The 71300-nt window shown below is 50.3% G+C and overlaps 1 protein-coding gene across 1 annotated transcript; it reads right to left on the reverse strand.

Annotated features, from left to right (window-relative positions):
• Positions 1 to 282: 282 nt before the first annotated feature.
• LOC147916916 (scavenger receptor cysteine-rich domain-containing protein DMBT1-like) lies at positions 283 to 50602 on the reverse strand. The gene is made up of 29 exons (XM_087433017.1): positions 50545 to 50602; positions 49896 to 50207; positions 45338 to 45661; positions 44275 to 44304; positions 43380 to 43421; positions 42285 to 42608; positions 41217 to 41246; positions 40322 to 40363; positions 39227 to 39550; positions 36270 to 36314; positions 33760 to 33804; positions 33323 to 33382; positions 32166 to 32477; positions 31067 to 31096; positions 25859 to 25888; positions 22036 to 22080; positions 20678 to 20707; positions 19497 to 19529; positions 15685 to 15838; positions 15189 to 15391; positions 14431 to 14751; positions 13746 to 13766; positions 12650 to 12676; positions 12246 to 12396; positions 10640 to 10848; positions 9611 to 9795; positions 5159 to 5547; positions 2387 to 2658; positions 283 to 842 (listed from the first exon to the last, which is right to left on the reverse strand). Exons 1-29 carry the CDS (start codon positions 50600 to 50602, stop codon positions 679 to 681), a joined length of 4212 nt encoding a protein of 1403 aa, XP_087289143.1. The 3' UTR covers positions 283 to 678.
• Positions 50603 to 71300: the final 20698 nt, after the last annotated feature.

The raw sequence follows: 71300 nt of genomic DNA on the forward strand, positions 1-71300 counted from the left end.
GTGCACAGATTACTGGAGAAATGGAGGCAATCACCTTGAATTTTAAAATTACAATGCTGTTCGCATTCTGGTCTTTCTCGAGACTCACCCCGCATTTCCTGCTTTGTGCAGAATCAAAACATGCCAAAGGACACCTTATCTAATCCCTAGAAGGTTCTGGAAGCCAGAAGGCAGAGCCCCTGCCCTTTGTCATTCCTTGTGACAGCCCACCCTACTTGTCAGCTTAATTTGAAGGGATCCAGTGCTTAGGTGAGCCACTGGAAACAATGACCAAATGGACACTTGCTTTGAAAAGAGTCCTTTATTCAGCTTGTCCTCTAAATGGAAAGGCTAAGATGTACACCACAGGCCTAAGAAGCTAGTTCATAAAGGTCAGAAGAGAACGTCTACCTAGAGAGAGCTCGGCTGCTACTAGTATCCGGCTCACGGCTGATGCAGGAGTTTAAACACCGGCACCCGCTTGCCTGACATTTTGTCTCAGCCCCGAACCTGTTTAGGGAAGACCTGCCTCCATCTTTCTGCACCCCCACCTCAACCCCCCCCACTGTGTGCCTGGGCCAGAGTGAAGAGAGTGGAGGTGCAGCTGGGTGCCAAGCTCTGGGCACGCATCTCTTCCTCCCTCACGGGTCCCGAAGCACACGGGGTCGATGTCTGAGCGCTGTGTGCGTCCTCCTGGCTTCACATCTTAGAGCTCAGAGGCTGGTAACTGGCGGCGCGGGTGTTCCTCCCCAGGGTGAAGGCTGCCACAACCAGGACCACGACGAGGAAGACCCCAGCAGAGACGGCAGCACTGTGGTAGCTCCCCTGCGTGCTGTCCTGCTCCTCTACGTCAGCCGGCAGGGCTGGGAAGGAGAGGGACCAGGAGAAGAGAGTCGGGATCAGGATGAGCCCAGGGGAGAAGACGAGGGACAAGTAAGGGTGGTGGTCCCAGGGCAGGTGATGCCAATAAGAACTGTTTGTCTGGTAGGAGGGGACAAAGGAATGGGAGAGACAAGTGCTGAAGGGGAAACTGAGGCCAGACCCCAAAGGGCAGCTGAGGGTCAGGCCAGGGAGATTCAGTGTCTTGTCAGCCAACGGAGCCGGAGGAGGTTTCTCAGCGGGAAGTCAGAGCTGGGCTTTGGGAGATCAGAGCTGGCTTGTGGCTCCTGATGGGCAGGAGGGGAGATAGCTGGGGCACTGAGACCAGTTGGGAAAAGGGTACAGAGTCGCAGGCAAGAGGTCCCCAGCCCCCAAGCTCCTGCAGCGTCAATGGGGAGAGAAGAGAGAAGAGAGAAGCGAGCAGCGTCCCCGTCACCCATCACCCTGCCCCGCCGTCCTCCTCTCTGTAGCTCCCACTCCCAGCAGGGTTGCCGTGCACTCGACTTATTTGGCTTATTTCTGAATTGTGTTCCCTCCTGCTGGAATGGCAGCTTCACAGGGGCAAGGATTTTGATCTGTGTCTGTTTGTTTAGTCATTCGTCTCCTTGCACGTAATAGGCCTTCAATAAATACGAATGAATGAGTGAGGAAAGAGCCTAGATCACCCAGACGTGGGGAAGGGCTGAATACAGGACATAAGGAGAGAGAGCCATCAAAGATGCTCCATGGGATGGAGGCCAGTGACTGAAGGGAGGGTTTGTGACAACTACAGCTAGCTCATACCTGCCCCTGTCACCAGTGCCACCACGTCTGTTGACCCAGCCCCAGCCTAGACCGGAAATCCCGGGAATCACTCTGCAAACATTTCCTCACCCACACCCACAACAAAACAGCACAGCGGGAAAGATGATCCCCATCCTAAATGAGCACAATAGAGCAGACTGTCTAGTGTCCAGCCCTGTGAGCAGTCAGAATAGATCAACCCTGCCGACACCCCCAAGGCCTGCCGGACCCTGATGTCATTACCCCTGGGACTCACTTGTTGTTATTATCATCATGAGTAATAATGTTATCACTAATGTTAATATCAGCGACAATAGCAATAGAAACAAAAACCACCATTCATTGCACCCAATGCCTTGTACCAGGCAGAGGCCGAGGCCATTTAACTAATGTCATTTTTTGTAACTCTCAACAGTCCTAAGAGGTAAGTGTTAACATTTTTGCTTTACAGACGAGGAGCTTGAGGTTCTGGGAGTTCAGACCCAGAGGATGAAGGTATCAGCTGTGTCAGTGTCCCAGGTCAGAACTCTCAGGACCAAACCCTACACACGGCTGCCCCATAGACCAGGAGCCCTTGGAACAAGGCGGGAATCAACTCCGTATCGCCCGGCAGAGCACAGTGTGCCTGGCACACAATAGGTGTCCAATGTGAGGTGGAACACGACACCAACAGAAACACCCTGAGTCCCCACGGGTCACAGGCCTGGGCCCTGGCTGGCAGTGGGGAGGGAGGGCGGCCACCTACCCAGGCTCCTCTCCTTAGTGTGCGGGCCCTGCAGTCGGATGGGCCCCAGGACGACATCCACCTTCTCCTGGTAGGAGCCCACGTCCCTCTTGGCCCTCACCACGCAGCCTCTGTGGCAGCGGGAAGAGGAGTCGTACGCCTTGCACACCACCATCTTACACTGCAGGTACACGGAGGGGAAGCGGTTCACAAAGTGGAAGGAACTGAATTTGAAGCGGGCGATGCGGGGCGACGGCGGAGGGTAGGATTGGTAGGTTTCATCCTTCACACACCTGGAAGAGGAGCAAAGTAACCCATGAGCTCTCACCAACACACTGCACTCCTCGTGACGTGGAGGCGCCAGGAGTGGAACTTCACAGCGCGGCCTCGAGGCCACGCCTCCTGCTGCACCTCACCTTCCTTCCTTCAGGACGTGTGGTTCAGACATTGACTGCCAGCCCTGCGGGAAAATCCTGGCAGTGCTGGGACGTCAGCAGCGTCTTAAAGCAGCAAATCAGCCCAGGGTTTCCACACAGAGAAGAAGGCCCCATAGCGCACAGTGGGTGCTCAGTGACCCTGTGCTCAATGGCCCCAGGTAACCCAGGTGAGTCAGAGGCAGCAGGGCCCAGAGAGAGGGCAGGAAGGATGACATTTCCTGCCCTTTTCTAGTCTCAGGGCCAGGCAAGGTAATGCTCAGCTGCTCTCTGGCGTCTTTGGTGCCCACCATCTCCAGGGCTATGTCTCCTGACCCACCTCCACCTGCCCTGTGCCCTGGGCAGCCGTACCTTCCCCATGGGCCGGAGTATCCTCCAGGACCCCCTACCCTAATATCAACCACCTCCTCGTCCCATCGGGCACCTCATCTCCACCGATGTTAAAAGGAAAATAACCTAAGAATCCACTGGAAGAGATTTCACTAAGCTATGGTGAGGGTGCATCTCCCAGCTACTCCCAGTGGAGAGAGCGGCTCGCGCTGGACTGTGTGCGTCTCTAACGGGAGGATTTCAGGTGATGCGGGAATGAGAAAAGCAGGGGAACTGGCCCATGGGGTTTGGGTGGAAAGTTTTTGTGGTGAATGGGAGCTGTCACCAGGGCAGCCTGGCTCTGCCCGGAAACGTGACCCAGGGTCCATCGCTGTCTTCCTTCTGCCTTCAAGAGCTTCCTTCCTCCACGCTCAACTCACATTCAAATACCAAGCCTTTGTTCCCCAGCAGTCACTTTAGCAGCAAAGGTGTGAGAGAAAGGACCCAGAGACCCATTAGGAGGTGGGGCAGTTGTCAGTGAGGCCAGGGGAACTCAGGGGCTGCTGGGCAGTAACTGCATTCCCCAGAAAACCGCACTAGTCAGGGCAGTCTCTGTAGCCAGAGCTCCGTAACCCCGGCTGCACTTCAGAGTCAGCCCAGGAAATTTTTAAAAACAGATGTCTGAGCCCCACCGCAGGCCAGACAGAGAGAACGTGCAGGTGGGCCCAGGCACGGCTGTGCTTGAAGCTCCAGGTTATTCTAATGGGCATCCGGTGGTGGAGGGCCAGGTGTAGCTAACGAGTCCCTGTGCTCCAGGAGCAGGGGGACATAGCTACCCCCACAGGCACATCACCCTCCCCCAGAAAATTGCATTATCTCATGTACATATATATGCCAGAATTGACGAAAACTATTCTCTAGCAAAGAAGAACTAAACCACTCACTCATTTGCATTAATCTCAGTCATTTGACATGAATTCAGAAATCACCTTGTTACTGTTTGTAGAAAGAGGAGCTGAGTAAGCTTCTCCCCTATCTTTGCCACCAAGGGGCTGCTGTGAATTGAACCAACTGCATAGACTGTGAAAAAGACAAGCCTCAACACCCAATTACTGAATTGACACATATTCAAACCGTGCCTGGGAAGAAATGCTGCTTTTTGTATCTCAGGGAGGTGTGAAATTTACCCTCCCAACCCTAATTCCGAGCAGAGCCCTTACCCTGTCAGTACAACTTCCACATGAGGCAATTGTTACTGAGGCGCCAAGGTCAAATTATAAGCCAAGAAATGGTGTACGCACCAATGGACAGAGACGGAAGCGTAGGGATTACAGGTGCACACCCAGGGGTCCTAGGACCCTCCACGAGCTCAGAAAAGGACAGAACTCACCAGTCCAGTCATCCAGGGAAGCAGGACTATGGTGGAGCAGCCCAACCTGGCACCATTGACCCCAGCCTGGGCATCACTGGCCCCACATCTGCATCTCTTGATGGACCATGGACTCTGAGAACGTCCACTCTCAGCTGATAGAGGTCAAGGGACCTTCTGCTGCCTTAGATGCAACACACCTTGTGGACCCCCGGCTGTGCATGCTCTTTGCCCAGGGCCCACCTACTCTTTCTCATTTACTCCTCCCACCAGCCCATGATGTGGGCATCGCTATGCTCACTGGATGGGTGAAGAAACCGGCGCAGAGAGGTGCGGTTGTGTGCCCTGAGTGATGCAGCTAAGGTGTGGCAGAGCTGGCATCTCCACCTCCATCAGCTCCAAAATCAATGCTTTTCCCACTACACGCGTGTCTTTTTAATACTAAGGCTTGCCTGGAGTTTGGTCACCCGGGGTCTCATCCCAGTTTACAGCTAACCTGATTGGTGACCACTGGAGTCATTCATTTCTCCAGACACTCATCCCCCTCTGTGTTAACCGGAGATGCTAACTGGTTAAGCTTCAGCTACTGGGACCAAAATCTACATTCCTTGAGCCTTTGGGCTACTCGTGTTTGAGTTACCAGGTAAAAGTTGAAGTCCACCCCACGAAGACACTCCTTACCCGCTCCGGATTAGATCATAAGTCAGAGACGTAAAGTCATTGGAATATGGCGACGCCACACAGGTGTCCACAAATAAGTCCAGGGAGGCATCAGAATGGAGGATTTCAGCCTGAAGGTACAAATTCTGGTTCAGGTCCACATAGTATGGGCTGCTGGTCACGGGATACAAGAATGAAGAGGATGTGTAAAGGGAAATGTTCACGTCAAAATTGCCATACTGGACTTCCTCGACATCGATGGTGTCATTAGCAATGTACATTGTGTCAACCCAGGTGTTCTCAAGCATTCTGCAGCTGACATGAATGTGGAGGTCCTTGTTTCTCTTGATGATGCCCCTTGAAACGGCTGCTTTGAGGACGTTGGAATAGGTGATGGTATCATTATCTACCTGGGAGAGGCAGGCAGGAGAGCAGAGTCAGGCAAATGTCACCTGCTAAGGAAGTCTCATTGGTGATTTTGGTTAGAATGAAATGGAAGTGACTCAACAAGACTTCAAAACCCTCCCAGAACCACACAGAGATGGCGTATGCCTACTGCCAGGGTTTCCATTGCCTGGGATGGACATGTTGCTTAACTAGCAAGACTCCTGCCTTTCACACATCCCCTTTCCTCCACCATAGGAGGGGGGACCACAGTGTGGGCCAGGTGTTGGGGCCTCCTGGGAGCTGCTGCTCATGGGAAGATGGGGTGTCTGGACGATCCCTTGCCCTGCCGTATGACTAAACTCAGTTTGGACCACATGGCTCAGGCCCTGTCTTGCTTGTTCTGTTTCATCTCCACGGCTGGTGGGAGAAATCAGGGGAGTTGGTCATGTACTTGTGGGAGGGGCTGGTGGGAGTAGTTTTCACTGTGCTGCTTGGATGGGTCAGTCGCTATTGCAGCTTGGTGTCTGAAGACACCGGAGCTGGAAGCAACAGAGATCCAGTGTGATGGCTGTAGCAAGTCTCTGGCCTCTGGGGTAAGGACTTCCCCGGAGGCTCAAATGGACAAGCGGGCAGGCCACAGCAGCGCTGGAGCACTTCCTGTCACAATCTGCCTTTTCACTCCCCGGACCACGGCACCATTTGCTACTGTGCCTTTCACCAAATTCATAAGAATGCTGGTCTCTCACATTGTTTGGCGTGCCTACCATCTCATGAGTGACCTTTCTGGGGATGAGAGCCTGCTCCTGGTGGTCTGTGAGCATCACAAGGAAAGGGTGATGTCTAAGCATCTCTCTTCTCCCAGAGCTTGGTATAGTGTCAACAACAGCGTCAGTAGCGTCAATAAATATCCATGGAATGGATGAAAGGTATAGGGGACAGAGGCCCCGCAAAAGCACTGTGACGAATGAAGGATTGAGCCGGGAGCAGCCATCCCAGATGCCAAGAGAACACAGGCAACCAAGGCCCCTGGAAGCTCCATGGTCATGATCATCTGGCCCCAAGTGAGGTGAACACAAGTGAGGCATCGCCAGGTGGAGACTGGGGGGATCTCTTTCCCTCCCACACGCAATGATGATCAGAAGCAAACCACTCCTAGCCAGGTGCGAGTTCCCTCAAGCCATGGGTGCTTTTTCAGGAAGGAGCACAAAAATAATACCATAATGGTCTACAGAGAAGTCCTAAAATGTAAGGCAACCTTATTTAAAAAAAAAAAAAAACAACAGAGATATTTGTCAGTCACATTTAGTCCTGTACGCTGTCGAGAGCCAAACCCCATCCTTGGCCATTTAAAAGATCAGATAATTTCTCTCCTGGAGCCACACCTGTGCAAGTGAAATACAGTTATCCTTCAGAATGGGGTGTGTTGGAGAGGCTTTTGCTTCATGTCTGCAGTTGCAGAACCCAACTCTGAATTTGTCTCTTCCAGAAAAACATGTGAAAAGAGAAAATTGTTAACAAGTAGCTTAAAGTGGTATTGCGAATCGTGGTCCTCTTCCCTTCTCTCTGATCACTGGCTTCCCTTTTCTCCCTTTCCAGGGCAGAAAGAGGTGCCTTCAGTCCCAGACCTGGGGCAGGGCCTGCCTGGCCGGCAGGGGGCGCCAGAGCCCACAGGTTGGACTCAGGTCTGGGAAGGACCTAGAATGGGCTCCGTGCCCTCCATCTACTCATGGTAAGCACACTATATTTTCTGCCTTTATGTGTTCTTAAGAAAATTTTTGGTTTTATATTTGAGTGCCAATGGTTGTCACAATAAACCATATAAATGTTGTCACCTTGTTACTCCTTCAAACACAAGCTGAGGCGCCTTCAATTTAACTCTGTACAGTAACGAGTTTTCTTAGAATCCACAGGTCTCCATGGTTTCTATGGACAAGCTAAATTCTGAATCCACTCCAAACAATGCATGGGGAGTTCAAGTTTACTTCTTGATCATAAGAAGCAGTTCCGATTTTAGATTAAAATTCCTTATTGGCCGTCTGCTCCGTTTGGAAGGAGCTCACTATGTCATGGGAAGATGTGCAGTTAAGTCAACTGCTGTTCCCTTGGAGCCCTGGACTCTTCCACCCTGGCCTCCCTCTCATGTGGAGGGATACCTCATCTATTCAGCCACATCAGCCAACATCTGTCGGACACCTGCTAAACGGGGCACCTGGAAGAGTGGTGGAAAGTTCTGGCTATGGGTCATGCCATCCCGCCTTTGAATCCTGGCTCCACAGTTCAGGATCATGTGGCCTTGGGCAAGTGGCTTAACTTTGTAAGCCTCCATTTCCTCAGGATTAAATGGGGATAAAAGTCACCCTGAGAATTCTGACAGTCACAGAACTCTTAGTTCAGTGCCTGGCATACACATTAACTGTTAATAATCTGATTATAAAGGCTTAGGCTCCACACCAGGGGACTGGGAGTGTCAAAGACAAATAAACTATTGGCCCTGCCCCTGAGGCACTCTGTTTGGTAGGGGCTACAGGTATTTAAATAAACGGAGGAATAAGAATGTGGCATGTGCTGCCCATGACCAGCCAAGTTAGAAGAACCAGGCTGGGCACGTTGCTTTGGCGGCTCCTAATGGAGATGAGGGAACATTGATGGGGTGGCTCAGATGTCAGAGTCTCCAGGCTGCACATTTGGAACCAGGAGGGGTGATCACTTTTGGTGGACAGACTCCCACTGACTAAACTCATGACAAACCAGAATCCAACACGATCAATTTACAGGGCCGAAGAGGAAAGCCAGGTTGAGTAGAACCTTTGCATGGTGTATGTACCTTCTCTGCACGTGTGTGCCACCCATTGTACGTACTCGAGCATTTCAGCTTGTGTATTTACTGCAGGCTTAAGTGAAACAAAAGGATTTGCATTGTGTCTGTGCCCTGAAAGACGAAATCTGGAAATGACTACTTAGGTGTCAGCTAAAAACGCAGAACTTAGAATGGATAATTTAAAATAAATTTACATAAAATGACACGCAACCATTCTAAGTGTACCCTTCAGTGAGGTTGGACAATAATCACGCCCACAATGAGACACAGAACATTTCCATTAACACAATTGGCTCCCTCTGCCCCTTTGCAGTCCACGCCTCCCACCAGATCGGCTGTCAGTCACTATCCATTTATTCTCCATTTCTAAATTTTACAGAAATGGAGTCAGCGAGCAGGTCCCCTGGTGTGTCTGTGTCTTTCACTCCACGTGACATTTCTGAGATTCTCAGAGACTGGCATCGGGTCTACCACTTCGCGGCTGAGCGTCCTTCGGTTTGACCCCTCGAAGCCCAGCCTCTGTATTTTTAAAGTGGGATGACAATGAGAGAGGACTTGGTGGGGTTTGGGGAGTGTGACATGGACTAATCCCACTGTCTGTTCACTTGTAGGGTGACCAGCATCCCAGTTTGCTCAAGATTGAGGAGTTTCCTGGGACACAAGACCTTTCCATGCTAAAATCTGCCAAGTCCCAGGCAAACCAAGGCAGTTGGTCACGCTAGAGGGTGACAGCTCAACAAATGGCAGCTGCAGAGGCCAATTTACTGTGAAGCTAGTCAAGCTTAAGCTTCAGCCCCCTCCCCGCAACGCGCACAGGTTCTTCCAAAGCAATCAGCGTATTAGCTCAGCCATGTGTTTTTGTAAGATTTATAAAAGTGAGGTATGCTTGCATTCTTCTGCTTAATGAGGCACCCGCCTCTCTCATCCACCCCAACCCCAAAGTGTGTAAGCTTCAGGCCCTACAAAACCTGGAGCTGCCCCGGGAGCTGCTGTCACTTTTGCTGACACGAGTGGCCGCCTGCCAGGCACCCTCTGTGCTGGACAGTGCTGGAAAAGCTGCCTACTGACCTCCTTGCCTTCCTTCCCTCTCTTTGGAAGTGGCTGCAGCCACGTCATGGCACCAAGAAACAGATGTATATCTCCTCCCGTATTATGCTTTTCTTATACCATAATCATGTTTTCTGGTCCCCAGAATTCACTAAGCGTAGCACACATCACCATAGGAAAGCTCACTCAGCGGGAGATAGGGTGGGAATCCCCCGGCTTACCTGCTCGAGGGTGCCACAGCCTGAGTAGGGAATTGTGAATGTCACCTGGCTCGACGTTATCTGGGGCCGACACTGGTAGCTCCCGTTCCAGCTGAGAATGACAAGGTCCCCGGCAGAATAGCCCAGGGATTGGAGGTAGCTTCTGCTCACGCTGGCTTGCATGTGATTTGACCGACAAAGCAGCTCTGGTGGCCGAGGCAGAGAGTGCAGTCAGTCAGCGCCCCCGAGTGCCAGCAAGTGCCACCAGGAGCTGCTCCCACATAAAGGCACAGAGATCAAGATGGCTGACAGTCCGCACCAGGATATGCATCCCCACTACCCCACAGTGGAAATATGGCTGAAGTTGGCCTCATTCTCGTGAGAGCCCTGTGAGTGCACAGGGACTTAGGGTCCCTCTGATGGGGATATGGAGGCGGGAGGTGAGATGTTTTGCCCAGTTACCATTTATCCATAAAGTAAAGTAACACTCCAGTTGAATTGTGGGGATGTGAAATAAGGTCCTTTGGCTCCGGGAGCAGGGCAGTCCTCAAAATCCTGACTGCAGAAGGGAGCTAGGACACAACTTTGCCCAGTCCCTGCCCATTCTGCCAATCAGTCCACTTAACAGCTCAAATCACGGCCGTTAGCCTCTGCTGCGGGTGGCTGAGTGACCAGCTCAGTCCGTCTTCACATAGCAGCCACATGTGCTAGGCGTCAGGACATGGTCCAGCGTCCCACACTCTGGGAAGGTCACAGGCCTCAAGGTCACCTCTGCCCTTCGCACCATCTCACTATATGCTGAAAGCATCATCCTGCACCTTCTACTTAGTCTCTGATGACCACAGTAAGGCCAAAACACTGCACATCAGCTAGTTCTGGCCCTTGACCTCATTTCTGGACAGCCAGAGTCCCAAAACCCACTGCTCTTGGCCCCTTGGTGACCTGACAAGGCTGCTCTAGTTTCTTATTTCACAGCCACAGAACGGTTCAGCAGCAGAAGGCTCTCAGAGGTGCCCCTACTCCCAGGGAGCCCTCATACGGGGGACTTACTGGTGCTGTCATTGTAAGGACGAGAGTAGAAGTCGGCCTGGAAGCCTCTCCTTGTGACACTGCCATCGCTGATGAAGCGAATAGACATGAAGTTTGACGACGAGGTGAAAGAGCCCCTTGACCCATCACAGACGCGAGCGATAAGAGGGGAACTGTGGTGGGGACCATTGAACACCTCGATGTAGTCGTAGTTACAGCCACCTTCAAGCCTGCAGAGACAGAACACACAGCTCTGGCTTCACTCTTAACCGGGATTCGATGCAGGGGGCCAGATCTCAGGGAGGGGTCGCACCTCTGTGCCAGAAACTCTGACAAAAGTAAAAGGGAAAGGAACAGATTTTCTTAAATCTAGCAGAGATTCATCTTCCCATGACCTCCGTGCAGGGGTCTTAGTCCTACCTTTTAGGGTCCCACTTATGAAATCTACAGCCCCTCTCCTGACAGCCCTTTGTGTCATAAAAGGAAGGGATCACATGCTGCCTTAGGTGTTTTCTTCAATCAGCAAGACCCCAGTTTCCCAAAGAATAAAATAAATATCCAGGAATTCATAGTGATAGAAATAAATAATTGAACAAATAAACATTGGACAAGTCAAACAGCCTCCCTGAAGCCACGGTTCCTTATTTTCAAAGGTGAAGTAATCCTATCCACACATACTGACGAGAGCTGGTGTGAGGCTCAAATGAAACAGTATATGGAAAAGGGCCTCATAAAGTGTCACAAATGGTGGGGTCCTTGTTACTAAGGTGTTGGCTAAAGAACCAGGGGTGGTCAACCTTCCTCCAGAGAATTTCACATGTCCCCAATCCAAAATGAACAGTAATGATGTGGAGATGAAAATAATATTATATCTATGCAAAACCCCAAATGAATTTCCAAGTCAGAGACTCCCAAGGCCACTGCAACCTGAAATCAAGAGAGAAAACTATTTCGTTCAATGATGGCTGTTAGAAGAGAAATTAGGATAACCACTTTCCAGGACCCTCGAGAACGCTGGTCCCTTGCACGGTCACCCCCTCCTTGGACCGATCATGTATTAATGTGGCTTTGATGATGTCTCCTCTGCTTAAAACGATGGCCCCCCTCTCCCTTGGATGAGGAACAGACACTAACCTCTGCAGCAGTGGTTTCCCCACCTCCGCCTGATCCCAGGAACTCCCCGCATAAAAGGAGAGAGTGGAGAGAAAAGCCACAAAAAACCTCGTGTGGCTGTCAATAGGCTTCTTTGCATTATTATTACACCGAACAATAACCCCTCCTATTGGATAACATTTTCCAAGTATTTTCATATATTTCTCTCCTGTGACCTTCCCAGTGACCAGTGAGGGGAGGAAAGCAGGTACTTTATTCCCCTCTTTTGACTGAGGCTCAGGAAAGTTAAGTGATTTCCTGTGGCCACTCAGCAAATTAGAGACAGAACTGGGACTTTAAATCAGGGATCTTGTCCTGGCCCCACCTCCACGGACTGCCTCTGTGTTAGGGAAAAAATCGAAGCCACAAGAAAAAATGTCAACCAGGCAAACATCTCTCCTGGGTGTAGGTACCGTTTATTCACTCCTAAAATGTCACGAGGCCCCCACACATTCTGCTTTGCCTCCACACTCACTGGACATCTCTGAAGACAACAGTCACGCGGTAGGTGTTTTGGACTTCGATGTCCCACACACATTTGGCGTTGTTTGGATAGCTCCCAGGATAGAATGGGCTGGAGAGGTGCCCTGAAGGTTGGGACAGGAAGCCTCCGCAGGAATAATTTGCTGTCAGAACAAAATGGAAATGCTGATGCCCCCCAGAGCACACTGCACGGTCACCTGGGGGACATGTGTAAACAATTCCCAAGACAGAAACCCGACAGGAGGAGGCCTAGACCTGGACTGGCCACGGAGGGTCAGTGGGATGCCCTTCCCACCCTTAGGGAAGCCATCTCTTCATCATTCTTGTCATCCTCCCCCGGTGTCACTGCCACCGAGGGGAAGGCAGAGGGGATTTGTCAGGGAGCTCAGAACTTACTGGTTGGACGGGTGATGTAAACAGGAGCTGTTGAAAAGGGAAAAGACAATGATCAGTTTCCTGGCATCCTTGACACAATTATGACAAAAATACTTGAGTGCTTGCTTGTGCTGGGCCAGAAATGTGCCAACGCTGGGCTCACAGCGAGATGCTGGCTACAGGCCATGCCCTCAGGGATCTCACAGCCTGGAGAAGAGGACAGAAAAGAGCCAATCCCAATGTAGCGAGATGGAGAAGCGATCAAGTAGAGTCCAGGCAATGGTGGGAGCCCAGAGCTTTGGCTTCTGACCCAGACTGAGCAGGGAACAGAGGGCCGATAATCAGGGGCCCAGGCGAAAAGGTGGAAAGGAGTGTTCCAGCCAGAGGGAACAGCATCTGCAAAGGGACCCTGGTAGAAGAGTCCCTGGCACACTTGGGAGACCTCAGTGTGGATGGAGCAGGGAGGGGAGGGAGAGAGGAAACCAAACAGACAAAGGGAGTGAATCGTGGAGAGCCCTAGAGATCGTCCTGAGCAGTGAGGATCTGTGCCCAGAAGGCCCTGAGGTGTCACTCGAAGGTGCCGAGGCTGAGACTGACACTGGCATTTCATAGAAGGCCCTGGCTGCAATGCAGAATGGGTGGGAGGAGCAGGCCTGAAGCTGCTCTGCTGCAGGAAGCCAGGTGGTGAGGACGTGCGGGTGGGGATGGAGAGGAAGGTCTCAAGGAGCCAGGAGTGTGCTGGGAACACTTAGAGAGGTTCAGCAGGAGCTCAGGAGCTGGCCATCAGGAGCTTTTGCTGGTTACACACCGAGCTCAGCGATGAAGCAGGCCCCATCCAGCCCACACTGACCAGGGTCTAGCGCCTAAAGGGATAAGCAGCCTTAGGGTTCCCGGCCTCTCCTAGGGACTGACCAGAGACCAGAATCTCATGCTGGCCAGGCTACTGAAGGACAAAGAGAATCCTAGAGAGAGGCCCAGCTCTCCTCGGGTTGTGATGTCAGCTACAGGGGATGCCACCTGTTAGAGAAGGCACAAGGACAAACACGCCCTGCACGGTCCAGAGGCCAGCAGCAGAGAAGGGCAGTCAGACGGTGAGATGGAAATCAGGGGTACTCACCAGAGGTTGTTGTGTAGTTTCCTAAAAAGGAATAGAGGAAAAGCATCAGTCACTAAAGTGTGGCTGGAAGGAAGGGACGAGGCACGGACACACCCATGCGACTCATGGACTACCCCCTCAGTGAGTGCACCTTGGTCCACTGAGTTCTTGCTGTGAGGCCTGTGTTACTAGGAGGAGGCCTAAGTGGTTTCCCCAGCTGTTTCCCCAGCCCCATCGTTACTTGGGGGTCATCAGCATCACAGCCAGGGGTTATACCATCATTTATTCATCATTTCCTACATGTCCAGACTTGTTCTAAGGGTTTACACGCATTACCCATTTAAATTCTCTGATCACAGTTGGAGGCAAGTACTATCATGGTCATTTCCTCTTAATAAACGAGGAGACAAGCTTAGAGAGGTTAACTCACTGCTAAACGTCACAGAGCAAACGAGAGAGTAAGAACACACACAGGACACCAGCTACGTGTCCAGCATAATGGCCCCAGGTCCCAGAAGCCCACCAGAGAGAACGCGGCCCATGCATGGCCTCCTGGAGTGAGTAGGCCAAGGGGACAAGCTGACAAGCTCTTGCCTGTCCCCTCCCCAAACTGAGCCACAGACGCCATCAGCCACCTGTCCTTAGCTCTCACATTGAGGCAGGTCAGAGGTGCAATGGGCCTTCCATGAATGACATCACGTGATACCTGAGCAAATGACTCCAGCATCTTCACGGTGGGCACAATTACGGGAGAACCAGCCTCGGTTCCGGCACTGCCAGAGAGTAGATTCCGTTCCTGAGCACACCACATCGTCCAGGGTGATGGGGCCAGAGCCATGGCCAAAATAGGCGTTTCCCAGGGCTGATACTGCATATCCACAGCCCAGCTGTCTGCAGACCACCTGGGCATCCTGAATGTCCCAGGAATCATCACAAACTGTCCCCCAGTTGCCACCTTGGTAAATTTCCACACGCCCGGCACATGCACCAAAGGAGGAGTTGAAATTGACTAATCTCAAACTGGCGTCTGAAAGACACATACCATAAATATGATGGCCACGTCCCACAACAAATCTCCAAGGCTGAAAAACCCATGGGCCTGCCTTCATCCCCAAAGTCACCAAACGGCACCGATCAGGGTATGGACAGCTCCATGAGTGAGCTGGAAGGGGCTCCAGACATCACAGAGCTAAGACCCCTCACCCTCCAGAAGGGGAGGTGTTGGCACAGCAAGGTGAGTTACTAGGTCCCCCAGGGAGTTGGTGGCAAACCCAAGGCCAAGTGTGTCCCCTATTCTCCACACCTCGCTGCCTTGGCTTACCACAGTCACAGCGAGAGACAAGGAGAGTGGGCAACGCGTCACTGAAACCCTTCTTGGATTTCCCGTGGGAACCATGATACACACAGAAGAGGGGGCTGCATAAGTACATCGAGCCTCGAAGGTCAGGTCTAGATTCCACTCACCTCCTGGAAAGGAGTTATACCAAGCAGAAAAGCCGGTGTTTTGGACACTGGCATCACTTCGGAATCGAACAATTATTCTGTTGTAAGAAGATGTGAATATTTGCCTGGTGCCATTACAGATTTTCCCCAGCAAATTACTGCTGTTCAGTGATCCATCAAAGATTTCAACATAATCATAATTGCAGCTACTGTGTAACTCCAACCTGTACGGGACAATGGATTCATGTCATCACTGAGGTTTCTATTGTTCCTATATTTTATAGAAAGTTTGGATTCACGTGTGATGCTACTGACTCTAAGATTTTCTTCTTGCTCTTCCTCCGTTAAATCAAAGCACTTCCCAACACTGCCTGATGCTCATGGTAGGGAGCAGAGCAACCTGAAATCTAGTCCAGGGTACGTGAGAGCGAAAAACACCCCAGTCAGGACACAAAGCAAACCACAGGGTGTGCAGTGCAGGACCCATCTTTCACCCGATGACCTGAGTGTTACTTACTGCAGGTGGTTGAAGCCCAGGTTTATGCGGTAGCCAGAATTCACTTCTATCTCCCAGACACACTTAGCATTGTTCGGGTAATATCCAGGGTAGGATGGGCTGGAAATTGTCCCACTGGCACTGAATAAGAAGCCACCACAATTTGAAGAGGGTCCTATAGAGGAGAGAGAGAGGGACGTCCTCGTTGTGGCGGGTCTTCAGATGCGTTGTGACGAGAAATTGTCTTCTGGGTAAGAGTCCTCAGGTTTCATCCTCTGCACTTATAACACGACTCAAGTTTTCCTTGAGCAAGTCCCCTCTCTCAGGCCTGGCCCCAGGCCGCCCCCCATCACGGGCCTTCATCTGAGTCTCTACTTCCCCCATACGGCCTAGAACAGTGATTCTCTGGCAAGAGGTGACCCAAGCTTCAGAAGGAGCGTGTATCGCCTTGTAGCAAAAATGCCAGGAAAGCAACAGAGTGACTGCTGTCGTTGTTCAGTCCATTACAGGGAGGGAGTTGGGGATAAATCCTGGCTGAGTGAAGTGCTGGCCCATGGAGAGCACTCTGTCCTGTAACCATTCCCTCGTGTCTCCTGGGAACACGAGGTTCTGCCACCTGACAAGAAGCAACGTAAAGGGGGCTCAGGAGCAGGGCTTCTGCCACAGAAGGCCTGGGCTTGCATCTCGGCTCTGCTCTCATCAGCCCCAAGGTCTTGAGCAAGTTACTTAAACTCTTTGCCTCAGTTTCCTCATCTGAAAAAGGGGGTGGTAATAGCATCTGTCTCATCAGATTCTTATGGGTATCAAATGAGATAATACATGTAAACCCTTAGAACAGCGCCAGCGCATAATAATTAGCGCCCAACAATATTAGCTCTCATGATTTACCAGAGAGTGATAAATAGTATTAAGCATTGAAACTTTTTGTTGGTTGGTTTATTTTAATAGATCATTTAAAAATGTTTTTGTACTCAGTGGCGATGTAAAGTAAAACTGATGTTCTTCCTTATTCATAACTCTTTTGGTTTATTTTTTCTGGAGTGTACAATTCAATGGTCTGTGGTATATTCAGAGCTCTGCAACCATCACCGCAGTCAATTTTAGAACATTTTCATCACTCCAAAGAGAAACCCTGCCCCCATTAGCAGTCACTCTCCATTTTCCCTCAACACCCTCAGCCCCAGGCAACAACTAACCTACTTTCTGTCTCTACAGATTTGCCCATTCTGCACATTTCCTATAAATAGAATCATACAATATGTGACCTTTTGTGACTGGCTTCTTTCAGTTAACATAATGTTTTCCAAGTTCATCCATATTGTAGCATCTATCAGGACTTCATTTCTCTTCATTGCCAAGTAATATTCCATTGTATGGATATACCATATTTGCTTATCCATTCACCATGATGAACATTTGGGTTGTTTCCACTTTAGGGCTGTTAGAAATAATGCTGCTATCTACGAACATTTGTATATAAGTGTCTGTGTAGACACATGCTGTCCTTTCTGAGTATACTCCTAGGAGTATAATTGCTGGGTCATGCAGTAAACTCAACATTTAACTTTTTGATGAAGTGCCAAACTGTTTTTCAAAGCAGCTGCACCACTGTACATTCCCACCAGCAGTGTTTGAGGGTTCCGATTTCTCCAGTGCCTCACCAACACTTGTTATTATCTGACTCTCTGATTCTAGCCAACCTACTGGGTGGGAAGTGCTATCTCTTTGTGGCTTTGATTTGCATTTCCCTGATGACTAATGATGTTAGGTATATTTTCATGTGCTTGTTGACCAGTTGTGCATCTTCTGTGGAGAAATACCTATTCAGATCCTTTGCTCATTTTTTAATTGAGTTATTTGAATTTTTATTATTGGTAAAAGTTCTTTATATATTCTAGATGCAAATCTCTTATCAGATGTATGATTTGCAAATATTTTCCATCCTTCTTTGGGAAAACAGTGTTTCTTAAAGATAATTTGGACTTTAGAATATGCCTACCCTGAAGTTCTATTTCTATGCTGGGAAATAATCCAGGATAAGGCCAAAGTTTTAGACACAAGGATATGCATACAGATTTCTAAAAATATAATAAAGACTATTATAAAATAAAATAAAAATCTTACTGTATGCAATTACCTAAGTATATAAGATATAATGTGAAAGAATCAATTCTTTTGTCCTACAATTAGTAATTGTTTAATAAATAAGGGTATATCCATACAATGGAAAAATGTGCAGCCAGCAAACTTTATGGTGTAGAAATAATTTCAATGCCATAAAAATGCTAACTTTAAGGCCATGGAAAAACTACTTCTTATATACTCAAGTGAAAAGGGGTGTTATAAAATAGGGTATAAAGCATGCTGTGATTTGTGCGTATGTGTCTATATGTGTATATGGAATATACATCAAAATGCCGACAGCAGTTATATACTCATCCATTCATTCATTTGCTCGTTTATTCTTTCTACAAATATTTATGGAATCCCAGACATGACACTGGAAAATAAGGATGCAATCAGGAAAAAGGCAGACATGGTTCCGGCCCTCAGGAACTGCACAGTTTGTCAGAAAAGACAAGCACGAGCTTTTGCAAACATACTTCTGAATTTGTAATTCCCCAGCTTAAAACTTTTCCACAGTTCCCTCTGCCCTTAGGATAAAGTCAGGAGTTTTAACCTACGCACTAAGTTCTGAATGATCTGGCCCTCGCCCAGCTCTCTGACAGTCCCTCCTGCCACCACCTCTCACTCATTCGAAAAGCCAAGCTCCTTCCCACTCAGGCCTTCAACGCATTCCTTCCGGCTGGAAGGCATTTCGGCAAGTGCCCCTGCTTCTCTTGTAACGCTCAGCACAAGCGTCACTTCCTAAAGAATGTCCCCAAATCTCTCGATCCAGTAAAGCCTCTACTACTATGGCCTCTTTGCACACTGAACTTTCCCTCTGAAGCACCTGTCACAACTGCAATTATATCAGTAAGTTGATATTAAGTATTTAATTCTACGAGCTACCAAGAGAGTTCAGTTTCTCTTTTTCATCATTCTGTAATTTCACAACCATTCTTAAGGGCAATTTGACCATATGCACAGCAAAGATCTTAAAATATTTAACATAAGAAGAGTTAGTATTGATTAAGTACTTTCTATGTACCAGGCACTATTTAACTTAGGTCCAGTAAATCTATCTCTGTCTTAAAGGAAAAATTGAGAAGCTACACAAAGAATTATTTACAAAAATTTTCTTCATCACAGGGTTATTTATAATAATAAAGAAATAGAAACAACTTAAATGCCCAACAATTGGGGATTAAATAATTTATGGTCATAGCTGCACAATGGAAACAATGAAGGCATTTAAAATGATGGGAAGAGAAGATTCAATGACATGAAAAAGTAGCCATATCATTTCCTAAGAGCAATGGAAAGCTCTTGAACCATGTCCATATCATGAGGTAAAAATTACTTGTAAAATCATGATTGTTTGTGAAATTATCCATTTATAGTCTCCCTTCTTCCTCCCAAAGCTTTGGAGATACGAGAAGAAATAAAGCCTTTAATTCTATCCTTTAAGAATCACTTATCTCATTTGCTTAAAAGAAGGAGAGGTAGATCTCCTTAGTTCAAACGAGTCATCTACCTAGCAGGGGAGACATGAAAGTTGCCTGTGTACAAGCCGTTGGCCGTGAGTGCAGGGTGCGGTGGGGCAGCCTGGGTAGGCGGCGCATGCAGGCTGAGATGGGCTGTGCATTTGTAGGCATCTGCTTCATGGACAGCCAAGCCTGGGCATAAGAAATCCATGCCCTATGGTCCAGGTGGGAAAAAGTGATACTTACCCTCAGTGGTTGTAGGGAATGGGTGCCGCCAATCTAGAAAGAAAATGAAGCAATTATAGGATTTCAGTAGATAATTTTTAAATTCATGGTCATTAGTCTGATAGAGAAAGTTAAATCCTTTTCATACGGCAGGACTTCTCAGAGCCTTGACGATTTCAATTTGGACCGTAGATGGCCAAGAAGGGCCAGTGTATGTAGCACTTCCCAATATACTGTCACTGAAAACTTTCAACGGCATAGAGAACATTAAGGGGGCTGTTCTCTCCATGGTAAGGAATTCTTTGACAGACAGACATTTGCAGGGGTGTCATTGGCCATTTTTCTAAAATGGTCACAATTATCCACGGGATGACTTGGACAGTCATTTTCATCTGAAATGAGCAGAGGACTGAAACCTCTTTCCTCGTAGCTTCTCTGGAGCAGCGCTGGCAGCAGGCTGAGGCAGGAGGCCAGACAGGCTCTCCAGGCTGAGCTCAGGGAGAGCGGTGGTCCTGGGGACTCGGCTGGTCACCGTAACCAATTCCAGACCCTCCAGGAGAAATCACTCCTGAGGGGGAGCCTGCTCCTCTCCTACTTCTGGAAACCTGAGAGGGTGGCTTCCAGAGAGGACTCTTGCCTAGGGCGGCAGGACTCGCCAGGACTCCTGGGCGGACACTGAGCCCTTGGAGGAGGCCCTTTGCTGAGCATCAGGACCAGGATCCAGCTGCAGCCAGGCGGCCAGGCGCCAGGATCAGACCCAGGACTCATTCTTTAGAGATTCCTCCCTCTGCCTCACCCCGCCCCGCCCCGCCCCGCCCACAGGGACAAGGAGAAGGAAGGACACACCCCCAGCATCCTCCTATCACTTTCAGGTGGCGATCCACTTCCATCCTCCCACCAAAGTCTCCCCGGCGGGGACCGGGCCAGGGCAAAGGTCAGGGAACGCGCGGCCCGTTCCCTGAGTTTCTGGGGACGCTGTCAATGCGCCCCGTGAAAGCTCACACTGACGTCAGGACGGGAAGACGCAAGTCTCGGGACTCCCAGGACTAATCAGGAAGCGCGTGCCGCGTGTCTCGGTGACAGAGGGCGAGAATGAGGCGACCCGTAGGTTCCGCACAGAGCAGCGGTTGGCCCGGAGTGAGGAGAAAAGGGGGGGGGGCAGGGAGCAGAGGGACTTCCCGAGGACGTCGCCGGGTACTTACAGGGCAGAGGTGTGGACCGGGACCGCACGTCTGTGAGAAAGAGAAGGAAAGTCGGACCCAAAGCGCACAGCGGCCCCAGCTGGTCTCCGAGGTGGAAGAGGCGCAGGGGCTCACGCCGAGCTGAGGCTGCTGGCGCGCCCGCTGCGTGCACATCGCCCCCCAGCGCCGCGAACCTGTGGGTCCTCCGGGAGCTCCGCCCTCTATCCCACCGCCAGTGCCTGCCTGCCTGGTTGGGCCTGGGGGCTTCCTCCTCTCCGGAATAGGACGGCCCCTTGGCACGCCCGGGACAGGCCGCCACGGCCACCCCACCGCCTCAACTCCCCTGCGTGGCTACAGCAAGGAGGGGTCCCAGCAGTTCTGGAGGAAGAGCCCATTCCGGCGGCCCAGGGGCAGGGAGTCCGAGACTAATCGGGCCGCCCCCGAGACCCTGCTGGGGATCGAGCTCCAGCCCCAGCGGCCTCGCTGGCTCATCAGCATGCCGGGCTTCAGCGACCCGCCACTGCCCACAGCCCGGCGGCCCCCTTCCCCACTGCTCTTCTCGCCCTCCCCAGTTCACGCCGGAGCCTGGAATCCTGTTCTCTGAGTCGGCTTCTGGGAAGACCCAAAGGAATGCACCCGTCAAGGGGTGAGGGTGGTATATTTTCCAACGGCACCCTCCAAAGCAGTGGGCTGAGAAGGAAGGAAGCCCCAGACAAAAGCGGGTGTGGACTGAGCGCTCGACCCTGCTGAGAAGGAAGAGGTTCCTTCTGTCTGCCTGCAGAACAACAGGAAACTGGCAGTGACTTTTCTTCTCAGAGCCCAGGCTGCCAGAACCTCAGGCTGTATTGACTGTACCACCTAGCTCTCTCAGTAGAGGCCCCAGTGGGGTGCACAGGTCCTCTGATGCCCACAGGCAGAAGGACCACAGTTCCTCCATGTTGAGAAGGAGCCAAGGTGGCCTAATATGGGCTCAGGAAAGGGCACAGGCAAGGATGCTGCCCCAGAACTTTTGCACTTGACTCTCCAGGCCCTGCAGCCAGAGACCCAGCACCTCTGCCTGGCCAGGGATCAGCATGCATCAGTGAGAACCAGAGGGGTAGGCACTGAGCATGGGCAACAGGATCTCCCTGGAGACAGGACACCCACCTCCACCTTGGAGCTCTTTGAAGATGCCTCTGCAGGTTGATTCCTTCCCAATCTCAGGGACATTGTCCGTGGAAAGGATACACATTCAGTCATGAGGCCTTGTTCAGAGAGCCTCCCCTTGGGAGCTGAGTACCCCCACCTCTTATAACTTCTGCACCTCTTCTGGATCAGAGATGAACCTATGGGTACAGTAGGGTAATGAGCCCAGAGGGATTCCACATAACAAACATTACCTTCCACTGCAGTTGTCAGGTGTGCCTCCGTGGAAATCAAAGAACCTGCAAAGTGGAGAAAAGGAGAGGTCATTCCAGGAAGGCCCTCGTTCAAGGAGGGTTGGGCCTCTGCTTCCTCAACTCTGAAACAAGAGGTTGGATGCTGAGATCCAGAAGCCCCGCCCTCTCCTAAAAATCTATATTTCTTTCTTGTGAAACAGCACTCAACTCTCAGTCACTTTACTGGCCCTCATTCAATGCTGAGATGCCACCAGGGACACTCTTTGCTCCTGTCATCATCCTCCCACCTCCTCTATTCCTCTATTCCACAGTCTCCATCCAAAAAATCACCCAGTTGATTAACAGCCCCACCTGATTCACAAGCTTGTACTTCAAATACCAACTGCCTATTTCTATGGCTCAAACACACCCCTAAATGACAAATGTCTATGATCCCTGAGATATTCCTGAAAGGTGACACCATCCAGGAACACTGACAGTTTTCCAAGATGCATCCCCAAATGCTGTAATAAACTCGCTCAAAAGTGATAGCTTGGAGGGCCACACTCTCTTCGGGAGCCCATACTCTTGTGGTGGTTGGATTACCAGGGTCACATCCTATGCATGTCGGCATGTGCACACCCCAAGCCACATGGCAAATGTCAGAGGTTGCTCTAGAGGTCAATAATTTAACTAGAACCTTGCCTTGGATGACATACAACAGGTGGCATCCTCAGAGGTTTCCTTGTGGCTTTAAGGACTCCTTGGTGCTTGAACACCTACCAGCACTCAGTGAACACAGGAGGAATGTGGCGCTGGGATTCGCTAGGTCGAGTCAGGGAGAATTTCTCTCTCCCACTGAGGGTGTAAATCTCTTTTGCTTGTCATTTAATCCCCAATAAAGAGAACTTACTGGTTATTCCTCATTGTCATTTTGGTGTAGATTTAAATTTTAACGACCAGAAGTCCCGAATCCTTCTCCCCCACTTTTAAAAGAGGAGAAAGGGCCACTTAGGAAGGTGTTAGGTCATCTCAGGCCAGGATGGCCATGATGCTGCTCATCGGAAGGTGTCCACTAGGTGAACATCAGCAAGCTCTGAAGGGGACTGAGATGGAAGCCCGCCTCCACCACTCCTAGCTTTAGGACTTTAGGCAAGTCACTTGGCCTCTCTGAGCCTCCATTTCTTTATCTGTGAAAAGGGACAGGAATACCTGCCCTCTAACCTCAAATGAGACATCACTTAGAGTAGAGCAGGTAAACTGCAAAGCATTATGCACATGTGCTGTGATGTTGAGGATAGCAGGAGCTCCTGTCCTCAGAGTGGCACAGGTGACAGCACGAGGCAATGTCTGCACTACCTGAACACAGGAAGCTGGTGTCTTCCCTGTGGCCACATTCATGGTGGAACCACCTGCTGTGAGGGCAGCTGACAGGTAGGCCTCCCACCCAGGGCAGTACACTGGGCCCAAGAGAATGTTCCCTGAGCCCTGACCAAAGCGGGCCCTGCCAAGGGCCAACGCTGAATGGCCACAGCCCAGCTGCCACAAGATGACGTCTGCGTCCCAGCTGTCATCACACATGGTGCCCCAGTAGCCTTGGTACAGGACATCCACCCGGCCCTGACAGCGGTCACCTCCATTCACCAGCCTCAGAGGCAAACCTGCATTGACACGGTGGAAAGCCCTGTCTTCCCCCTCTCGGTCCCCTGATTTTCACTCCCCAGCACTCCGTGTTCTCCTCCTTCCTCTGACCACTGCCCCGTCTCCTTCACCAGTTGCTCTCCTCTTCGGGACCTTACATATTGCTGCTCTCCCAAGCACTGTCTTAGCCCTCTTCTCACTCTGTCTTTCCCCCCTGAAGGACCTCATGTACTCTGAGAGCTTCCCAGGAAGACGACCCCAAATCCGTCTCTCCAGGGCTGGTCATCCCTGACAGTGCCAGCCTTAAGCTCTAGACCAACATTTTCAATGGCCTCCTGGATATCCCAGCCCACCATCTCATACTCAACACAGACTCTCTCCTCCATTTGAATTGATGGTGTCACCATGCTCCAGAACAACTGTGTTGGAAATTTGCTTGTCACATTTGATCCCTCCTTCTCCTCACTTCTTATATCCAAGGGCAACTTTCACTTTATCACCAAGGTCATCTTTTCTTTTATTCCCACCGCCGTTTTGCTAGCTTAGACCTTCCTTCACTTGAACCCGGCCTGCTCCAGGGACCCCCCAGTTGATCTCTCTACCCCTGCCCCTCCATTCTCTATCTATTCACATTCACTGATTCAACCAGCATTTATGGAGTGCCTACTCGGTTCCCATACCCATGCTGAGATGATTTATCTGTCTCTCCCAGACCATCCCAAATTTGATCTTCAGAAAGTACAGATATATTCAGGTCACTTTCCTGCTGAAAATGCCTCAATGTACTCTCCACTGCCATCAGGATCAAGTCCAAGATGGTATTTGTCCAAGACGGGGCCTTGACCTACCCTTTCAAGCCACATGTGAGGGGCTCAGAGAGCCTGATTCTCACCGTAAAGCTGATCACAACTAGGGAGACAATGGGCAGTGTTCCTGCCTGACACGATCCTGCTAAATCACCCACACTGATCACGCAGGGAAAACAGAGACGAGGTCCTGAGGGATCCAGCCCAACATCCTGACAGCAGGAGCCACATCCTGGGTGTGGCTTTTCAGTGGTTAGTTTGAGGTGGTGAGAGATTTGTGGTCGGGGAGTGACCAGAGAGGCTGGAATGGGATGGAAGAGAAGGGAGGAGGTGGCTGCTGTGGTTATTGCGAGAGGAGGAGTCAGGGAAAGAGGGAGGGAAGGTAAATTGCCTTGTTTCTGGGGTATTCTCACGGAGCATTTGAGCTTCCTCAGCCCTCCTTGGGGCCCCCTTCTGGTCACTCCTGTGAATGCAGGAGAGCTCTCCCTTTCCCTGCCTCAACCTGTCCCTTGCTGGACGTCAATCACCAGAAAGCTGTCCCTTGAGTCCTTCCCAGGAATGCTCACAAGGCGTGCTCTGAAAGGGCAGGGATTGGCCTCAACTCATTGAGCCAACAACTCACTGGCAGGGTCAGCTGTCCTGGGTTAGCACATAAAGGACCCTGACATGTCAAAGCGCACACACTCTCACTGTGGAGTAGGAGGAGAGGCGAATACATTTAGAGAGAATCATGGACAAAGGCAAAGGCACCTGTTCTAGGTTCAAATCTCTGCCCAGCCACTTACCCACCATGTGACCTTTGACATGTAACTATTGATGGCTTACCTAACTGGGTCCCGGTTTCCCCATCTGCAAAATGGGGGTAATTATGCTATTCACATCAGTGTTGTTGGGAAGATTTCATGATGATAGCACCTACTGTGTGCATTAGTTGAGCACTGATGTGCCAGGCAGTATTTTAAGTGCTTTTTGAATATATTAACTCACTTGATGTATAAAAATAATTTTGTGCAGGGTATATAGCGACCGCTGGGAGGATGTTAGTTCTCTTCAGGAAAACTGCCATGAATGGTGAGAAGAGGCGTTGACTCTTCGTCTCTTGGGACACCAAACTGAAGCCAATCTCATGCAACGAATGAATGAATGAATGAATGAGAGGCGAGAGAAGAAGGAAGGGGAAAGAAAGATGGGCCTGGCTGAGTGTATGCTTGGGAGGTGCCTAGGGTCTTGGCACCCCTTGACCCCTCCCTCTCCATCCCTGTGTTCTGAAGGGCAGACACTTGCTCTGTGGCCAAGCCAGCACTCAGCCTCAATTAGCCAACAGCAGCAGCAGCAGAACTGGCTGACCCTGCCAGTGAGCAAAGCCCAGGAAGACAAGTAAAGCAAAAACGTCTTACCATCGGTGGTAGCCTGGGGGTTCCAGTGACCTAGAAAGAAACCACAGTCACCTTAGAAAGGAGGTTCCGCTGTTTGTACATGATCTCCTACAGTCAGATACTGGCTTGAGCTTCACCTAACAGTCATGCCAGGGGGCGCTGTGGTTCAATCCTGGGTTAGTGTGTCGCTAGCATTCTTGCCGTGTTTGGGGTTTTGCAAGAGCAGATGAACACAAGTGGGTAGGATACGGGGTGCTCAATAATTTTAGGTGTAATAAAGTACATGTCTATTTACCAGGCTCCCTAACGCTACAGTCTCTAGTCACAGGATGTAATCTATGCTCAGAAAGAAAGGCTGGACCAGAGAAGGCAGTTTAAACTGGTTGTCAAGGATTGCGGGTGGCTGCTGAATCCACCCTCCAGTCTGAAATTGAGTAGAGTCAGCACTGGAAATTGCCACTCCAGGCCCCCTAATTAAGTAAATATTTTGGTGTCAGATATCCTGTTCCTTCTGATACATACCCTGAGAAATTTTCACTCTATCTTGAAGAAAACCAAAATCTAGAGAACCCTGGATCTTCACCACCAGTGAGGCCACGCTAAAGCTCTCCAGGCCCCCTTCAGGTTAACCCTCAGTGTACTGTCAGCGTCCATCGGACTCAATTTCGTTTTTTGAGTCTCTTTTTTTGAGCAAGTCTAACTGTATTTGTGAAGATTGATATTTTATGATTTTTATATACTTTTAAAGATCTTCCAAAGTGGAAAAAGAATATTTATTCATTAAAGATATAGGATAAAACTCATTCTGTACTACAGTTACTATACGGATTCATTGGGTCCTTGTACAAATCCAAGATACATTTTGGGTTATAGTGATCTCATTTTTCCTATATCTTGAAACATTTTTCTACTTCATCATTCAACGAATTAGTTCCTCAGTTATTAGTTCATCAATTCTATTATGAAAACGACATATAATAGGAATATGGAAGAATAGTGGCATTGCCTAGAAGGAACATAAAACAGTGAAATAAATCGTCACTCTTTAGTGCCCAAAATATTGCATTATCTTTCAAGAAGATATTTTTGTGTGTGTGTGTGAGGAAGATCAGCCCTGAGCTAACATCCGTTGCCAATCCTCTTTTTTTCTGCTGAGAAATGTTGTCCCTGAGCTAACATCCATGCCCATCTTCCTCCACTTTACATGGGAGGCCGCCACAGCATGGCTTGATAAGCGGTGCGTCGGTGCACCCTGGATCCAAACCTGCGAATCCAGGGCCGCGGAAGTGGAGTGTGCATACTTAACCACTTGAGCCACCGGGCCAGCCCCCAAGAAAAAATTTTTTTAAAAGACTGGAGACACTGTCTTTATAGCACACTTTTAGCTTTTATTAAATGTGGTTACAAATTCAGAATTTTTCATTTTCTATTGGTGATGGCAAAGAGAAGAAAATTAACAAAGGAAGATGTTTCACAATAATTAGATGAAACAGAAGAGGAATACAAAGAGACAAAAAACACTACCCTAGATGCTACAAATGATGGTGAAATTGATTGTACAATTGAAATCTCAGACTATGAGTCTTCAGAGGATGATATGCTAAATGAATTTCTGCAAATTCAAGAGACGAGGAGTCAGTAATATAATTCTAAGTGCAAAAAGAAAATACGATCCTCTCACTGACTTCAGTGGGAAGGATTTCATCCACGATATTTTGCAGCAAGAACTCGAACCATCTCATTTTGCTAAAAGGACTAGAGATACCGCCCTTTCATCTTTTATGATGCTAATGGGCCCAAATCTACTTAATACAAAGAGATCTGCTATGTTTAAATTGTTATTAAAATTTCACCATCCCTTGTTTCTTACTTCATGAAATAGGGAGGGTTAAGGCATCGGATAAACTTCCCAGATATTTTTTAAAGTCAAGTCCTCCCAGGAGCAGCCGTCAGGGCTCAGAGACTTGAATTTCTCTGACAGAACCAACAGGCCAGTGAGGGTCCTTGATGTCAGAGAACTGCACCACTGGAACAGTCTCTCCACCTGGAATGTGGGGCCCACAAGGGACTCTTCCAGCTACCCTGCCTGATGTTGTTGATGGCCCATTAAGAGGGCCAGTGAGGCCAAGTGGCTACACACCCCTGAAAATGAAGAAGCAATTCACAATAGAAACAGGCAGCCAGAGAATTCTTTCAACAGACACCACAGTACCAGGAAGGGTCTGCCCCAGCACATCCCCACCTCATTTCCGACATACCATCCCTACTCCCACACTCAAGGGCAAGCTGACAGACATGCCTGAGAGAATCCTCCATTCAGAACTCTGCTATTTGAACACAGTTCAGAGGACACCACGCAATTCCCACTGCCAGGCTCCAGGCATCTTGCTTAGTCACTTGGCAGTCAATGTCAGAATCTGCATCCAGCTCAGAAGCTCTGAGCTCCAGAGTCTTGACAACACTCATCCACAGCACCAAACAGAACACTGAAGGTGTCTCTGCTTGGGCTGTGTCCATGCATTTTGAATGAATCCTCTTGCACAGACTTATTGAGACCAACTTGCACTCTTCCAACAATTAACTACATAGTTACAGATGACAGCGGCTGCCATTTTGGGAACGGTGGTAAATCGCCTGGAGAAAGAAGCTTCTACTTGTTTGTTTTCCAGGAAATGGAAACAGACTGTTCTCTAGCACTGGGGATCAGTGTTCAAGATAGCTAAGCTGTCAGATTGGACCAACTAGGAGCCACAAAGAGTTCTCTCAAGATATTCCCCAAAGGCCTACTCACTTCCCAAGGGAGCTGGTACCTGTTCATTTGGACTCAGCCATTGCCCCAAATCTCCCAAAGTACCTATTGTGTACATCTGGACATTGTGTACACTATTGCTCACCTGGAGGAAAAACTGAAGGACTTGAGCATTAAAAAAAGCAAGGTATCATCAAACAAGCCCACTTCTAGCACATGGAACACTCCAGTTATTCTGGAAGAGAAGCCTAAGAAGATTGTATAGTGACTCCAATGGCACTCTGGAAAGTGCTCTGGAACTTAAGCAAATGTTTACTGAAGAGTTATTACATCTTCATAGTTTGTTGAAGACAATACCATGTGTTACTATTTATACGCACTATCTCTTTTAATCCATCCTCTAACCCTGTCATCGCGATTTACAAATGAGGACACTGAGGCACAGACGTTATAAAAGTAGCCCAAGGACACACAGACTCCAGCTCTACTGTGCATGCTTTTAGCTATCATCCCGTGCTGCCTTTTGTCACAGCCACTGCCTGCTACCAGCCCACTGCTTGTGGTTCTTGCAAGGAAGGTGGTCCAGGCCAACCTACTTTCCATACACCCGCCACAATTGGGTTTCCAATTGGAAGTCACCCAGCAGCCTTGACTAAGACTCCATACTGTTTTCCCACTGATTTTACAGCACCATTCCAGGATAAGAACTTTTTTGATCATAGTGGTTTTCAATTTTAAGGTTTTCATTTTTCATCTGTCACGAGCAACCAGGTTATTTCATTCTCTCAGGTATGATCTCTTCTCTGTCATACAGTCTCTCCCATGTAGTGGGTTTAAGGATTTTGTGGATGGGAGCCTTACCTGAGCCCTCTCCATGGAGTCTCAGTGTCCCCAAGCCAATGGCCAGCCTAAGGGGATGGTACAGAGGGACAGGATGCCACAAGTGGAGATGGTGCCAGATTGCTCATTGCTTCATGGGTCAGTTCACGATGTGACCAAGGATGAGCGTCCCAGAGATTTACTCATGGTATATCTCTGGATTTGCCTCCACCATCTCCATCCAGATTTAGACAAGGACTTAGAAGGCAAATAAGAACTGGAACCGACTGCAGCTGTCTACACACAAGCTCCTCACCCATTTGCCGCAAAAGACAAAAGGGGTTCGACCACCACTGGCAGGCAACACTTCCAAAACTTCGTTGATCAGAAGTCTTTTTTTTTTAGAGTTTCAGAAAATGTGTCAAGGGCACAGGTTGGGAAATGGGACCTTGAGATAGCCTCCCATTGGGGCACTACTCTGGCTAGCTACAATATTAGGATGGCTAAGCCTGCAGGAGCGGGGGTATCTTACTGCTGGGGGAGGGTGGCTGCAGTCAACCTAAGTCTATATCTGTTCCCTCAAGTTCCTCACAGCAGCGACAGTGAATAACAGAGAAACACTCTTCCCTCCTGCTCTGTCTGGCTGACTCCTACACCGGCTCTGGACCTCAGTTCACCTGGGACTTTCTAGAGACCGCTCTCTCTCTGATGGCTTGAGCACGTCTCTCTTGCCGTGTGCCTCTTGCTCCAGCATTTATCACGGCTGTAATATTAACTGAATGGTCAGTTGATTAATGTCTATCTTGCCATTAGACCCTACGTCCCTGAAGGCAGGGAACATGTTCCCCTGAAACAACACAGAGAGATTCCATGCTGTGGTCTTTCCTGCTTAGAAGGGTCCTGGTAGGACTGGTTCTTGCTGCAAGAGGTAGCAAGGATATTAAGGCCATTATGAAAGGTATGTAAAAGTTTGATGCTAGCAATGCACTTGTGGAAAAGTCTTGATATCAACAAGTGACACTTCTGATGTAGCCAAGAACCATCTGGGAAAATGTTAAAAACCTAAATTCACTTGACGTTAAGTAAAATATAGACATTAAGAAAAAATAAGTAAAAATAGATAGTGCTTAAAATATATATACATATCTTCTGTCACTTCTCTTGGACATTCTTAGCAAAGTCATGCTTCCATAATTCTATTGCAAACACAAAAACTTAATTCAGTACTGGGCCATGCAGCATTGTTGCTCAATGTGTGGTCTGCAGGTCTTCCTTATTTTTGGTTCTGTAAAAATGCAGATTCCTGAGCGCCACTCCAGGCCCTCCAAATCAGAGACTCTAGATGAGGGTAAGGCGAATTCTAAGGACCTCGCATTCAAACAAATAACCCAGTTGATTTGGATGTGCAGTGAAATTTGAGTCAATGGCAAAATAAAATAGAGGAAGAACATAACTGTATGACCACACGGTCCATTTATGCTAGACCTTAAAGATGTTTCTATTGCCTTTGTGTTTCTAGAAGGGACACAAATCACACTGTTGTGCAGACCTCATACCATTAATTAAAGTTCAGTGAGGCAGTACTTATTCTTAAGATTGAATGTGTAGAATGAAAAATAAATTATACACAAAATACAGCATATTCTTTTCAGTGTACTTACCAGGTGTGCTGAGAAGACCTGATGGGGAAACTATAAAGGAATAAAAGAAAAATCAGACACGCGTGTGGTTCATCCACAGGGATCCTGACCGAGAAATCCACCTTTGGACCCTTGCTTTTCTTACACTTGACTCTGAAATAGAGACATAGCAACTTCACGGGTATCAATGTCAACAGATCTATAACCAGTTTTTGAAATTTAATTCAAACCGATAAAGATTTCTGGAGTCTCTCGTGTGTGCACCACAACATGTCAAACTAGTCCCAGAAAATGTGGTGATTATAAAAAAGGGCTCTTGATACCTTAAAAACAAGTTCAATGAAACAACACCCTTTAAGATTTTGTGCATTTGTTTCTGCACATTTCCTGTTGCAGATATTTGCTTATTTCAGTAAAATAGAAATTAACCTTTCATCACTGTAGAAAAACAAATTATGCTTGTGCAAAAATGCGGACCCATTGCTTTTCTTATTTATTTGAGAAAAGTTAGCCTAAGCAGCTTGTCTTAAAAGGCATGAGGAGTTGAGGTTGAGGGCTTTGATTTAATTTAGCAGTTCTCAACTAACTGAATGGAATGGCTAAAAGCACAGATTAGTAACTCTTTGGTCATTTAGCCCAAAAAGTTAAGTGATTTTGTGTTGACAGAGACAGTGGGAGATAAAAATCTCTCTCCTTTCCCATAAGATGACAGAGATGATATTTACTGAGACTTACTAGCCTTCATAGGATTATTGGGAGAATTAAATGAGAAAATCCAGATAAAACGCTTATTGCCCGGACTGGTACATGGTCAGCAACCCAACAATGTAGCTACTTCGGCAATGAGATTATGATGATCACTATGATTATACAATTTCAATCACTCGTTGTCTTAAGTATTTCATTATCTCATTTGGTCCTCATGGCAACCCATGATGGAAGGGTTCCCTTATATTAAGAGAAGTAAAGTGAAGCACTTAGAGGTAAAATAAGTTGCCCAAGGTACCACTTTTATTTCCATTTTCCTGACAGAAACATCAAAGTTGGAGAAGGATAGGCATCCTTACTATTGTGCCTCTGCCCTGTGCTGCATCATTTGTACTACCTCTTGGAGGCCCACCTGAGCAGATGACGCTGGCATCTTCCCCGTGGCCACAGTTGTGCGAGAGCCAGCCGTTGTGGGGACAGCTCCACAGGTAGGACTCGTTTCCAGAGCAGCCCACATTGTCCAAGACAATAGGCCCTGAGCCCTGACCAAAGCGGGCACTTCCTGGCGTTGACAGAGCTGGGCCACAGTCGAGCTGCCTGCACACCACGTTGGCATCATTGGTGTCCCAGCCGTCGTCACACACGGTGCCCCACGAGCCCCGGTACAGGACCTCCACCCGGCCCTGACACCGGTCCACTCCGTTCACCAGCCTCAAGGCCACATCTAGAGGAAAGCACAGAGATTTCACTGTCTGTCCCTTCTGAGGGACAAGATGCCCGGCCTGTGTGAGATGCAGAGCCCTTCACAGTGAGCGGGGATCCAGAAAAGACTGGACAATCAAACGGAGTCCTCACCCTGTTTCTGTGTTTGAAATTAAGAAGCTAAAGATTCTGCCTCTTCAGTGGAGTTTGGGCAACCTGTATCCTGAGGGGCTTTCGTGGTGACATCACTTTCAGGTCCCACTTCTGTCCCCGGCCTGACCTCTCAAGTCCACTTCCAAGCATGAAAAGCTTGTCCTGCCCGTGGCACAGCCCTTTCCCCCCACCATGGGAGCACCCACCGTGTGCCCGGCACTGCCATGGGGATTGCTCCCCACTCAGAAAGTAGAGCAATAACATTCCGGCTCTCAGCGAGAGAGCCAGGCTTGCTTCTAAAAGGCCTGTGTCCCTGCACACTTGGGACATCTCTTCTCCTCCCTCACACACACCCCACGGTGCCGATTTTTAAAGTTTACTCGTGGCAGACGGTTTTGAGCATTTCCTAACACGCGAAACTCTGCTCATATTCAAGAGCTTGACATACGTCATCTTAGTTCATCCTAAAAACAACCCTGTGGGAAAACTGAGGCTCAGGAAGGTGACCCCAGATCAACTGACTCGTGAGTGACAGGGGCAGGATACGTACTCAGGCCATTGCTCTTAATCATTTTACCTTTCTGCCTCCTGATATTGTTTTTAACATTTGAACAATTTGGCCCAAATCATACTCTGTGCTTTGGCACAAGCCGGCACACTCATGGACACACAGGACTATAATAAGATGAGGAAATAGTGAGCAGGAGAAGTTACCGTGTAATGTATCACCTGAGGCAGAAGTATCCACCGTATGCCCATGACGTGATAAAAGTTCTAGAAAAGGATATTAAAAAAAAAGCGATTACATCCAGAGAGACTCGGTTAGATGCTGCTGTTCCAAACTGCCTCTGCTGCCCTACTGAGTGGCTGTAACCACTGCTGGACCCCCAGTAGGGCTGCCTGGGGTGCCGAGATCTTAGGAAGGGCCTGTGGCTATGCATAGGCGGGAGTGGAGATTTGGGACTTGGGTCCTGTCTCCTGGTCAGAGTGGAAACTCGCAAGGAAGGGCCTGAGGCCTCAGGTGGACCCCATCAGAGGAGGCCCTTCCTGTCCTGCATCTAAAACCCAGCAGGATTCTCTGCAGTGGTCCCTCCTGAGTCCTTGCGGCTGGTCTTGGGTCCCACAACCACCCAGTCCCAGCGTTTAATTACCAGTTGGCGTCTGCGTCTCCACAGAAGTGGTTTCCATGGTTGTTGCTGAAAATACAAAGAGAAAAAGGCCAAATGAGAGCTCTTCTGTAAACAAGCATTAAATCTGATCCCCTTGCTCGTTTGAGCAGAGAAGGGGGCTGCACCACACTTTACTTTGGAGGGTTAGCTGGGCCCGTCACTCATTAATTAATTCACTCAGTGAATATGGGCTAATCTCTGACCGCACATGAGACACTGCACTAAAAGTTGGGGAGAAAGAAGGGATCCACCAGAGAGGGTAAGGCTCAGACCTCTGGAGCTCAGAGGCTACTCAGCAGCTAGACTTGGTAAGCGGCCAAGAGGAACAGAGAGTGGAGGGGGGCGGGACTCTCAGATGGAGCAATTTGTGGGCTTGGGAGAAGGGCAAGAGCAATCCAAAGAGGAACGGGCATTTCCTGGTGCAGACAGAGCTGGGCCACAGTTGAGCTGTCTAGGACCATGTTCACGTCATTGATGTCCCAGCTGTCATCACCCACCGTGCCCCAGGAACCCTGGTACATGACCTCACCCCGGCCCTGACACCAGTCACCTCCGTTCACCAGCCACAAAGCTAAACCCGATTTGGTCCCTAGAGGAAGGCACAGCATTTCTCTTGTATGTTCCTACTGAGAGACCAGGTCTCCAGCCTCTAAAATATTCCTAATTCTTCCCGGTAGACAAAGATCCCTGAGAGAATCACTACCCGGGATGGAGCCTTAACAAGCCTTGAATAGAGTTCTTCATGCGTAAGGTACAGCGACTGCTCTGCCAAAACCCAATCCACTAGAGCTTCTGAATTAAAAATATGCACGTCTCAGCTTGCATCCTGGAGAGGACCTAGAAACTGTCGCCATGTTTCTTCTCTGGCGTACCATGGGCAGAGCCCCAACTCCCCTGAACCTGGGACTCATGACTGTCCGTGCCGAAGAGTCACCTGGTGACCCCAGGATGTCCTAGCAGGAGCTCTGACACTCGTCTGGGGCTCTGAGGTGGGCTTGGAGAGCATCCTACACTTGGTCCTCCTGGCCGCACACCAGGTCTTTGAGGCCAGAATGGCCCGGGTCAGCACAGAGCTGTGCAGATGGGACAACTGGCACTGTGGACAAGAGACTGATCCCACTGGCCACCGACCCAAAGCACACATGCTCCTGCAGACCCCATGCTCTGACTAACCCTTCCTCACCCACTGGAACACGGGCTGTGAAGGAGGCTCCCAAACAAGCCAGGCACTCTGGTTCACAAGGGACCTCCCTTTGCACAACATGCTCACAACACTCTCTCTCACTCCATCCCCTAAACGTTTTCCTGAATAAGAGTCAAACTCATAAATATACTCAGCATCCTGACCTGCAGAGAAGGACCCATATGAAATTATCCATTACCTATTGCAGCAGGAGTCTCAGTATTTGTGATAGTAGTCTCTGCATATACAGATAGTAGAAGGAGAGAAAAGCAGAAACTACAAAGTTAAGTCTTCTCTGAGGAGACTCAAGGACTGAAATAAACTAGAATCTGCTGAAGACATGTCGTTTTTGATCTTGAATGTGTCTTGCTGTGTGACTTTGGAAAAGTCAAGGAGTTGTCTAGTCTTCAGTTCTTCTACTCTAAAAGGCTATTTTTTGGAGGAAACATCTCTGCATAAACCTACTGACCCTGATTCTGATGTTCCCACATGTGACCTATGCAAGGCTCCAGGGGATAGATGCAAAAATGACTTTTCCCTTCCTGATGCTTCTAATTGATTATTCTTGTCTAATTGCATTGGCTAGTACCAATGACTAGTACATCTGGTATTGACATATGTACCATCAGGATTCCCAACTGATCCATGCTGACTCCTGGGTGGGGGCCTTGGTGTGGAGGCTGTCCTTCCTCTGGTCCTAGGGCTAAAGTTTCCCATAGGAAATGGGCAGTGACTTTCCTTCCCAAAGCCCAGGCTGCCAGAACCTCAAGCTGTTTTGACTGCACCTCCCAGCTCTCTCACTAGACGCCCCAGGGGGGTGCACGGGTCCTCTGATGCACACAGGCTGAAGGACCATGGATCCTCTATGTTGAGAAGGAGCCAAGGTGGCCTAATATGGGCTCACGGAAGGGCACAGGCAAGGATTCTACCCCAGAAGGTTTGGACTTGCCTCTCCATGCCCTGCAGCCAGAGACCCGGCACCCCAGCCTGTCCAGGGATCAGCATGTATTGTTGAGAACCATAGGAGTGGGCACTGAGCATGGGCAACAGGACCTCCCTGGAGACAGGACACCCACCTCCACCCTGCAGGTCCTTGGAGATGCCTCTGCAGGTTGATTCCTTCCCAATCTCAGGGACATTGTCCATGGAAAGGATACCTATTCGGGCCTGAGATCTTGTTCAGATGGACCCCCCTTGGGAGCTGAGAGTCCCCAACTCTTATACCTTCTGACCCTCTTCTGGATCAGAGATGAACCTTTCGGTGCAGTAGGGTAACGAGCCCACAGGGATTCCACGTAACAAACATTACCTTCCACTGCAGTTGTCAGGGGTGCCTCCGTAGATAACAAAGAAGCTACAAAGTGGAGAAAAGGACAGGTCATTCCAGGTTGGCCCTCATTTGAGAAGGGTTGGCCGTCTGCTTCCTCAACTCTGAAACAAGAGGTTAGATGCAGAGATCCAGAAGCCCCGCCCTCTCCAAAAAGGCTATGGATCTTTCTTGTGAAACAGCACTCATCTCTCTGTTATTTTACTGGCCCTCATTCAATGCTGAGATGCCACCACGGACACTCTTTGCTCCTGTCATCATCTTCCCACCTCCTCTATTCCTCTATTCCACAGTCTCCATCCAAAAATCACCCAGTTGATTAACAGCCCCACCTGAATCACAAGCTTGTACTTCAAATACCAACTGCCTACTTCTATGGCTCAAACACACCCCCAAAGGACAAATGTCTCCGATCCCTGAGATATTCCTGTAAGGTGATGCCATCCAGGAAGAATGACAATTTCCCAAGATGCACCCCCAAATGCTGAAATAAACTCACTCCAAAGTGACAGCTTGGAGGGCCACACTCTCTTCGGGAAACCATACTCTTGTGGTGGTTGGATTACCAGGGTCACATCCTGTGCATGGCGGCATGTGCACACCCCAGGCCACATGGCAAATGCCAGAGGTTGCTCTAGAGGTGGATAATTTAACAAAAAACTACACCTTGGGGGACACACAACAGGCGGCACCTGAGAGGTTTCTTTGTGGCTTTAAGGACCCCTTGGTGCTTGAACGCCTACCAGCTCTCAGTGAACACAGGAGGAATGCGGTGCTGGGATTCGCTAGGTCAAGTCAGGGAGAATTTCTCTCTTCCACTGAGGGTGTAAATCTCTTTTGCTTGTCATTTAATCCCCAATAAAGAGAACATGTTGGTTACTGCTCATTCTGTTTTTGGTATAGATATAAGTTTTAAAGACCAGAAGTCTCCAATCCTTCCCCCTCGCTTTTAAAAAGAGGGGAAAGAGCCACTTAGGAAGATATTTAGTAATCTCAGGCTGGGGATGGAGATGATGCTGCTCATCGGAAGGTGTCCACTGAGTGGACATCAGCAAGCTCTGAAGGGGACTGAGATGGAAACTTGCCTATACCACCTCCACCTTTAGGACTTTACGCAAGTCACTTGGCCTCTCTGAGCCTCCATTTCTTTATCTGTGAAAAGGCACAGTAATACCTGCTCTCTAACCTCAAATAAGACATGACTTAGAGTAGAGCAGGTAAACTGCATGCACGTAATGTTGAGGACAGCAGGAGCCCCTGTCTTCAGAGTGGCACAGGTGACAGCACGAGGCAATGTCTGCAGTACCTGAACACAGGAGTCTGCCGTCTTCCCTGTGGCCACATTCATGGTGGTACCACCTTCTGTGGGGGCAATGGACAGGCAGGGCTCCCATCCAGAGCAGTACACTGCACCCAAGAGAGTATTCCCAGAGCCCTGACCAAAGTGGGCCCCACCCAGGGCTGACACTTAATGGCCACAGCCCAGCTGCCACCAGATGACGTCTGTGTCCTGGGTGTCCCAGCTGTCGTCACACACGGTGCCCCAGTAGCCTTGGTACAGGACCTCCATCTGGCCCTGACAACGGTCACCTCCATTCACCAGCCTCAAAGGCAAACCCGCAGCGACACAGTGGAAAGCCCTGTCTTCTCCCCCTGATTTTCACCACCCAGCACTCCAAGTGCTCATCCTTCCTCTGTCCACTGCACTGTCTCTTTCACCAATTGTTCTGCTCTCTCCAGACCTTACATATCACTGCTCTCCCATGCGTTGTCTTAGACTTCTTCCCACCCTGTCTTTTCGCCCTGAAGGACTTCACGTACTCTGAGAGCTATCTAGGAGGAAGACCTCAAGAAAAACTCTCCAGTGCTGAGCAGCCTTCACAACCCCACGCTTAAGCTCTAGACAAATGTTTTCTATGGCCTCCAGGACATCCCATCCCACCATCCGATACTCAACACAGACTCTCTCCTCCATTTGAATCGATGGTGTCACCGTGCTCCACAACAAATGTGTAGGAAATTTACTTGCATATTTGAACCCTCCTTCTCCTCACCTCCTAAATACAAGGTCATCTTTCACCTTAACATCAAGATCATCTTTCCTTTTATTCCCACCGCCATTTTGCTAGGTTAGACCTTCCTTTTGTTGAGTGTGGCTGGCTCCAGGGGCCTACAAGTAATCTCTCTACCAGGGACCCAGCTATTGAATCCATTCATGTTCACTGCTTGAAACACCACTTATGGAGTGCCAACTTGGTGCCAATATCCACGCTGAGTGAATTTATCTGTCACTCTCACAATGTCTCAAAATTGATCTTCTGAAAGTACAGATATGTTAAAGTCCCTATCCTGAATAAATCCTTCAGTGTAGTCTCTGCTCACACTAGGATCAAGAACAAGTTGGTATTTGTCCAAGACGGGGCCTTGACATGCCCTTTCAAGACACCTGTGAGAGGCTTAGAGACCCAGATTCCCACAATAAACATGACAATAAAGGGGTGAGGATGACTCATTTTCGAACAGCACCCCCAAAAGCGGTGCGCCGAGAAGGAAGCCCCAGAGGAAACGCGGGTGTGGACTGAGCCCTCGACCCTGCTGAGAAGGAGGAGGCCCCTTCTGTCCGGCCGCAGAACGGTGGGCGCTCTCTGCGGCCCACTGTGCCCTCACGGCTCCAAAGCAGTTCTGCTTCCTCGCTGTTGGCTGTTGGCCGAAGAGGGGAGGGGAGCTGACCCCGCCGCTCCCCACCCCCACCCCCCCCCACCCCCGACCTCGAGCTTTCGCTTTCGGGGCCAGCTGCCCCCGGGCCACCTTGGGAGGCACAGGATCTCTGGGAGGGGCTCGGGTGGGGGCCGCGGGCGGGCGGGAAGTGTGTGTCTGTTCTCAGCAAAGATCGCCCCCCCCCCCGCCCGGGAGGGGGTCCGGGGATCTCGGAGGCCCACCTGAGCAGACGACACCGGCATCCTCGTGGTGACCACAGTTGTGGCTGTTCCAGCCGTTGTGGCTGCAGCTCCACAGGTCGGACTCGTGTCCTGAGCAGCCCACGTTGTCCAGGAGAATCGGCCCTGAGCCCTGACCGAAGCGGGCACTTCCTGGGGCCGACGTGGCCCGGCCACAGCCCAGCTGCCTGCACACCACGTCGGCATCGTTGGTGCCCCAGGCGTCGTCACACACGGTGCCCCACGAGCCTCGGTACAGGACCTCCACCCGGCCCTGACACCGGTCATCTCCGTTCACCAGCCGCACGGCCAAACTCGGTTCGGTCCCTAGGGGGAGCACAAGAACACCTCCTCCGTGTCTCTCCTGAGGTCCCAGGCCCCAGGCGTGTTCCAGACTCTGGGGCCATCGTCATGGCTCAGTTCCCTGGGCAAGCAGTCACCTTGGAACGTGCCCAGGGGTGAATCCGCTTCCCGGGGAAAGGAGCAGAGACACGCTATTCTGCCCCGGGCTAAGGATGCCCGGACGGAGGGAAGCAACCCTGGAGCCCCGACGGAGGTGAGCAGGAACGGGACCCCGACCCACACTGGACACACCGGGCACCCCCAGGGTGGAGCTCCGTGGGGACCGCTGGCAGGCCCAGACCATCACCCTGTGGGGAGCTTGTTGGCCCCTGCGTGGTCCTGCCTGGGTTCTACCACGTCCCAGCAGAGGATGGGACCTGGGCCCGACACAGGCGGTCCAGGCACTCTCCCGCCCTCCACCCGGGACAGCGGCCCGTCGCCTGGGAGCCAGGAGCCGGGTCCCGGCAGGACCCGCGAGGACTCCAGGGCGGACGCTGAGCCCCTGGAGGAGGCCCTTAGCTCAGCGTCTGGGCCAGCATCCCGCTGGAGACAGGCGGCCAGCCCCCCAGGATCAGACCTAGGACTTGTTCTCCAGGGACTCCTCCCTCGGCCCCACCCCACCCCTCCCCGCCCCGCCCACAGGGACAAGCAGCAAGGAAGGGCCCACCCCGAGCCTCCTCCTATCACTTTCGGACCCAAGGTGGATCCAGAAGCAGAGAGTGGGCCCCAGGGAGCGTGGGCCCCAGGAACCTTTACCTGTCGCGGACGCCACACCTGGGCTCGTGTTGGGCCAGGCGGCTGGAAGTGCAACAAAGGGAAGGCAGAGTTAGACGTCAGGGAGGGAAGGGTTCGAAGAAGGCTTTTGGCGGCACCACGACAGCGCTTCCACACGTGGATCCCGCCCCTTGCTCCCCGTGTGTGCTGCACCAGCCTCCTGCTCAGCTGCCTCCCTGGGGACGAAGGCCCTGCCGGAGATCAGCCTGCTCCCGCCACCTCTCTGAGCCCGGCCCGCCCTCTCTTCCGTTGGAAAATCTTTGCCACCTCCCTCCTCTGAGCCACGGACTCACTGGCCCGTCCCAGGGGATGCCCAGGCGCCGCGGCTCGCACAGAAAAGGCAGGCGCCGCCGGGCAGAGTGGACCAGGAGCCGATCGGGTCTCCCGGTCCCCGGAGCCCCACAATCACTCATTCCCCTCCCGTCCCCTGGGCACCGTCTCTGCCAGTCGTGGATGCGGAGGTGACCCTGCTGAACCTGAGGGTGCTGCAAGGAGTGAGGGATGGAGGGAATCCGGCCTGCTCCGAGAGCCCGTCAACAGAAGGTCGGTGGCGATCCACCTCCATCCTCCCACCAAAGTCTCCCCGGCCGGGACCGGGCCAGGGCAAAGGTCAGGGAACGCGCGGCCCGTTCCCTGAGTTTCTGGGGACGCTGTCAATGCGCCCCGTGAAAGCTCACACTGACGTCAGGACGGGAAGACGCAAGTCTCGGGACTCCCAGGACTAGTTAGGAAGCGCGTGCCGCGTGTCTCGGTGACAGAGGGCGAGAATGAGGCGACCCGTAGGTTCCGCACAGAGCAGCGGTTGGCCCGGAGTGAGGAGAAAGGGAGGGGGGGCAGGGAGCAGAGGGACTTCCCGAGGACGTCGCCGGGTACTTACAGGGCAGAGGTGTGGACCGGGACCGCACGTCTGTGAGAAAGAGAAAGAAAGTCGGACCCAAAGCGCACAGCGGCCCCAGCTGGTCTCCGAGGTGGAAGAGGCGCAGGGGCTCACGCCGAGCTGAGGCTGCTGGCGCGCCCGCTGCGTGCACATCGCCCCCCAGCGCCGCGAACCTGTGGGTCCTCCGGGAGCTCCGCCCTCTATCCCACCGCCAGTGCCTGCCTGCCCGCCTGGTTGGGCCTGGGGGCTTCCTCCTCTCCGGAATAGGACGGCCCCTTGGCACGCCCGGGACAGGCCGCCACGGCCACCCCACCGCCTCAACTCCCCTGCGTGGCTACAGCAAGGAGGGGTCCCAGCAGTTCTGGAGGAAGAGCCCATTCCGGCGGCCCAGGGGCAGGGAGTCCGAGACTAATCGGGCCGCCCCCGAGACCCTGCTGGGGATCGAGCTCCAGCCCCAGCGGCCTCGCTGGCTCATCAGCATGCCGGGCTTCAGCGACCCGCCACTGCCCACAGCCCGGCGGCCCCCTTCCCCACTGCTCTTCTCGCCCTCCCCAGTTCACGCAGGAGCCTGGAATCCTGTTCTCTGAATCGGCTGCTGGGAAGACCCAAATGAAGGCACCCGTCGAGGGGTGAGGGTGACCCATTTTCCAACGGCACCCCAAAAAGCGGTGCGCCGAGAAGGAAGCCCCAGAGGAAACGCGGGTGTGGACTGAGCCCTCGACCCTGCTGAGAAGGAGGAGGCCCCTTCTGTCCGGCCGCAGAACGGTGGGCGCTCTCTGCGGCCCACTGTGCCCTCACGGCTCCAAAGCAGTTCTGCTTCCTCGCTGTTGGCTGTTGGCCGAAGAGGGGAGGGGAGCTGACCCCGCCGCTCCCCACCCCCACCCCCCCCCACCCCCGACCTCGAGCTTTCGCTTTCGGGGCCAGCTGCCCCCGGGCCACCTTGGGAGGCACAGGATCTCTGGGAGGGGCTCGGGTGGGGGCCGCGGGCGGGCGGGAAGTGTGTGTCTGTTCTCAGCAAAGATCGCCCCCCCCCGCCCGGGAGGGGGTCCGGGGATCTCGGAGGCCCACCTGAGCAGACGACACCGGCATCCTCGTGGTGACCACAGTTGTGGCTGTTCCAGCCGTTGTGGCTGCAGCTCCACAGGTCGGACTCGTGTCCTGAGCAGCCCACGTTGTCCAGGAGAATCGGCCCTGAGCCCTGACCGAAGCGGGCACTTCCTGGGGCCGACGTGGCCCGGCCACAGCCCAGCTGCCTGCACACCACGTCGGCATCGTTGGTGCCCCAGGCGTCGTCACACACGGTGCCCCACGAGCCTCGGTACAGGACCTCCACCCGGCCCTGACACCGGTCATCTCCGTTCACCAGCCGCACGGCCAAACTCGGTTCGGTCCCTAGGGGGAGCACAAGAACACCTCCTCCGTGTCTCTCCTGAGGTCCCAGGCCCCAGGCGTGTTCCAGACTCTGGGGCCATCGTCATGGCTCAGTTCCCTGGGCAAGCAGTCACCTTGGAACGTGCCCAGGGGTGAATCCGCTTCCCGGGGAAAGGAGCAGAGACACGCTATTCTGCCCCGGGCTAAGGATGCCCGGACGGAGGGAAGCAACCCTGGAGCCCCGACGGAGGTGAGCAGGAACGGGACCCCGACCCACACTGGACACACCGGGCACCCCCAGGGTGGAGCTCCGTGGGGACCGCTGGCAGGCCCAGACCATCACCCTGTGGGGAGCTTGTTGGCCCCTGCGTGGTCCTGCCTGGGTTCTACCACGTCCCAGCAGAGGATGGGACCTGGGCCCGACACAGGCGGTCCAGGCACTCTCCCGCCCTCCACCCGGGACAGCGGCCCGTCGCCTGGGAGCCAGGAGCCGGGTCCCGGCAGGACCCGCGAGGACTCCAGGGCGGACGCTGAGCCCCTGGAGGAGGCCCTTAGCTCAGCGTCTGGGCCAGCATCCCGCTGGAGACAGGCGGCCAGCCCCCCAGGATCAGACCTAGGACTTGTTCTCCAGGGACTCCTCCCTCGGCCCCACCCCACCCCTCCCCGCCCCGCCCACAGGGACAAGCAGCAAGGAAGGGCCCACCCCGAGCCTCCTCCTATCACTTTCGGACCCAAGGTGGATCCAGAAGCAGAGAGTGGGCCCCAGGGAGCGTGGGCCCCAGGAACCTTTACCTGTCGCGGACGCCACACCTGGGCTCGTGTTGGGCCAGGCGGCTGGAAGTGCAACAAAGGGAAGGCAGAGTTAGACGTCAGGGAGGGAAGGGTTCGAAGAAGGCTTTTGGCGGCACCACGACAGCGCTTCCACACGTGGATCCCGCCCCTTGCTCCCCGTGTGTGCTGCACCAGCCTCCTGCTCAGCTGCCTCCCTGGGGACGAAGGCCCTGCCGGAGATCAGCCTGCTCCCGCCACCTCTCTGAGCCCGGCCCGCCCTCTCTTCCGTTGGAAAATCTTTGCCACCTCCCTCCTCTGAGCCACGGACTCACTGGCCCGTCCCAGGGGATGCCCAGGCGCCGCGGCTCGCACAGAAAAGGCAGGCGCCGCCGGGCAGAGTGGACCAGGAGCCGATCGGGTCTCCCGGTCCCCGGAGCCCCACAATCACTCATTCCCCTCCCGTCCCCTGGGCACCGTCTCTGCCAGTCGTGGATGCGGAGGTGACCCCGCTGAACCTGAGGGTGCTGCAAGGAGTGAGGGATGGAGGGAATCCGGCCTGCTCCGAGAGCCCGTCAACAGAAGGTCGGTGGCGATCCACCTCCATCCTCCCACCAAAGTCTCCCCGGCCGGGACCGGGCCAGGGCAAAGGTCAGGGAACGCGCGGCCCGTTCCCTGAGTTTCTGGGGACGCTGTCAATGCGCCCCGTGAAAGCTCACACTGACGTCAGGACGGGAAGACGCAAGTCTCGGGACTCCCAGGACTAGTTAGGAAGCGCGTGCCGCGTGTCTCGGTGACAGAGGGCGAGAATGAGGCGACCCGTAGGTTCCGCACAGAGCAGCGGTTGGCCCGGAGTGAGGAGAAAGGGAGGGGGGGCAGGGAGCAGAGGGACTTCCCGAGGACGTCGCCGGGTACTTACAGGGCAGAGGTGTGGACCGGGACCGCACGTCTGTGAGAAAGAGAAAGAAAGTCGGACCCAAAGCGCACAGCGGCCCCAGCTGGTCTCCGAGGTGGAAGAGGCGCAGGGGCTCACGCCGAGCTGAGGCTGCTGGCGCGCCCGCTGCGTGCACATCGCCCCCCAGCGCCGCGAACCTGTGGGTCCTCCGGGAGCTCCGCCCTCTATCCCACCGCCAGTGCCTGCCTGCCCGCCTGGTTGGGCCTGGGGGCTTCCTCCTCTCCGGAATAGGACGGCCCCTTGGCACGCCCGGGACAGGCCGCCACGGCCACCCCACCGCCTCAACTCCCCTGCGTGGCTACAGCAAGGAGGGGTCCCAGCAGTTCTGGAGGAAGAGCCCATTCCGGCGGCCCAGGGGCAGGGAGTCCGAGACTAATCGGGCCGCCCCCGAGACCCTGCTGGGGATCGAGCTCCAGCCCCAGCGGCCTCGCTGGCTCATCAGCATGCCGGGCTTCAGCGACCCGCCACTGCCCACAGCCCGGCGGCCCCCTTCCCCACTGCTCTTCTCGCCCTCCCCAGTTCACGCCGGAGCCTGGAATCCTGTTCTCTGAATCGGCTGCTGGGAAGACCCAAATGAAGGCACCCGTCGAGGGGTGAGGGTGACCCATTTTCCAACGGCACCCCCAAAAGCGGTGCGCCGAGAAGGAAGCCCCAGAGGAAACGCGGGTGTGGACTGAGCCCTCGACCCTGCTGAGAAGGAGGAGGCCCCTTCTGTCCGGCCCCAGAACGGTGGGCGCTCTCTGCGGCCCACTGTGCCCTCACGGCTCCAAAGCAGTTCTGCTTCCTCGCTGTTGGCTGTTGGCCGAAGAGGGGAGGGGAGCTGACCCCGCCGCTCCCCACCCCCACCCCCCCCACCCCCGACCTCGAGCTTTCGCTTTCGGGGCCAGCTGCCCCCGGGCCACCTTGGGAGGCACAGGATCTCTGGGAGGGGCTCGGGTGGGGGCCGCGGGCGGGCGGGAAGTGTGTGTCTGTTCTCAGCAAAGATCCCCCCCGCCCGGGAGGGGGTCCGGGGATCTCGGAGGCCCACCTGAGCAGACGACACCGGCATCCTCGTGGTGACCACAGTTGTGGCTGTTCCAGCCGTTGTGGCTGCAGCTCCACAGGTCGGACTCGTGTCCTGAGCAGCCCACGTTGTCCAGGAGAATCGGCCCTGAGCCCTGACCGAAGCGGGCACTTCCTGGGGCCGACGTGGCCCGGCCACAGCCCAGCTGCCTGCACACCACGTCGGCATCGTTGGTGCCCCAGGCGTCGTCACACACGGTGCCCCACGAGCCTCGGTACAGGACCTCCACCCGGCCCTGACACCGGTCATCTCCGTTCACCAGCCGCACGGCCAAACTCGGTTCGGTCCCTAAAAGAATGCACAGCATTCAATGTGTAAGTGCGCATTAGTCTTGGTCTCAGCCCTCTAAAGCATTCACAATTTTTTTTGGTAGTCAACGATCTCTGAGAGAATCATGACCCACTTGGTCCCTTAACATCGGTCGTGTTACTGGTTTTCATTAAATAACTATAGGTTCTGCTTTGCCAAAACGTAGTCCACTGAAGCTTAAGAATGAAAAAAATATCTCTCACCTAGCATTCTGGAGATGATCTAGAATTTTTTCACATGTTCCTTCTGTAGCATACCATGGATAGTTCTCCAACGCCCTTACATCTTGGACTCACGACTGCACATGCTGAAGATTTGCCCCATGACCCCAGTATGTCCCTGCAGGAACTGTGGCATTCGTCTGGGGCTCTGAAGTCGGCTTTTAAAGAATTTTGTACTTTGTCCTCCGGGCCCCACACCAAGGTTTTTTGGGATAGGACGGCCAGGTTCAGCAGATAGCTGTCCAGATGAGAGAACTGGAACTGTGTGTGAGAGAGTGATCTCACTGGTGTCTGTTTGAAAACACACATGCTCCTGCAGACCCCATGTTCTGAGTGACCCTTCCCACCCACTGGAACACGGAGAAGGAAAGAGGCTCCCATTCAAGCCAGGCACTCTGGTTCACAAGGGATCTCCCTCTGTACAACATGCTCACAACCCTCTCTCTCACTCCATTCCGTAAATGTTTTCCTGAATAAGAGTCAAACCCATGGATATACTCAACATCGTGACCTGCAGAGAACGACCTATATGAAATTATTCATTTTCTATTGCAGCAGTAGTTTCAGTATTTGTGATAGTAGTCTTTGCATATACAGATTGTAGAAGGAGAGAAAAACAGAAAATATAAAGTTAAGTCTTCTCTGAGGAGACTCAAGGACTGAAAGTAAACTAGAATCTGCTGAAGAGATGACACCTCTGATCTTGAATTTTATCTTGCTATGTGACCTTGGAAAGTTAAGAAATTTCATCCACGATATTTTACAGCAAGAACTTGGACCATCTCATTTTGCTAAAAGGACATGAGATACCGCCATTTCATCTTTTATGATGCTTATGTACCAACATCTACTTAATCCAAAGAGATCTACTATGTTTAAATTCCTATTAAAATTTCTATCAAGGTTGCTTTCACCTTCTCTTGTTTCTTACTTCCTGATACAAGGAGGGCTAAGCGATCTGATAAACTTCTCAGATACTTTTTAAAGTTCAAGTCCTGCCTGGAGCAGCCGTCAGGGTTCAGAGACTTGAATTTCTCTGACAGAACCAACAGACCAGTGAGGGTACTTGATGTCAGAGAATTGCACTACTGTAACCGTCTCTCCACCTTGAATGTGGGGTCCACAAGGCACTCTCCTAGCTGCCCTTCAGCATATTGTTGATGGCCTGTTAAGAGGGCCAGTGAGGTTATTTCATCCTCTCAAGTACTATCTCTTGTCTGTCATAGAGTCTCTCCCATGTAGTGGGGTTTAAGGATTTTGTGGATGGGAGCCTTATCTGAGCGTTCTCCATGGAGTCTCATTGTTCCCAAGCAAATGGCCAGCCTACGGAGATGGTACAGAGGGACAGGATGCTGCAAGTGTAGGTGGTGCCAGATTGCTCATTGTTGTATGAATCAGTTCAAAACATGACCAAGGATGAGCGCCCCAGGGATTTACTCATGGATATATCTCTGGATTTGCCTCCGACATCTCCATCCAGACTTAGATAAGGACTTAGAAGGCAAGAAAGAACCAGGACCGAGTGCAGCTGTCCCCGCAGCTGCTCTTCACCCGTTTGCTCCAAAGGACAAAAGGGGTTCGACCACCAACAGCAGGCAACACTTCCAAAACTTCGTTGATTAGAAGTCTGTTTTTCTAGAGCTTCAGAAAATGTGTCAAGGGCACTGTTTGGGAAATGGTAACTAGAGTAAACCTCCCATCAGGGCACTACCCCGGGTAGCTACAATATTGGGATGGCTAAGCCTGCAGGAGGGGGAGTATCTGACAGCTGGGGGAGGGTGGCTGCAGTCAACCTAAGTCTGCATCTGTTCCCTCAAGTTCCTGACAGCAGCGACAGTGAATAACAGAGAAACACTCTTCCCTCCTGCTCTGTCTGGCTGACTCCTACACTGGCTCTGGACCTGAGTTCACCTGGGACTTTCTGGAGACCGCTCTCTCTCTGATGGCTTGAGCACGTCTCTCTTGCCGAGTGCCTCTTACTCCAGCATTTATCACGGCTGTAATATTAACTGAATGGTCAGTCGATCAACGTTTATCTTGCCATTAGACCCTATGTCCCTGAAGGCAGGGAACACATTCCCCCGAAACAACATAGAGAGAGTCCACGCTGTGGTCTTTCCTGCTTAGAAGGGTCCTGGTTGGATTGGTTCTTGCTGAATGAGGTGGAAAGGATGTTGATGTCATTTTGAAAGGTATGTACAAGTTCAGTGCTAGCAATGCACCTGTGGAAAAGTCTTTATATCAACAAGTCACTCTCATGACATAGCCAAGAATCATTTGGGAAAATATTAAAAACCTAAATTCACTTGACATTATATAAAACATTGGACATTAAGATAAAGTAAGTAAAAATAGGTAGTGCTTAAAATATATGTACACATCATCTGTCTCTTCTTTTGGAAAATCTTAGGAAAGTCATGCTTCCATAATTATATTGCAAACACAAAAACTTAATTCAGTACTAGGCCATGCATCATGGTTACTCAATGTGTAGTCTGCAGATCATCCTTATTTTTGGTTATATAAAAATGCATATTCCTGAGCCCCACTCCAGGTCCTCCAAATCAGAGACTCTAGATGAGAGTAAGGCGAATTCCAAGGACCTCGCAGTCAAACAAGTACCCTAGTTGATTCGGATGTGCACTGAAATTTGAGTCAAAGGCAAAATAAAATTGAGGAAGAACATAACTGTACGACCACACGCTCCATTTAGGCTATACCTTAAAGACGTTTCTATTGCCTTTGTGTTTCTAGAAGGGACAGAAATCATACTGTTGTGCAGACCTCATACCATTCATTAAAGTTCAGTAAGGCAGTACTTATTCTTAAGATATCAATAACTGTGTAGAATGAAAAATAAATTATAAACAAAATACAACATATTCTTTTCAGAGTAGTTACCAGGTGTTGTGAGAAGATCTGATAGGGAATCTATAAAGGAATAAAAGAAAAATCAGACAAGTGTGTGGTTCATCCACAGGGATCCTGACTGAGAAATCCACCTTTGAACCCTTGCTTTTCTTAGACTTGACTCTGAAGTAGAGACATAGCAACTTCGGGGAGATTGATGTCAACAGATCTATCATCTGATTTTGAAATTTAATTCTAATCGATAAAGATTTCTGGAGTCTCTTGTGTGTGCACCGCAAAATACTAAACTAGTCCCAGAAAATGTGGTCATTAAAAAAAATGGCTCTGGATACCTTAAAAACAAGTTCAGTGAAATACTCTTTAATAATTTGTCCATTTGTTTCCACATATTTGCTGCTGCAGATATTTCTTTATTTCATTAAAATAGAAATTAACCTTTCATCACTGTAGAAAAGCAAATTAGGTTTGCACAAAATGGAAGACCCATAGCTTTACTTATTTCTTTGAGAAGTTAGCCTATGCAGCTTGTATTAAGATGCCTGAGGAGCTGAGGTTGAGGGCTTTGATTTAATTTACCAGTTCTAAACTAACTGAACAGAATGGCTAAAAGCACAGACTAGTAACTGTTTGGACATTTAGTCCAAAAAGTTAAGTGATTTTGTGTTGACAGAGACAGTGGGAGATAAAAATGTCTCTTCTTTCCCATCAAATGACAGAGATGATCATTACTGAGACTTACTACCCTTCATAGGGTTATTGGGAGAATTAAATGAGAAAATCCAGGTAAAATGCTTATCGTACTGATTGGCACATTGTTGGCACCCAAGTGTTGGCTTCTATGGCAATGAGATTATGATGATGACCATGATTATACAATTTCCATCACTTGTTGTCTTAAGTATTTCATTATCTCATTTGGCCTCATGGCAACCCTTTATGGAAGAGTTCCCTGGTCTTAAGAGAAGTAAACTGAAGCACTTAGAGGTAAAATGACTTGCCCAAGGTACCACTATTATTTCCATTTTCCCGATGGAGACACCAAGGTTGGAGAAGGATAGGCATCTTTACTATTGTGCCTCTGCCCTGTGCTACATCCTTTGTACCACCTCTTGGAGGCCCACCTGAGCAGATGACGCTGGCGTCTTCCCCGTGGCTGCAGTTGTGCGAGAGCCAGCCGTTGTGGGGACAGCTCCACAGGTAGGACTCGTGTCCTGAGCAGCCCACGTCGCCCAGGACAATAGGCCCTGAGCCATGACCAAAGCGGGCACTTCCTGGCGCTGACAGAGCTGGGCCACAGCCCAGCTGCCTGCACACCACGTTGGCATCATTGGTGTCCCAGCCGTCATCACACACGGTGCCCCACGAGCCCCGGTACAGGACCTCCACCCGGCCCTGACACCGGCCCTCTCCATTCACCAGCCTCAAGGCCACATCTAGAGGAAAGCACAGAGATTTCACCGTCTGTCCCTTCTGAGGGACAAGATGCCTGGCCTGCGTGAGATGCAGAGCCCTTCACAGTGAGCGGGGATCCAGAAAAGACTGGACAATCAAACGGAGTCCTCACCCTGTTTCTGTGTTTGAAATTAAGAAGCTAAAGATTCTGCCTCTTCAGTGGAGTTTGGGCAACCTGTATCCTGAGGGGCTTTCGTGGTGACATCACTTTCAGTTCTCACTTCTGTCCCCGGCCTGACCTCTCAAGTCCAGTTCCAATCACGAAAAGCTTGTCCTGCCCGTGGCACAGCCCCTTCCCCCCACCATGGGAGCACTCACCGTGTGCCCGGCACTGCCATGGGGATTGCTCCCCACTCAGAAAGTAGAGCAATAACATTCCGGCTGTCAGCGAGAGAGCCAGGCTTGCTTCTAAAAGGCCTGTGTCCCTGCACACTTGGGACATCTCTTCTCCCTCACACACACCACACGGTGCCGATTTTTAAAGTTTAATCGTGGCAGACGGTTTTGAACATTTCCTAACATGGGAACCTCTGCTCATATTCAAGAGCTTGACATACGTCATCTTAGTTCCTCCTCAAAACAACCCTGTGGGGAAACTGAGGCTCAGGAAGGTGACCCCAGATCAACTGACTACTGAGTGACAGGGGCAGGATACATACTCAGGCAGTTGCTCTTAACCATTTCACCTTTCTGACTCCTGATATTTTTTATTAACGTTTGAATTATTTGGCGCAAATCATGGTCTGTGCTTTTGCACAAGCCAGCACGCTCATGCACACACAGGACTATAATAAGATGAGGAATAGTGAGCAGAAGTTACCATTTAAGGCATCACCTGAGGCAGAAGTATCCACTGTATTCCCATGACGTGATAAAACTTCTAGAAAAGGATATAAAAAATAAGTGATTACATCCAGAGAGATTCGGTTCGATGCTGCTGTTCCAAACTGCCCCTGCTGTCCTACTGAGTGGCTGTAACCCTTGCTGCACACCCACTAGGGCCACCTGGGGGGCAGAGATCTTAGGAAAGAGATGTGGCTACGTATAGGCAGGAGTGGAGACTTTGGGCCTCTTTCCTGGTCAGAGTGGAACCTCGCAAGGAAGGGGCTGAGGGCCCAGGTGGACCCCATCAGAGGAGGCCCTTCTTGTCCTGCATCTAAAACCCAGCAGGATTCTCTGCAGCAGGACTCTCCTGAGTCCTTGGGGCTGGCCTTGGGTCCTACAACCTCCCAGTCCCAGAGTTTAATTACCTGTTGGCGCCTGCGTCTCCCAGTAAGTGGTTACCGTGGTTGTTGCTGAAAATACAAAGAGAAAGGGCCTAATGAGAGCTCCTCTGAAAACAAGCATTAAATCTGACCCCCTTGCTCATTTGAGCAGAGAAACGGGGCTACATCACACTTTACTTTGCAGAATTAGCTGGGCCCATCACTCATTCGTTAATTCACTCAGCGAATATGGGCTAATCTCTGACCGCACACGAGGCACTGCGCTAAAAGTTGGGGAGAGAGAAGGGATCCATCAGAGAGGGTAAGGCTCAGTCCTCTGGAGCTCAGAGGCTACTCAGCACCCCGACTTGGTCACCGGCCAAGGAGGAACAGAGAGTCGGGGGGAGTGGGACTTTCGGATGGAGCAAGTCGTGGGCTTGGGAGAAGGGTGGGAGGAATGCAGAACGGGGGTATACTTCAACTAGGCTTGGAAGAAGGTGTAGACATATGTCAAGAAAAAAACTCGTTAAAAGTATGTTTGCCCGATAAAATTCAGGAAACCCAGTTAAATTTGAACTTGAATACATCCTTAGTATAAGGATATCCAAAATATTACATAGATACACTCACACTTAGGAAAAATATGTTTTTATCTGAAATTTAAATTTAAGTGTGTATATTGCATTTTTATTTCCAATATCTGGCTACTCTGGATGAAAGGCATCCCACAGGGGACAGTAGACAAGAAGTTCTCTTCACTGACCTTCATCTAACCCCCTCGCCAGATCAACCGAGGCTCTCCATCCTCTCTGTAAACCTTTTGAATACTTGGGCTCATAGGCTAACTTCTAGCCACTTGGCAACTTCTGCTCCAACCAACTAAGTCGTGTGATCAACTAGAGGCACATATGAGTCCCAAATCTGTTTATGCCAATTGTACTTGGCATTAAATTAAATTAAATATTAAGTAAATTGATGAAAATGGGTACAAAAAGAAAGAAGTCTTTCTATGAAACTAAGGCCTAATGTTTTGGAAATAAAATCAAGTTGCCAAAAAGAAATCAGGCAGGTGAGACAGCAAAAAGTAGAAGAAAGATATGTCAAACAGTAGGAGAATTTCTGCATTCACACTGCTTTGCGAGTATTTTTCATTTCATGCTCCACTTTAGAGAAACTAAAATTCAAAATTATAGATATGCACAATCGGCGTGGGTTATGCTCAAAATTATAGATATGCACAATCGGCGTGGGTTATGCAAGGAGACACTGCAGAACCACAGAAGACCCCTACTGAGAGACAGTCTACAGCAACAAATCGGTGAACCACAGTGTATTTATATGTTTTAAGTTAAAACAAAACATTTAAAATGTGTATGTATCATATTTTATGATTCCCCATTTGAAACAACATTTTTGAGTAACCCACCGACTACCTGTGCCAGTCACACTAGAAAAGAGTTCTTTTAGAGCAATGGTTCTCAAAGCAGGTTCCATAAGTCAGCAGTGCCAGCCAGCACCTGGGAACTTGTTAAGAAGGCAAATTCTCAGGCCTCCCACAGACTTACAAATCAGGAGCTCTGGAAGTGGTGCCCAATAATGTGTGTTTTAACAAGCACTCCAGATGATTCTGATACACACTAAAGTTTGAAAACCGTTGTCCTGCACCAAGTGTAAAGGAATATGTGTAACAACGTGTAACAATAATTTCCACAGAGTGGTGAGGACCAGTCCACTCAACAACCACTTATTGAGCACCTGCTGGATGCTCGACTCCACCAGGCACAGCAGTGGTGAGATTCCATGAGGCCCCCTCTGTCCTTCGGAAATTTGCTCCAGTGGCTGAGACGTCCAAGTTAGCAGTGAGAGAAAAGGGACTAAGGGCTCTGATCGAGGGGCGTCCAGGAGTCTAGGGGAGGAGCACATGTGAGTGACACCCGATGGGAGCCAGGCCGAGGGGATGATGTGGGTCAAAATGTGCTCTGAGGGGGTAGAGACACTACGAATAAAGTGCACCTTCAAAATATTCTAATAAGAATAAAAATACAAACTCTGTGCAGAGCTTCTTGGCTGCCTCCTGGCAGCTGAGGAGATGAACCAGGTTTCTGGATGGAAGGACTGAATGTAGAAATGCCAGTTGCTCTAAACCAATTCATAGGTTTAATGTAATTCCCATCTAAAGGTTGTTCTTTGAGTGATTTGTTCTTTAAAAAATGATTTTAAAGTTCATCAGGAAAAATAGGCTAAAAATAACCAATAAGTTCTTGAAAAGGCAAAACTACTGATGGGGCAGGGGTTGGGGGGTCGGGAGTGGAGCCTGGAGGGTGACACGCCTGTGCATTTGGGAGGTGGGTGATGTGGGTTCAAATTCTAGCCCTGCTACTTGTTTGTTCTCTAAACTTGGGCAAGTCATGTAACCTCACTCAGTCGTAGTTTTCTCATCTGTAGGTACATTAACTACTTCGTAAGTTTATTGTGAAGACAAACTCAGAAAAAATACATCGAGTGCTTTGTATAGTAGTCGGCATTCAAAAAGTTACTATTAACCCCAAATATTCAAAATAAAGTATAAAAATTAAAATACAGAAAAAATATTTTAGATATTTACTTCATATCAGAAAGCAAAATAATTTTCAGAAGTAAATAACTAGATATCTTTTTAAACACACAGAAATAAGAAACTAGTTAAACATTTATCTGGTTTCTGTAAGAAGTTTCTGGAGCTAAAATTCACAGGAAAACAGCAACAAATTTAATTACATGAAAATATAAAAAATTTTCAGAAAAAATCAAAATCCAAATTAAAAGGCCAACAGCAAACTGGGAAAATATTTGTCCTCAATATAATGGGCAAAGTAGTAATATCCAAATTACATAGAGAGTTTATATAAATCAACAAGGAAAACACTAAATTTCAAAAGAGGTTGGACAAGGGATATAAACACACAATTCAAGGAAAAAGAATATGAAGGGCTTAAAAATGTTCACCCTCACTATAAGCAAAGAAATGCAAATTAAAATAAATGTATACCATTTTTCATCCAGCAATTCAGCCAAGATTTTCAAGCAATAATATTCAGAACTGGTGAAACTGTAGAAAGTTGCCACTCTTGCTTTTTATGATAGGAGAAAGAATTGGTATGTTTCTGGAAAATAAGTTATCAATATGTTTTAAAAGCCTTAAAAATGATCAAAACCTTTCCTGAGTAATTCCACTTCTAAGAATCTAGCCAAAGGAAATAATTTCTAGAATGTGAACAAAGATGCTGGGCAAATGTGATCTTCATAGTTGTATCTATTATAGAAAGAACCTGAAATGGGGAGGAGGAAACAGGGAGAGGTTGATAAAAGGGTACAAACTTTCAGCAATGAGATGAATAAGGTCTCAGGATCTAGTGTAAAACACGATGACTGTAGTTGATAACACTGTATTGTACAACTGAATTTGCTAAGAAAGTAGAACTTAAATGTTCTCATTAAAAAAGATAAACACATGAGGTGATGGATGTGTTAATTAATGGGGTGGGGAGAATCCTTTCACAATGTAGACATCTATCAAATCATCAGGAGGTACACCTTAAATAGCTTACAATCTTATGTGTCAATTATACGTCAATAAAGCTGAAATTTTTTTTAAAAAAGAAGAAAAGCTGAAACAACTTCAATGTCCAAAAATTGTGAATGGCCTGTTAAAATGTTCAGAATATAAAGATAAATTATAGAAAAACTGTATATTAAATGATATCACTTACATAGATATATAACTTGAAAGAAATACATGTTTTAACAAGGGCAATTTTGGGTGATAGAATTGTGGGTGTTTTTACCTTTTCCCTGTATTTTTCTCTAGCTCCCACCTTTTGTACACTAACTATGCAGTAAAAGCTGTGGTTTGGGCAGCCCCAGGGGCCTAGTGGTTAAGTTCAGCGTTCTCTGCTTCGGCAGCCCAGGTTCAATTCCCAGGCTTGGCCCTACAACACTCGTCTATTAGGGGTCACACTGTGGTGGTGGCTCACGTACAAAATAGAGGAAGATTGGCGGCAGATGTTAGCTCAGGGCAAATCTTCCTCAGTGGGAATAAAAAGCCGTGGTTGGAAGCTGAAGGTGAGAGATGGCGTGGTAAGTGATGCAGGGGGCAGATTTGTTAGGGTGGGGAGGAATTTTGGTTGTAGGCTAACGGAAAAGAACAAGGGCGAAAGGAAACTAGAAGATAAAGAAAGATAAGGAAGCTAATGGTAGAGACAGCAGAGAGGAAGACGGGGCAGGGCGGGGGGAGAGGGATGGAGAAGGAGAGGAGGAACCATTATTTTTGATGAATTACCACTCTCCAGGCATTGAGCAAGTACTGTACGTGTCATATCTTATTTAATCTTCATAAAATCCCCTGTGGTAGAATTATTGCTCACATCTATTCTAGGGATGAGAAATCCAAAGGTCAGAGAGGTGGAACAACTTGTCAAAGGTCATACAGCCACCAAGTAGTGAAGCTTGTATCCAAGGTCAAGTGCACTGACCCCAGGGAATTGTGGGACACAGCTCCAGCGTGCCGCCTCCCCAGTTCAAGGTAAAACAATGAGGTTCTCTTCCAATTTGTCAAAAAAGCAAAACATTCTGAAATACTAATACACAGTAATGGAGAGGATGTGGTTAATATTGTCCCTGATGAAGTGTTTGGCTCCCCATAAACTGTATACAGTCACATGTTGCTTAGCGACGGGCACACATCCTGAGACATGTGTGGTTAGGCGATTTTGTCTTGGTGTGAACATCAGAGAGTGTGCTTACACACACCTCGATGGTACATCCTACTACACACCTAGGCTCTATGGCACTAAGCTCATGGGACCACCGTCCTATAATGCGGTCAATCATAGACTGAAATGCCGTTATGCAGCAGTCTGAACAGCTCACACCCTCCACCCCGCTGGGCGGGAGCCGAGCACTTCGGGGTTCAGGCTGCTCCATTACGCTCAGTGTGAGCCAGGCTCCCTGTTAGGCTCTTGGCCGTGCAAGGTGTTGTGCTGGGTACTAAGTGAGCAAGACCTGGTCCCCGCCCTACAGGGACTCCCAGCATAGCAGGATCCCTAGAAAAGTCCACAGATAATTTGGTGCAGGAGTTAATGTGCTATGGGAGAAGGAGGGTGGAACCACAGAATGACACATTGTATGTGTGTGTCTGTGTGTGTATATGTATGTATCAGTGTGTGGGTGTGTCTGTGTGTATGAATCAGTGTGTGGGTGTGTCTGTGTGTGTGTGAGTATGTATCTGTGTGTGGGTGTGTGTGTTGAGAGATTATGTCAGAGAGAGATTCCTAGAGGGGACAGTGTCCCAGGTATTTAAAAATGGCAGCTGGATGTAGCCAGGTGCAGGCGGGGGAGGGGAAGAATGACCGAGTTCCAGGTGGAGGGCACAGCACGAGCCGTCACTACGGCCAGAGGGTGGGTTTGGAGTGCGGGAATTTGCTTTGTACTACAAGATAGTGTGTGGGAAGGGGTCCCGGAAAACAGGCAGAACAAATAAAATCACCGGGTGGAAAACAGCATGGGACTCGTGGGAAATGCAGCACAGGTGGGTGTGCCGGGCAGGGTGTGGAGAGACACAAGGCCTCGGGGTCGGGGATGCCGGGATGCCAGGCTGCGGTGCTTGGCCCCATGGTGGACATTATTAAAGACATTCTCACAATGCCTAAGTCCCTCCGTTAGATTTTCTCCTTTATTTTAGGGCAGTAGTCATTGCCAAAACCCCTGATAAACTGTGGGAAGGGTAAGCATGAGAATGAACAATTTGCTAGGAATTAGTTTGTAAGCAATTATTACTTTCTCATTTTGCAAAACATTGGCCTTGAAGAAATGGCACCAAGGGAAGTTAAGTTAAAAACTTTGTTTGGAATAACTTGATAGAGTTTTAAGTTGCAGAGCTAGCACTAATCCTCAGAGAGTCCCCATACACCCCTCACCCAATTTCCCCAAATGTTAACATGTTACGTTACCGTGGTGCATTCATCACAACTACCAAACCAACTCTGGCCCATTCCTGTTAACTAAACTCCAGGCTTTATTTGGATTTCACCAGTTTTTCATTTTCCTGTTCCAGGATCCAATTCAAGGTACCACCTTGCATTTAGGAAGTTATGTCACGATAAAATATTGGGGAAATGCCAGAAGAGTAACAATGACCCGTTCCTGGGCACCCTCTATGTGCCAGACACTGCCTGGGTAACTTCATTTCTATACGACCCTATGAGGTTGGAATATAACCCCATTTTACAAATGAGTAAACTGAGGCTTGCAGAGGCCCCAGAGCTGGTAAATGGCAGAGCCAGAGAATGGCTGGGAGCAGCAGGGGTTCCATGGCCCCTCCTGCCCAGCACAAGCCTGGGTGCACTGCCTTTTTCTCAAGAGTTTGGGCAAAGAGCAGAGCTGAGAAGCATGCCTGCTGCCACGGTTCTCCCAGCACAGAGCTCCACCAGGGGCTCCAGTGCTGAGACAAAGCCCACAGTTCAGCTCCTCCGCTCTCTGCGAGGAAAAGCGAGGGTTAATGGCCAAAACTGCTACCCACCACCAGCGGACCTCCTCCAGGTTCAGATCATGGCCCAGCTGCTCACCAGCTGCTGACCTCGGACAAACCACGTAACCTCTCTGAGCCTCAGTTTCCTCACCTGCAATGTGGAAGTAATGATACCTGACTCTGGGCTTGTTAGCAGATCTAGACAAGCGAACACAGGTACATTGTCCGAGAGAGCACCTGGTACACAGTAAGCACTCTGCAGAGGGTGAAGTCGCACCTCTACACTGCAAACACAGGCACACGTGTGCTTGTGTGCACATCTGTGTGAGCCTATGCACATAACATCATGGTGAAACCACAAGTTCCCTCAAGCCGAGAGCACTGCTGCCATAAGCCCCATTGTAGATAAGGACGGGGCAGTCCGCTCCCTGTCCTTTAGGGGCTGACGTGAACCCCAGGTCACTTCTCAGAGCCAGTGTGAGGCCGGGGTTATCTTTCTAAAGCTGGAGCTAAGAACGCTGCCTCTCATTTTCTAATGTTTTGATGGAGACACAATCTCCAGCCCCCAGACCGCCCAGCCAGTACCCGCTGACGTCCTCCTGACAAGAAGGGAAGGTGGGGGACCTGTCAGCAGGCCCACCAGCGTCACCATGACGCACACACACAACACACAATGCAGGCCTGCTCCCCATCACCGGGGCTGCGAGGGCTTGGTTTGGGGGTGCTGCTTCTATGAAAGCAATTTCCCAAATGAACTTTTATCTTCAGAGTTTCCCCTACGAAGCCTGGGGGTGGAGTGAGAGTTCTGGAAGTTATCTGGAAATTAGGATACTTCTGACCTGTCTTCCAAAATTCTTGAATACAGAAAAAGGTGACACCAAAGGAAAAGTTGGGGCGAGTGGAAGAGAAGAAGGAAGGAAGAAATGAATGAAGGGAGGGAGGGAGAGAGAGAGAGAAGGGAAGGAAGAGAAAAAAGAGGAACAGAGGGAAGAGAGGGGGAGGAAGGAAAGGAGGAAGAGAGATGATGGATGCCAGATAGATGAGAGACAGAGAATCAGACAGACAGACAGACAGAGATGACAGGCAGACTGGCTAATTGTCCTGTTCATTTGGTATCTCGGTAAAATGACATTGAGGTTCACACTGATTTGCCTCTGGCTCTTTCGTGGACATTTTATCCCTTGCACTCTGAGAACACAAGGATACGCTTGAGTTACCGAGATTCAAATGGTTTCTCTAAAGCAGTGAGTGACAGACACAAACTTGAAATCTTTATGATCTTGTCTGTGCTCAGCTACTTCACCTGATTTGGGTCAGTAGGTATTAATTATCAAGCCAGATACACCTGCAGAAAGAAGTCACATAATGAACATTTACAGGCGCCATCTTTTCTGCCCATTTTATAGTACACAAACTATATGCTCAACCAATTATGGCAAAGTTTTAGGGCTTCTTAATGATAGACATACACTTTCCTTTTACTTCAAGAACTTTCCTAAGACCAGTCAATCATTTCTTCAGTTTAGTAACTCACTGACAACACTGACATAATGATTGGCTTTTTCTAACTGCACCTATTGTATTTCTCAGCCAGAAACAAAATAAAAAAGAGCCATTCCTTCTAAATACTTGCAATTACAATTATTAACAAAGAATTGCCTCTTCTTGATACAAAACTCCCCTTGAGATACAACGTTTAGCAGCAAGGAACAATTAGATATAACTTTAAATTAATGAATATAATAATCAGATATAATACCTGTAAATAGAACTTGACCCAATAAAAGACATATTTCAAGGATGACCATGGAGATCCCCATTTTGCTGGGTTCTTCTCAATTTGAATAAAAACATCTTGACATTTATAGTTTCCTAGCTAGAAGGAGGTGTGTTCTCTGGGGTTGTATATTTCTTTTGTGGTCATAAATCAATATAAACGAAGTGAGAGACTTTGATTACAGTTGATGGCTAATCTGTGGGAACAGCTTGGCTATGTTTGATTAACTGTCATATGAACCATCTGGCTAGTCCCCAACTGCAAAAACACTGACATTAGTGATACAATTTCCAGCTTCCTCCTAGGTCAACCTCGAAGACTCACAAGTGCTGAATAATCACAAGTGCTGAATACAGGCTTGATTTTAATCTTGGAGAATTTGAATTAACTTGTGAGAAGTCGGCCCCAAGGTTGGGGGCAGAGCAGGATGTGGGCTGCTGAGCAAATACAGGACATGGTGCCAAGCGGAAAAGCATCTCCGTGGAATGACTTGTCCTGGTAGGGCACGCTCTCGTTGGCCCCTTGCCTTGGAGAAACGAGGATGGCATTAGTGCAGGCAGGATTGAAGAGTCGAAGGCATGAGGCATGAGTCCGTGGATTCCGTGGGCCCGTCCCAACTTTGGCCCCCATCTTCAGGATCTCACACTCATTCCACAGAACAGGAGCTGAGAGACATGTGACCTCAACTGAACCACCTCCAACCATTTCACAGGCTCTGATTTCTTGCCCTTGACATTCACATTGTGTGATGCTGGGAGCTTGGCAAACCCACAGAACCTGCCCCCGAACTCCTCCTACCTTGCACACAATCTCTCTCCTTTGATTTGTTCTGTAGATATCATTTTGCCTTTTGTGACCCCAGTCTTTATCACCAGAATCTGGTAACCCCCCATAATCTACCAAGAAGGTTGCCTGTCATTTATTTTTATCCAGCTGCTCTTGGTGGCAGTAACTCTTGGTTAGAAGCATACAGCTTTGCAGGACTTGCCTCTTATCCTGGCCTGGATGAGCGGTGTCTTCCCTCTCAGCTGAGACACCAAGGCTGTCAGATGACACCTGGGCTTCCTTGGCATGAGGTGTTAACACAAAGTCTCCTGGTGCTTCCTTCTGGAAGGATACCATGAACCCATGCCTTGTATCAGCCACCAACCAGGATTTAGGGCTGGACGTCTGCATCTGTCTTCATCCAGATGAAAGTTACACTCAACCTTGGATTTCTTTTTTAATCCTACAACTCTTCCTGTTATTCTCAAGTTCCTCTTCTCCCCTTGACAAGAAGAGGCCCATTTCTGCAGGATAGCCTCAGTGTTTTTCATTCTTCTACTGTCGGTCCAACCATTGACAAGTATTGGGGGACAAGAGAACAGGGGTACACATCTGCTAGGGAATGCCTAGGACCAGACAGCACACCAGATTCCTCTCACCGGGAGTTATGATTGTTTGGTTCCTAGAGTCCTGGACTGAGCATGATTATGAAGCCAGTCTGGGATCATCAAAAAAGAGTGCCATGATAGATTAGTAATGTCTGCCTTGAGCAAAGCAGAGAGAAGTGAGGGTAGGAAGACTAAACATCTGCAAGGAAGAAGAAGGTAAAAAGTGTCCTTGCCCCACAGAAGCACACTGTCTTATCTTAGAGACAGACCTGCATGGTGACAATTACCACAAGGGGTAGTAAGTATTAATACAATCTGCTATGGGAACATACAGAAAAAAGCATCTAAATCAGATGGCAGAGGCAGGTTGTCAGAGAAGGTGACACCTCAATGGAGTCTTGAAATACAAGCAGGAGTCACCAGGTATCCAAGAGTGGGAAGACTAGATGAGGAACAAGGAGTGACTTTCCAGGCCTCTGTGAGAATGGAGGCAGGGAGGGCTCCTGCCAGGAGACCATGGAGCAAGCCCCATCGATAGCTCAGCTCAGACCAGGATCATCCTTCTTGAGACCTTGGTGAGATTTTCCCAGCGGCACAGCTTCTCCATTTTTGTTGTTTTGGTGACCCGGGCTTTCTCCCCTGTGGTTAGCAGCAAAGATCCTAACACAATAAGGGCTTGTAAGCTTTTTGATCAGAAGACACCAGGAAGAAGGAAGTGGAGGGAACTTGCCTGTCATTTCACAGCCACCTGGGAGGCACTCCAGGTGGGAAAATGGCTGATGTCAGTGGAGCAGGAAGGAGGTAGAGGTCCTGGACGTGTGGGACGAAACAATGGGGCCGTGGGCCGCCTGCCACCACATGTGGGTCCTTCGTCACCGGAAATTCCACTTTGTGCCAATGCCTTTGTCTGGCTTATAAGACCTTGTTCAGAGAGCTCTTCATCCTGTGTGAGAGGGGGCTCTGGGGGGGACACACCCCTCTAGCAGCATCTGCTCCCTCTCAGAGGACTCACTTCTCCCCTGCCCACTGGCTAGAAGCAACTGTGTCAACAGCGTGTCTGGGTGGAAGACCAGAGCTACAGAGTTCCATTTACTAGGAAAAAACTGCCATTGAGAACAACAGGAAGAAGGAAAAGCCCACTAAAGCTCCGGGACTTGGCACCCAGGCCCGTTTCTCAAGGACTTTCCCCAAGCAGATGCGGTCCTGATGACCACCTGCTCTTGCAAACTCCAGAAGGCAGAACCAGGCACTGGACCTCAGCCTGGAGACAGGACCTTCACTGGGAAGAAACCCATACAGGGGTCGCACATGCCTTGTTGTTGTTTTTTTTTTTTTAAAGTGGCAGAACCCTTTATTAAATTTAAATTCACAGGGAAGCCCCAAACATAAAATGGGTCAGTACAATCCCTCTGATTGTGGTGGGGGGGAGGGGGGGTGGGGGGGTCCCCTGCCCCCTCAGCCAGCTCTTCTTCCTTTCTGTCCTCACCATCCTCTGGCTGCCCACCCCCCGCCCCCCGCATCTCCTACAGGGCAGCCTGTCACAGAGTTGAGAATTCCCTGATAGAGGCCAGCCTCTCCTTTTCAGGACAGGGAACTGAGAGGCCCAGCAAGGCTCCTGAGGTTGCCGGGGGCTCTGCCCTGATGGTGAGTTGGGGTCCCAGGCAGACACCCCAGAGCAAATGCCCTCAACTTAGGTTGTCTAAGCTCCTTTTTGCAGAGGTTGGCTCTACCCACAGCCGAGAGCCCTGCCTGCCACCCTGGGAGGCTGAGGCAACACAGGGCCCCCCACCTCTGCGGGGTCTCTGATCTCCGAGCCCTGGAGCCCGAGACTTGGGACAGACTAGGGTGTGGAGCTGAGGGGGCCAGAGAGGACTGGGAGCCTCAGTGGGGAGGGTCGGGGAGCTGCGGCCTCTCCAGGCATCGCATTTGCTCCCGGGCACTGGGTCCCAGATCTGCGTGACCGTGGCTCCCCTTCAGGTGTCAGGTTGACCCTCAAAATCTGATTTTTCCCTCGTTGACTACCACACATTAATTGTTAGCCATTGTCACCATTGTAACAACCCATTGGGCACTGTGTATATGATGTTTACAATGCACCCAGCTCTGCTCTCAGAAAACATGGCTTCCCACCCAGCTTACAAGGGCCCCCCACCCAACCCCCACCCCGCCGTGATTTGAGGACCAAGCTGAGTCGCGTCGTTTCCTGCTGCTCCTCTGTAACCGCAGGGCTTCTCGCAGAACAGGCGCTTGGCAGGCATTGGCTGTTGAAGGTGGGTATCAAGAGCAGCCCCCCGCTCCTGCTTCCCAGGGTCACCAACATGCAGCCTCGAGCTGGGGACACTGAGGTCCAGAGAGGGGAAGTGACACGGAGAGCCGGGCCAGCGTTCAGGACAGCACTCACAGCAGAAGCTGCCTCCCATCAGAAGGTTGGAGAGCAGGAGGGCTGATGCAGCTCGGTGCTCATCAGGATGCAGTCCAACTGCAGAATCTTCTGGCCACAAACACAGCCCTCTAGTGACTCTTGAAAAACAGAAGTCTGATCGTGGTCCTCATCTTTCTCAAAGTAACGCTGAAAGCCCTCACCATGTTTATAAGGCCTCATGCAATCTGCCCCCATGGCCTCTCCCCCAACCCACTCTAGAGATAGTCCAGCCTCAGGGCCTTTGCACTTGCTGTTTCCTCTACCGGAAGACTTTTTCCCTAGAAATCTGTGAGTTCGCTCCCTCACCTCCTTCAGATTTTTTCTGACATATCATCTCCTCCATGCAGCCTTTCCGGACCACCCCTGCCCAGTGCTCCCTAGCCCCCTGGCTTAACATTCATTCTCCTACCACCTCTCACCATCTGGCCCCCTTACATTTTCCTTCTTTATTCTTTTGCCGGTCCACTCCCACTAAAATGCAAGCTCTACAAGTATCTATTTTGGTCACTGCTGTATCCCCAGAATCTAGAACAATGCTTAGCCCAGAGTAGGTGCTCAAGAAATACCTGCAGACTGAAGTGACTGAATGGTGAGCAGATCTTGAAGACGAGGACCAGGACTCTGTACAGCTGTTCCAGTGAGTTCCACATTAACCGGGTGCCAACCACATGCTGAAGATTATGCCCTTCATTTGTCTGTTCATTCAGCAAATGTGTGCTGAGCAGCTGTGATGTGCCAGGCTCTGCTCCAGGTGGTGGGGCTGAAGCCCAGAGCTGGATGGACACCATCCCTGCCCTCATGGATATTATAAACCAGGGCGACACAGACAACAGACAAGAAATAAATAAGTAGGGAGAAGCATTTCAGATGGTGATAAGAATTATGGAGAAAATGAACAATAAAATAGAATAGAGAGTTTCTATGGTTGAGGGGGCTACTTTGGATAGAGTGGTCAAAATATCACATTAACCCAATAACTGCTTCAGGGATGAGGAATGAGGTTCAGAGAGGTTAAGTAACTTACTAAAAGTCACACAGTTAGAAAATGGCAGCGTCAGAGCTTGAACCGAAGTCTGACTCCAAAGCTTGGTATTTTTTAGCTATACCCTGAAGCCTTCCCCTTCCCCTTGGAAAGACTATGTTTCCATTCAAATGGTGGGCCTTGGGTTTGAGTGCCCCCCACCCAAGGGTGTCTTGCTCCTAGGAAACATTCTAAAGGAATGGGTGCAGAAGGAAAACTGGCTTTGAGGTCATCAGAACAAGTGCAGAATTATTTTTGACATATACTCTACAAAAGATGCTAAGTGGCCTGTCCCCAGCAGTGAAGGGAGAATATGTTTAAAACAACACTAGATCTAGACCAACACAGTTGGAAGTCACACAGGCTGCCTGCAGTCCAGAGTCGGCTCACAGACAAGTGGGAAAACAGAAGGTCGGAGCTGTGGCCCCCCAGTCCCTCTCTGCTCCCCTCCTGTCTCTCTCCCTGCACCCCCCGCAGACACCCAGGAGCCCTTTCTCCTTCACCAACAAGTGCCATCCTCCCCGAGTTATGTACAATGCTTTCCCATAAGGCCCACAAGGTTAGTGAGGCCCCGCGCACGGCCTCTCCTAGGGGGGTTTGTAACTGAGCAGGGAACCCCTGAGAGTGTGGGTCCAACGACAAAGTGAAGGATGCACAGGGCGGGGGGACAGAGGGGGTGGCCTCACGTGAGAATGCAGGTCACGGAGTGTCAGCCTTTTCAATTCACCCCAGGGCGGTCAGGTTCTAGGAAGTGCTGTTACACTAAGTACACTCACCAGACACTAATTGGCAAGTCGGAGACCAATTCACTCATTTACAATAGGAGTATACTTTGGCTCCAGGGTGAGTCTGCCTGAGAAACCAAATTATATACGAGCAGTTTGCTTGAGCAGCAAAGAACGAGAACAAGGAAACTGGATGGTGTCCAAAAGAAACTCTTACCAAGACAATGGAGCCTCTCATGGTCCTTTGTTGGGAAGTCTCTGCATAAGAACTGGGTATCTATAAATGCTTTTGTCATGCCTGCCCTTCCAAATCCTAGACGTGGGGCTGCGGTGTGTAAGACACACAGGAGACTCTGCAATAGGCCTCCCCCAACCAGAGCACGGGTGAACCTGGGCCACAGCCAGTTTGGTTCCTTTCATAATTATTCATGTTCAATTCAAGTTGCTTCAGAAGCGCAGCGTTTGGTGGTCTTTTTGCTAAATTAAGAGACTGGAGCTCAGTGACTTGAGGAGAAGTCTGTGGTCCAAAGGTGGGCTAATGATGGGTCAGTGTCTGCCCAGAGGGCGTCCTGAGCTGTAGGATGAGTTCCCCATCTCCGTCCCCTCCAACGCCTTCACCCATGGCTGGGAAACGTCATAGAGGGAAGGATGAGCAGAAACCAAAATACCAGCAGTACACACGACAATCTAGAAAGACAGAGGGAACCAGCCAAACCCAACATGATTAAATGCACCCCAAATCAGACCTGTCCTTGAGTCTAAAAGTCAACTGCCCCCATCCTGGATGGTGGCAGCGGTGAGAGGGTTTCACCGAGCCTGCGTATACACAACTGCAGGGTTAGAATTGACCAGAAACCTAGTAGGAGCCTGGTAGAATAAGGTGCCGCTACAAGTGAACAGATGTAAGGGTGTCTTAATTGCTGCCCGGGTCCCTGAATGAGGGAGAACCCACCTCCCTCCGGATGGACCAGACCACACCTTGAGTACGAGCTCAGGTTCATCCTGTTATTTGATGCAATAAACCACTGGTTCTCAAAGTGTGGTTCCTGGACTGCCAGCATCAGTGTCACCTGAGAACTTGTCAGAACTGCAAAATCTTAGGCTGCAGAGTGGGCCCTGCAATCTGTGTTTTGACAAGCCCTCCAGGTGACTCTGAGGCTCACTCAACATGGAGGACGTCTACACTAAACAAATCTGCGAGGAGCATGGCCTACGCGTCGGGCTGCTTTTCCATCTGGGGACACACAGGCGGGGAAAGGCCAGCCCTGCGCAGCAGGAAGGAAGCAGAGCCAGGGACAGTGGGGAAGGAGGTTTCAGAGATGACAGTAACTGAAGTCAGGAACGTAAGCTGGGGGCCAACAGGATATCAGGGGAGTAGTAACAAAGGAGACGAAGGAGCCTAGAATGACCAGCTCTGCTGAGCCATTGGGCCTCCAACAGAAGGAGCCAGCACACAGGACAGGGAACCCAGGAGGAAGGTGGGGCATGGGGCCATTGAGTGCTTTCCTGGCCTCTGCCCCAGCCTCTGCTCACCTTCCTCCTGATGGACTCCATCTACCCCCACAGTTTCACAGACCTTGACACCCACCCCAATTCTGTCTACCCAGCTCCTGCTTCCCCCTCAGTCCTCTAACTACCTGCTGGTCATCTCACCTGCACAAAACCTTCACCTACACGTTCAGTCGATTTAGCCCTGGAGGGGGTGGCAGAGGGGCCCTGACAGAAGATATGTTGAAGGACTAACAAGCAGCCGGCCGTGGCTGAGATTGGGTCTCAAGGAAGAGGGGCCCAGGCCCACTCCACTGTGGTGTCCTCTCCACCCAGGGTAGGGGTCTGGAAGGCAGGTGAAACAGAAGGGCCATGGGTGCGATGAAAGAAAAGAAGTGAAGCTGAGTGGGGGGTGGCTGATAAACCGGGGCGATGGGGACAGAGGCACCAGTGAAATGAGGTCTGGATCTGTCACCATCCCCATGGAGGCGATAAGGAGGGGAAACGGTGGGGCTCTGTGCTGAGAAGGAGGTCTGGCAGCAACAATCAGGCTGAGGTTCTGGAAGTTTCTGAGGTCCGGGGTGTGGCCATGGGGAATAAAGGGAAGGTCACTGGGCAGAGAGGGTCTGAGAACCGAGAGGCTCTGCTGGACTCCACACGTCAGGCATGACGTGGACCTGTTGTTTCCAAACATTTGATTTTACGAACCCGTCAGTTTTCAAATAAACTTCATGTTGGAGAGTAACACAAGGCTGCCATCTTTTATTTGGCAAATAAAGATGTTTTTAAAGCCCAGTTTTCGTCACCACCATTTCGTAAACTAATGGACACTTAAGCAAAAAGAGATGGGAGTGACATAAGTTCAGATTCAAGGCCAGTCCTTCCTGAGAAGGGGCCTTGTTTGCTCGTTCTGCCACAGGCCAGTCCATCTTCATCCTAGTGGAGCTGTCCGTGGGCAGCGTCTAGGGGTTAGTGGCAGAGACCAACGGGGGCATCCCCAGCTGAGAGGGGCCCGGGCCATGGCTGGCGAGCACCACCTCTCCACTGCACAGCCCCAGGGCCAGTTCCCCACCCAAGCCTGGCCTGGCCCCACAGCCCCTTCGCCCCCCTCTAATCCTTATCCACACAGAGCTGGAGTGACCTTCCAAATACACAAAACAGATCCCGTTGTTCTCTTGCTGAAACCCTAGGGGGCAATCCCAGGGTGCTCCCTGTAACGACCTCACTCCGCAGCAGAGCCTCTGGGCAGGGACTACTGTCCAGCTGTCCCGGGACAGTGGTCATGACTTATGCCAGGGCCGTGACTGCTAGAACATCCTTCCACTTACACCAGTGTCCTGGTTGGGATCATATGATGTGGTCACCTCCCTTTAAGGCCATTCCCTGTGCATGTCTGGCACCTGCTCACTGGCCTCCAGTTCTTTGGCCTCCAGCCTGGCTGGCCTTCCTTTCTCTCCTCTGCTGCACCATGCTTCCTTTCTCCTTGGCGTCTGGAACTCTCTGCCCACCTCCCTCTCTCACCTTTCAAGGCAGGGAAACAACACCGAAGCAGGGGAGGAAAACAGAGCCAAGAGAAAAGCAGTGTGGTCACCATGGGAGGGGCGGACGCTGGAGAAAAATGTCACGAGTGATCCAGATTCAAACCCAGCTGACCATCCCAGTGCTGCGGGTCATCACACTTCACTGTGTCTCAGGATTGGAGGGAAAACATGAGGGGAGCCCAGCTCTCAGCAGAGTGCAGCAGGGCTCCATCAGGCCCAAACCACCGCTCACCAGGCTTGGAGACGCCGCCTCTGCCCGGCCCCTCATTCTGCTTCTGAGGACGGAGGCAGTGGCTCCGAACTGCAGGCAAAGTGGCCAATGCAGCAGCTCGAAGGACACCTATCAATCACCCAAAAGGAAAGCTTTTTACTCAAAAAGAGGGGTTGTCTGTTGCCCACACTGGCTGAAGAGCCCGCTGTAGTCCCAAGTGAGTCCAGGCGGCAGGTGTGGCCCCGGGAAACTGGAAGGCATCCCCATGGCCCCTCTACTCTGGAGAGTTCACATCAGTTCACATCAGTTTTATGGAAGTGGGTCAAATCCACTGCTTTGTTCATCAACAACCACCAAATAGTCTTAGTCGTGGCCATGACAGGTGGTGTTGAAAACCCCAATGGATACTATAACTCCCAGGAAACTGGAACAAAGGAGGAGTCGTAAATGCGTACGGGGCAATGACAAGCACCAACACGCAGCCAAGCCAAAGAAAACAAAAGAGCCACTCGTGTCACCAGAGCTTAAGAGCCACGCAGCCATAATGGGCGTCTTGTGCACGATCAGTGAAGAGGGAAATGGCGATTGATGGCCTCCACAAAGCCATCGCTGACTCTCTAGCTAGTTCCTTGAGTGAGAAATGTTTCGTTCGCATTTCCTTCTTCCTTGTTACAACATGGGGCCCAGAGAGCCAGTGCAGGTGTGTGTGTGAATGTGTGAGTGTGTGCGAGCGTAAGTGTGTGTGAGTGTGGGCGCACATGGGCAGTAGTTCCCAGGAGACTCCTGACCGCCCATTTCTGTGGATGTAATTGGATTAACGCGTTTTTTCTGTAGCCTCAAAGGGTGCTTGAGAGATTAGTACCAGGGGGTCCAGCCCAGCAGGGAGCTGGCCCCAGGACAAGAGAGCCAGCCCCGTGGGAGGAGCCGCTCTGGCCCAAGGTTAGGGTGGAGCAGCCGTGCCCTCCACCACCTCTGGGGTCACTCCCAAGACACTGGCAGCTCGGGCTCTGCGGGGGGTCGGACTGGGAGGGGTGCCAGCCTTCAACCCTTTCCTCCAACTCCTCACAGGAAGTGCCAGGACATGGGGAGGGGACTTTAACCCTTTCTCCTTCTACCAGAAGAGACTTATTCAGAGTTCTCTTTCCTTCTCTGTCGCTGCCGTACCCATTCTCAGCAAAGAGGATTAATCCCTCTTGCCTCCCTCCACGAAGCCTTTTCTCTCCGATAGCCGAGCGCCCACCATGGCGTCACCCTCCCACCCTGGGTCTTCCTCTAGTCCACATGCCATGTTGGGCGGGCCCTGATTATTTCATGCACTGTCATCGTGGGTCCTTCTGGTGAAATCAGGGCCCACAGTCTCTACTCCCCTAGCACCTCACACCCAGCAAGATCTCACACAGCACTTGAGGACGTATTGTAAAAACTGCACACACTCAGCACCTGTACGTGACAACGGAGTTTCATATGGTCTCTTCAGGTGCGACTCAGCGTAGCAGCACAGCCACTGCTATCTCCACTCTACAGACAAAGAAAACTGAAGCTCACTCCGTGAAGTACTTATGCCCAAGGTCATGGTTAATGAGAGAGGAGGGCTCAGGACACAAATCCATGACTGCCTGACTCAGATCCCTTAAGCTCCCTGGTGATACTCACTGCTCTTCTTGGCTGAAGGGATGTGATATTTTTCTCATAGTTTGTTTGCACCTTGTCTTGCTCCAAAACAATTTGATGCACTTTTCAAAACCACATACAATGCGACAACAAAGAAAGAAATGTTTCGCAAGACCAGGTAAATGGAAAACTAGTGGTAGGCTAGGAAAACAAAGCCAGGGTAAATTACAGCACAAAATTGAGGAATACCAGAAGGCCCTCCACTAGAGGACCTTAGATACTGGAGATCAACTGGAATTGGGGCTCTAAGCTTCCTAGCAGCCAAAGCAAAATAGGAAACAAGATCAGTATAAGATTTAACCCATCTGTTGTTCTTAGAGGCACTACTCTTCTTGTTTTCAAGACCTGAAAAGAATGTCTCCCACATAGCCTCCTGGAAGGATTACCTGGGTGAAGGACAGTGGTTTCCAGTCCACATTCTCACATCCCTGAGGTGCCGTGGGTGTGATGAAGAGGAGGGTGAGGGGGTTGGCCCTGCTCCTGCAACTTCCTCCTCCCCACCAACTTCAGCTCAGCAGAGCAGCCTCTTTTCTGGGTAACACAGAATGCTACGCTGGCCTGTGCAGCCCAGGGATAGGAAGTCACTGCATTTCAATTCATGGCTGAAGGAATTTCGACTTTAGTTTTATTAAAATCTTCCATCATGTCCTATTTTCTAGCACCCAAAACTCCCAGGAGCCTTTCACCTTTCCATTCAGACAGACATACAAGAATCTCAATCACATACAAGAAGCCACACATCTGTATCCCTTAGCTGGGCGAACAAACCCCATTGGAGGTAGCTTTTCTTCTAACATTGTTATTGTCTCGATTCTCCTGTAGGGCTTTGTCTCTTCTCTCCTGAGAAAGCAAGGAGAAAGGGGAAAATCTACACACTCAACAGAGAGGGAAAGGCTGTGTCCTCCACATAAAATATATATGTATACAGAATCTCCTTGATTATAGTCTGTTGTGGATTGTGTGTAAGTCTCGCCATTGGATTAATAACCACGCTGAGAAAGAAGGAAGGAAGAAACAGCACATTGAAAGTGTCTCAATTGCAAGACAATTCCAAATTTCAGAAATTTAAAAAACATATATGCTAGAATCAATAAGACAGATTTATTAGAAAGGATTGTTTTCTTACATATCTTCC

This window comes from Ceratotherium simum, chromosome 6 (genome assembly GCF_057802395.1).
Source record: "Ceratotherium simum simum isolate JZ-2026a chromosome 6, ASM5780239v1, whole genome shotgun sequence".
NCBI lineage: Eukaryota > Metazoa > Chordata > Mammalia > Perissodactyla > Rhinocerotidae > Ceratotherium > Ceratotherium simum.

Excerpts from the sequence above, each read along its gene's own strand:
- LOC147916916 (XM_087433017.1), bottom strand. The coding sequence starts at position 50,602 with ATGTTATTGCTCTACTTTCTGAGTGGGGAGCAATCCCCATGGCAGTGC. Across the intron at positions 15,392-15,684 it reads CTGGGCTTCAACCACCTGCA|GTTGGAGTTACACAGTAGCT; the intron begins GTAAGTAACACT and ends TGTCCCGTACAG. Across the intron at positions 843-2,386 it reads CACTAAGGAGAGGAGCCTGG|CCCTGCCGGCTGACGTAGAG; the intron begins GTAGGTGGCCGC and ends TCTCCTTCCCAG.